General features: G+C 37.7%; 4 protein-coding genes across 5 annotated transcripts; 2 read left to right on the top strand and 2 right to left on the bottom strand.

Annotated features, from left to right (window-relative positions):
* Positions 1–3,010: 3,010 nt before the first annotated feature.
* On the top strand, positions 3,011–29,927 carry LOC123271604 (odorant receptor 13a-like). 2 transcript variants are annotated; one of them, XM_044737987.1, is made up of 3 exons: positions 3,011–3,241; positions 22,232–22,955; positions 29,547–29,927. In XM_044737987.1, exons 2-3 carry the CDS (start codon positions 22,238–22,240, stop codon positions 29,885–29,887), a joined length of 1,059 nt encoding a protein of 352 aa, XP_044593922.1. In that variant the 5' UTR covers positions 3,011–3,241; positions 22,232–22,237; the 3' UTR covers positions 29,888–29,927. The 2 variants fall into 2 exon arrangements, with proteins under 2 accessions (XP_044593922.1, XP_044593921.1); XM_044737986.1 differs by lacking the exon at positions 3,011–3,241 and adding an exon at positions 20,656–21,064.
* Positions 29,928–31,223: 1,296 nt separating this feature from the next.
* Positions 31,224–34,680, top strand: LOC123271737. The gene is made up of 4 exons (XM_044738133.1): positions 31,224–32,173; positions 32,237–32,534; positions 32,638–33,802; positions 33,941–34,680. The coding sequence occupies exons 1-4, from the start codon at positions 31,224–31,226 to the stop codon at positions 34,678–34,680; spliced, it is 3,153 nt and encodes a 1,050-aa protein (XP_044594068.1).
* A 6,428-nt stretch (positions 34,681–41,108) lies between these two features.
* On the bottom strand, positions 41,109–43,203 carry LOC123271736. The gene is made up of 5 exons (XM_044738132.1): positions 42,664–43,203; positions 42,420–42,606; positions 41,953–42,366; positions 41,430–41,833; positions 41,109–41,345 (listed from the first exon to the last, which is right to left on the bottom strand). Exons 1-5 carry the CDS (start codon positions 43,201–43,203, stop codon positions 41,109–41,111), a joined length of 1,782 nt encoding a protein of 593 aa, XP_044594067.1.
* Positions 43,204–43,327: 124 nt separating this feature from the next.
* LOC123271735 lies at positions 43,328–44,626 on the bottom strand. The gene has a single exon (XM_044738130.1). It carries the CDS (start codon positions 44,624–44,626, stop codon positions 43,328–43,330), a length of 1,299 nt encoding a protein of 432 aa, XP_044594065.1.
* Between the last annotated feature and the right edge of the window lie 14,522 nt (positions 44,627–59,148).

The following is a 59,148-nucleotide window of genomic DNA, read 5'->3' as shown; positions in this document are numbered from 1 at the left end:
TTGTTTTCATAAATATGTTTTTCAGTTTCGAAAATTTTATTAACTATCCAATAATTGATTTTTTCTATATACAACAATGTTGTATAAATCTAACAGATAACATGGGTAAGTAAAATATTATATTGTATCATACAGTGAACGAATATTTTTAGTATGGATCGATAACTTAAATTTTTAACTTCCCGCTAAGAAAATTGAAAATTTTCAAAAATCGGGAAGTTATTGGTTTTACCCCGTTTTTCGAAAATCGAGTTCTCATTATATCTCGACATTTTGAGGTCCCAAGAAGCTTCCCCGAATGTTTCCGCGATGATGTCCGTATGTCTGTATGTGTGTGTGTGTGTATGTGTGTATGTGTGTATGTATGTGACCCTTTTAAAACTTTTGAACGGCTTGACCGATTTCTTCGTGGTTGGCGCCATTCAAAAGGGCTTAACCAAACTTAGATTTTGAACCTATTTTGGACCGATTCGGACCGGTAGATTTTAAGAAATCTCAAAAAAACTACAAAAAAAATTTTTTTGAAATGTGGTTTTTTTTCAATAACTTTTAAACGGCTCCACCGATCGATTCCAAAAATTAATCAGCTCTTAACATCAGAAAACCACATCGATCGCCGCCAGCCTGGTCAAAATCGGTTGATTCGTTCGTGTGTTATCGTTGTCGAAAGAAAACCGAAAAAAGTGTTTTTTCGAAATTACTTCAAAATTTTTGATTCGATCGATAAAAACTTAGAAGTTCGTAACGAGGCTTCAAAAACTGCGTTGAATGCCGTCAACCGCGTGAAAATCGGTTCATTCATTCAAAAGTTATTGCGGTTTGAAAATTCAAAAAGTTGTGTTTTATTAAACTGCCATTAGAGTTTTGATCTCGAAGAGCTCAAAATGACACAAAAATCATATTTTGAGCTTGAAGAGCTCAAAAACGTAATGTGTAATTTTAAGCGCTTAAGTACAAAATGAGCGGGAAGTTGCACGGATGGCCTTTAGGGTCAACCGTCGTCCTAATTTTTTTAGTTTGTGAAATGACAATTCTATTTTTAAAATTTACCCATGCTTCAAAATTCCACAACTACAGTGAAGGTAATCAATAGTTCCGTTCTCAAGCTAGACTACCGAGTGTGTATAAACCGTAAGCAGAACGGTTTTTTGAGGTTACAAATTTTTTTTCAAATTTACTTTGATTTTTTTTTTTATATGATATTTTATAATAGTAGTTCATGCTTTTTATTACGCGTATTATTTGATTATTATCAATTATCTTTATAATTTCTATTTAAAATTATTAAAAATAATCAGCACAAACTATAGTGACCCAGATTTTGAGATTTTAATTTTTTTCTTATGTAAAAAGCGGACGGCCAGAGACTAAATAATATATGGGTGCATGCTAATCTTATAATAGATGGGAAACTACAGTAAAAAAAAGATATTTGACAGCTTGCAATTACACACGCCAGGCGGCGCAAGAATAACTTTTACATGAACTACAGCTTAAAGGGGATAGTTTGCCACCGGAAATGTATTAAATTAAAATTGTCAATTTTTATTATAATTACAAAAAATACTGAAATCCGAACAAAAACAGTTTCACTGTAAAAAAATCACGCCAAGTCCACGTTCATTCCAAGACTATTAAGAAAAAAAAATTTTATTTCTTTACAAAAAGATATAAAATAAAAAATTAAAAAATCCAAGTAACCGATATGGTTGTATATGATTTTCGGAAATTAAAAAAAATTTTGTTGTAAATTTAAAAATTAAAAGAAACAATTTTGGAACGTACTTGGTGTGCGTCATTGTGTACTTCAATTTTTTTTAAAAGTCCTAGTAGATAGATTTTAGGAATTTCATAAAAAGTGAAATATTTCGAAACCACGCACACTAAAGTACCTTACTCCCGAGATATCAACGTCAAGTAATTTTGTGATCTTCAAATGCCTCTATCACAACTATTGCACTTATGCGATAATAATAATAATAATGCTTGTTTATTTAGTTTTTAGCTACAAAAATAATATGAGTAGACGTAAAGTAGGGTGGGGCGAGTTGATCGTAGGGGTAAGTTGTGCAATTGAAATATCTCGAAAACTAAGCAACTTACAACAAAAGTGTAAATGGTGAAAAGAAAGGGTTACGAGAGGAGAACACGTCGCGCGAAAGTCAACTGCCGTCCGATGTTTAGACTAACTGACAAAACGTTTTCTTTTTTTTTGCGTCAAAAAAAAACAGGTCTTTAGAATTTTTCTCCTACACTCGCTTAAAAATGCTATTTCGTGATCACGAAAGTATTCAAAGATGACTTAATGTTTGCCCTTTCGATTATATATGATTGTTTATTTTTAATTCTTATCATTTTTTTATAACCTAACTTTTATTTTGTTGCCTAAATTGGGGCTAGTTGAGCAAAGGCGCTAACTGCGTGTTAAACTAGCCCTACTAGATTTTCAATATTGAAAAATGAAATTTTTCTTTACTAAATTAATAATTATCAATTGATTTATACATGTGATGGTTTAATATAATGTGTAAAAATTAAAATAACATATTGATATTATATTAATAAATATATAACATAATTATAATTAATATTGTTATGTTTATAATTATTATTATAATCATAATTAAACGTATGTAGAATTATAATAAATTAAATATTTGCTTGTTAATTACAATTTTAGATAAGATCAAGTATTTTAAAATTTTCAATAGACTCAAATTTTATTAGCATACCGCAGACAATTTATTCACATGGATTTAGTCATATAATTATTGCAACTGATGTGACTGCTCGTTAGAAAATTAATCAATATGTATTATTCAACAATCATAATCAATGATGGATTACAAAAGTGTCAATTGTCAGCAGAGAAAACTTTTCTTCAAAACATTCCTCGGCGATCCATTGCAAATACGATTTTCTACTGTCAATGTGCTGACAATTGATTTGATATCTGTCAAAAATTATTCAATTATCATCAAGTAATTTTTTTTATCCATAAATTATACTATTCATTTATTGCTTTATTATGACATATTTATCAAAATTTTAGGATCATAAAAAGATAACGTGATGATTGTCTCATAGCATCAAGCAAACAAGCAAACGAAAAACATGGAAAAGCCTGATGGAAAATTAGATTCAAGTTTACTGATATCTGTTTTTGATTGTTCTGGAGTTCATTTGATTGCGATTATTAAATATTTGGCCACTGAAAAAAGAAGACTGAAAAAAATCACAGGTGAATCTAATCCTACCTTATTAAACAAATTTTAAAGAATAAGCTATATTTAAAATATAGTAAAAAGAATACAAAATCTCAAATAATATAATTATAATAACTGTTGATCAACAGTCAATAGATAGATTATAATCTATCTATTTATATATATCAAAACTATATATATATATCACGCGTGAACGGCTGAACCAATTTCACTAATTCTTGTTTTGATGTGTTTGTTATTGTCAAGAGAAGGTTCTTATGAAAGAAAAAATTAAGAAAATTCCGCCGTATAAAATCTATATCTATATTTATAAAAATGAATTGCTACGTGTTAGTATCGCTAAATCTCAAATACGGCTTGACCGAATTTGATCATTTTTTTTGTTTTGTACGTTGTGGTTTAAAGATGGTTTATAAAAAAAAAAAAAAAAAAAAAAAACATTTGAAAAAAAATCATAAACATTAAAAAATCGAAAAATTAAAAATTAAAGTGCAGCCAACAGTTTTGGAACGTATTTAGTGTGCGTGGTTGCAAAATATTTTACTTTTAATGAAATTCGTAAAATCTATTTACTAGGACTTTAAAAAAATTTAAATACACAATGACGCACACCAAGTACGTTCCAAAATTTTTTTCTTAATTTTTAAATTTACAACACAATTTTTTTTAATTTCCGAAAATCATAAACAATCATATCGGTTACTTGAATTTTTTTATTTTTTTATTTTATATATTTTTGTAAAGAAAAAAAACAAATTTTTTTTTCTTAATAGTCTTATGAACGTGGACTTGGCGCGATTTTTTACAGTGAAACTTTTTTTGTTCGGATTTTAGTATTTTTTGTAATTATAATAAAAATTTACAATAGGTACCAACTTAAATCTCGCGTTGGTTGCATTTTTTATAGCAAACTATCCCCTTGAAACTACAGTTTATGTAAAAATAATTCCAGCGCACCCTGGCGGGTGTAGATGCAAGCTGTGAAATATCTTTTTTAACTGTAGTTTCCCATCTAATGAAGGATTACTATGCATTCTCGAATTATTTAGTCTGTGGCAGATCACTTTGCCCATCGAAAAAAAGTCAGGATCGAAATTTTTGCGTTGCTATAGTTTGTGCTGATTAAATTTAATAATTTCAATTAGATTAATTGTTATAAGTGAATATAATTAATTAATAACAGTCAAATAAAGTATGAATTACTGTTATAATATACAATTTAGGAAAAAAAAGTACCGTAGAATTAAATAAAATTTTGCAACCTCAAAATGCCGTTCTGCTTACAGTAAACATAGTCGGTAGTCTGGCGCTCCGTTTACAGCAGATTTAAACGGAACTTGGCGCCAGATTCTACCGAATCTGTGGATATTTCGTGAATTTACGCTGTATTATTTCGATGGTCTGCATATGTTTTTATAGGTCGGTGACCAGATAACCGACGCATATTCTAACTTAGGGCGGACAAGGGCTGAGTACAAGGCCTTAATTGCTGCAAGATTCTCAAAATTTTTTGTTATCCTAATTACAATTCCCAGCGTCTTGAGTGCTGACGCAGCTATAGTAGCGTAATGATTGGTAAACGATAAATGATTATCAAAGATAACTCCAAGGTCCCTACAAGATGATACATAATTAAAAGCGATTCCATTAATAGAGTAGGGATATTGGATGTCAGCCTGGGCTTTACTAAAAGATATAACCACGCATTTACGCTCATTCAGTTGCATTTTGTTTATTTTACACCAGGTCGCCAGTGCATTTAGGTTATTCTGTAATAATGTGCAGTCTGTCCACGATCTTATACGTAGATAAAACTTGGCATCATCTGCAAACAACTCAAAAGGACACGTTATAACGCTTTCGAGAGGATTAATGAATATGAGGAATAATAACGGCCCTAAATTCGAGCCTTGCGGGACTCCAAATGTTGATTTGAATGGCATAGATCGGTATCCCTTAAATATTACGTAATTACATCTGTTTGTAAGATACGAATTTAACAGAGTAAGTAGGTAGGAGGGTAGTCCAAGGTCTCTGAGCCTATGTATTAATATTATTATGTCAATTTTATCAAATGCCTTTGCGAAGTCCGTGGGTATTGCGTCAACCTGGTTTTCCATTATTAACGCTATTATTAATGTATTTAGTGTAATATATAAGGTTAGTTACCGTAGATCGACGACAATAGAAGCCATGTTGTGCATCGCTAATGGTCACATTAAAATACGGCAACAGCTGATCACAAATGTACATCTCAAAAACCTTTGCGAACACAGAGATTAATGAGATGGGTCTGTAATTGGTAATCGTCGCAGGATCATCGGCTTTGTGATATATGATACAGTATACAGTATATGATGATCACGATCCCCGCATGACTATACTTTAGATGCGCATATGCCCAATCTAGTGGATCGTGATTATCACGATCCACATGGATTCGGATATCGAGTGTCTATATTTCTATGGTTTATAGATGATTAATTGTCTTGAATTAAATATTAATTATATTTTATTGCAGTTTTTTTTTTGGTATATTATTGTTATTAACATAAATACAAATTCCTTTTGTAGCTTGATTAGTTAAAAATTTTTGTGTAGATTATGACAGTCAAGAATTGGGTTCGGTTTAAAAATGTTTAAATAATGACTTACAGCAGTACTGTTGGAATTTATCTTATATGACTTTTTTTTTTATTTTTACAAATATTATTATTATTAGTCTAGAAATTTGTATTATCGAAGTATTCATTTAAAAGAGGCAAATATTTTTATCATAAGAAAAAAATTTTTTAATAGAATTTTTACTTCTTTATTACTGTACATATTTTATACAATAACATATTTTTATAGAAAACAGTATGGGATCAAATCATTTATGCTAAAAAGACTTTTATGAAAGCAAAAATTTTATTTATTTAATACAATATATAATGTACATTGTTTTTCTTTATCAACGCAGTAGAATTACATACAATAACCACGGACACAGCATTAACACAGTTAACATAGGAAGATTTATTTCTCTACTAGCCTTCAAAAATCGACACAAATTTTTCAAGATTTCACTCAAGTAATTTATCAACAACCCAATCATCTATATCGCTATGATTATTAATTCACTAATTTATGTAATTATCACTATTTCATCACCAAAATTGTAAACAAATCCACTCGTAGGTTTCAGACTTGGTTATGCGTGGTGGCGCTGAAGGCGCCGTGGATCGTGATAATCACGATCTGTTTCGCCGTAGTAAGGAAACGTTTCTTTATGATCACAATACGTTTTGACATATTCACATACCATGGCAAGTTAATATAAGAATCCGAAGTATTGAGTATATCAGGTTATAATATTGTGAAAATGACAATACTGTTTTGAGCTAATTACAATACTACGTTCACGATCCACTGGATCGCTACAATAGCAATACTTTTTTCTCCGTATAGGATAACTATAAAGTGAGGTCCGATCTTTTTGGTCTATTTTATTTCGAGAAATGAACAAAAGTGTCAGTTATAGTTGTTGAAAAAAATAAATAAATTTCAAGCCAATTATTAAGATCTATTATGAATTCGTCAGTGCGCAAGAACTTTTTTATTGTTATTGTTTCAAAATGCCAAAGGGATGATGACCTGACTTAGGTCGTCGAAGTCAATCAAATTTGCGACAAGCTATCTCACGTTCAAATCGCACTGACGACCATAAATAAATCACAAGGCCAGTCGTTCAAAATTGGTGGAATCAAATCGGAGTTGCCCTGTTTCGCGCATCGGAAATTATACGTTACGTGTTCGTGAGTCGGAAAACCATCATCTTTATATATTTACGCACCGCAAAAAAAGACAAAAAATGTAGTACATCAGAAAGCTTCAAATAGATCAAGTGTATAACTGTGTTGCATTTAATGTAAATAAAAATTTTTTATCAAGTTTTGACCATATTTTTTACAAATATATGTAGGTGATACGAAGTTCATCGGGTCATCTAGTAGTTTATAATAGTCAACAAAAATAAATCAAATTTCATATTGACGGAAAATTAAAGTAATAACTTAATTTATTACACAACTTTAATGAATTCAAAATATTAACTTTGAGCTCTAACGATCTCTGTAAAGAAATTTTCTGAAATCTTTTGATGTCAATAAATAGGTATATCGAAAAAGTTTTCCATGGTTTACGCGTGATAAATTTATTTTTCTAGTAAATAATATTCCAAATATTGTAGACCTATAAATGGACATGTTTGATACGTGCCATGATGATCATCAAAGAGCGTAATAAATCTGTTTTCTTCTTGAATAATAACAGATTGAATTTTATTTATCACTTCATCCATTAGATTGTATAAATTTAAGTCCTTAAACTTAAACATATTTCAAACCCTCACGGTTTTGGAAATGCCGTAAAGATTCGGTATTTATACTATATGAATGCTGTATTTTTACCGTAATACTTCAGTTATTTTAGCCAGTTTTTTTCTTGAATTACTACGAAAAAATTACGAAATAAACTCAGAATATTTACGGCAATACAATAGAAAAATTACGGTATATTAACAGCATCTAAGCCGTAAATGTACCGCATATTTACTGTATATCTGCGGCACTATTGCAGCAAAAAAACGGAAAAGAAGATCCCTACCTTCTATTACCGGTAAAATACAAAAAATATGCTGCTTTACCACTATTTTTCAATAGCTTAAAATTTTTTTGAAATGAAACTTCTTTGCGCGCGTTGAGGGTAAAATTTCAAGGTCGCGTCACAATAATCATAATATGAGCGTCACAATAATCATAATGTGAGCGTCACATTAAAGGACGCAAATATGTACGTAGTCGGAGAGAAAAAGATAAAGATATAAAGGAATACTATACTTTTACACTATAGAAATGTTATTTTCATGTGCGCATGCGTTGTATTTTAGACTGTAGGTACACTGCTCTTAAATATTATTATTATTTAACACAATAGAATTAGCATTAAGAAAAGAAACAATTTTTAAATCACTACTGAATTAATAGAATTGATTCCTTGTAAGGAAAGAATAAATAATAGTTTTAAAAAACTAAAAAACACGCTTTATATAGAAAACCAAATAAAAAAATTAGAAAAAAGGTTTACCCTAAAGGCCATTCCTGCAACTTCCCGCTAATTTCATATTTAAGAGCTCGAAATTGCACTTACTACGTTTTTGAGCTCTTCGAGGAGTTTACTCCTTACGAACAATTATATCGAATATATAGATTAGTAAATGATGGTAAATGGAATTAACTATTATATTACTCGAAGCATACATGATACATTTATTTTCATTAATTATGCAATTAATTCATCAAAATAGCTAACAACTTGTTAATATTTTTAAATCATAAATTAATATCGATAGATATAAATGAAAAAATTATGTCTACACTCCAATAAACTCCAAAAATTTGTTTAAGGAACAATTTTTCTTTTAAAAATCATTATTTGTATCAAAGATTGAAATTTCATAAAAAAATTTTCAATCATCTTATGAACAACGCATTTGTTTATAACAATTTTATAAACAATAAAAGATAAAAATTTAAAAAAGTTATTTCCGTGCAGCTTCTGACAACATAAAAACGGATCATTAATAATATTTTGAAAAAATACATTTTTTTAACTTCCCACTAAGAAAATCTCAGATTTTCAAAAATCGGGAAGTTATTGTTTTCACCCCGTTTTGCAAAAATCGAGTTTTCTCAGATCTCGACGTTTGAAGGTCACAGGAAGCTTCCCTGACTATCCCCGCGAGGTTGTCACGGTGTCTGTGTATGTGTGTGTGTGTGTGTGTGTGTGTGTGTGTGTGTGTGTGTGTGTACGTGCGTGCGTGTGTGTATGTGTGTGTGCGTGTGCGTGTGCGTGTGTGTGTGTGTGTGTGTTTTTTTTTTTTTTTTTTTTAAGGGGGGGGAATCCTCTTTACGGATTCTAGGCATAGTTGTTTGGCCTGGATATGTGGCGACTCGACGCAGTGTCATACTAAAACTCGACGCTAGCGCCCCTACCCACTAAACCCTAAATTACTTTTCCTCTTTCCCCTAATCCCTCATGGAATCCGCTGTTAGGCATTACTTCGTGAGGGGAGGATCTAGCTACTGCTCTTTCTTCTGGTAGCTAAGGTGTTATTTTACCTTTCTTCTAGTTGTTGTCATTTGCTCTTCTTCTTTCGATGAAACGCAAGTCTATGAGGACTTCTGTTGCAAATGTGCTGATGGCGTTCCAGGAGGCTTTTGATGACAACATTGCTTCTACAATTGTCTCTGGTTGGATTTTCTTTTTTAGGATCATCTCCAGCTCATCTCGCTGTGGGTAAAATCGTGGGCACTCAAAGAAAACGTGCTCCGCGTCTTCATTGATTCCTGGGCAGGACGGGCACTCCGGTGAATCATCATGCTTGAAGCGGTGAAGATACGTCCGAAAACATCCATGTCCTGACAACAACTGCGTCAGATAGTAATTGACCTCGCCATGACTTCGGTTTAGCCAAACGTTGATCTTCGGTATGAGACGGTGTGTCCATCTCCCTGTTGTCGCGGCGTCCCACTTTAGCTCTGAGTTCCTCGGCACTTTGTGTGGTTGTCCTCTTTCGTTGGTAAAGGTTCCGTCTTTCCTCAGCTAGGACTCTGAGCGGCAAAGTTCCGGAAATGACACACACTGCTTCCTCTGATATTGTTCGAAAGGCGCTGGCTACTCTTAGCGCGCTCAGTCGGTAAACTGGACATGCTTTCCTCCATAATTCTTGGATCTCAAGTGCGTCAGCCCAAATGGATATACCATATGTGAGGACCGATGTAACTACTGATGATAGCAATGACCTCCTTGTCTGCTTCGGGCCACCGATGTTGGGCATCAATCGTACTAGGTTGGCTACTACTGCTGATGCTTTGGCGGTCACGTGTTCAACTTGTTGTTTGAAGTTAAGTCGGGTATCGAGCATCACTCCCAAATATCGAATGAATGGTTGGGATGTAATTTCTTGGTCTCCGACGTTTAGATTGATCGTTTCCACTACTTTTCTGCTAGTGATAAGTACAGCCTCGGTCTTCTGTTTAGCCAGTTGTAGATTTACTGTGTCCATCCACTGGTTAATTCGCTCAAAGGTGATAGCGAACATATGTTTTATCTCATCAAGATGCTTGGCGACGATTACTACGGCTACGTCGTCCGCGTACGCTACCAGTTTGACATTTCTTGGTAGTTTCAGTCTCAGCAATCCGTTGTACATGACATTCCAGAGAAGTGGACCGAGAACAGAACCCTGCGGTACACCTCCAGTAACATCATACTCCTTTGGACCATTCTTCGTGTCATATCTCAGGACTCTATCTGTGAAGTAGCTAGCGACTATCCTTCGTAGGTATCCTGGTACGTTCATCTCTTGAAGGGCTTGCATGATGCAATCCCAGTTGGCGGAGTTGAAGGCATTTTTTATGTCTAAAGTTGCCACCAGGCAATATTTCTTCGTTCCCCCCTTCCATCTGGTACCGGCGATTGCGTCTTTGGCTATACCGACAACCAGGTTGATCGCGTCCAGGGTTGATCGTCCTTTCCGAAATCCGTACTGATTGTCTGCTAAGAGTGGATCGACAACTGCTTCTATCTTTTGGTGGATTATACGTTCTAGTATCTTACCAGCTGTATCCAGCATGCAGAGTGGACGATAAGATGACGGTTCTTCCGGTGGCTTTTTTCCTTTAGGAAGTAGTACCAGCCGTTGTTGTTTCCACTTCCGAAGAAAAATCCCTTCTTTCAATCAGATGTTGTAGACGTCGAGAAATAACGCTGGCGCTGCTTTAATAGATGTTTTCAAGGCAATATTAGGGATTCCGTCCAATCCCGGTGCTTTATTATTCCCGACGCGGTTACAAGCTTCCATCAGTTCTTCTTTCGTGACAGGTGGAATATCATTCAGTTCGTCCCGTGTCAACAGATAGTTGAAAACGCGCTGTCGTGGAAACAGCGCAATCACGATCTTCTGTAAGAGTTGAGGACACGTAGGAGACGGCATTGGCTGATATTTCAGGTGTGCCATGACTACCTTGTAAGGTCTACCCCACAAGTCTTTGTCCACCTCGTTGATTAGCTCTTTCCAGCAGTTCTTCTTGCTATCCTTGATGGCTTTGTTTAAATGTCGACGAGCTTTCTTGTATTCTGCGACTAGTTCCGCTGAATCAGGCCGCCGATAACCACGCTAAGATATTCTTCTTTTCTTGAGACACTCTTTCCGTCGGAAGCTGATGTGTTTGTTCCACCAGTGCACCGAAGGTCTTTGGTTCATGCCCCGTTTACGGGGCATACAGGTGTCGTAAGCCTGGGTCACTCTCTTCATCAAATCCTTGGTCATTTCTTCTGCAGATCCAGTAGTAAGCGGTTCACTATTTAGGGCAGCTGCTAGAGCACCTGGGTCAAAGGATTTCACCTTCCACCCAACGATGTCAAGTTTCTTAGCCGGTCTTCTAGGATTCTGGTCCTTTGATACTTCCCAGAGAATCGCATTGTGATCGCTGGCCGTGTAGATCTCCATCACCTTCCAGTCGTAGTTTCCTCTGATGAGGCTGCTGCTGACAAAAGTAAGATTCATAATAGAACTTGCCTCTTGTAAAGCTGTTAGAATGTCATCTTTATTTGTAGTATTGTCAATATCGCGAATTTCCAGGTCTTCTTCAGGTCCTGTACTAATGACATTTGCGTCCTCCTTAAGTATTCCCGCGATAGTCTTCTGCAGGTCTTTACCTCTATCACTACTGCCTTTTGACAGCGTGATGAGAATGTTCCCTGTCGCGGTCCTGCGTATCTTCTTGACTGTGTTGTGGACCTGATCTGGGTGAACGTCCGCCTTGATCCGTGTAAGTATTTCAGAATACTTATCTTTGTTCGCTGGACGGATAATAAGTGCCTCCGGTCTCGTTGCTGTTCTTCTTGGCTTCTGGTTCGGCTTCGGTGGAGGCACCAGAGGTTTTTCTGGGGGCAGTTTCCTGCGCTCCTTCTTCTTGTCCTTTCTGGACTGCACCTTTTCCCAGCCTGGCTTCTTGTTCTGTTCACCAGAGTTTTGTGGAAGATCCTTAACCACTTCCTGCTTCTTGATGGGATGACCAGGTCCAAGGTCTTTCAGCTTCTTGGGAGTATGAAAAGCTCCGCCTTCAGGAGAACGAATTTTTCTTTTCAACTTCCTCAGGATGCGGCCGTCTTGGTCAAAGGATTCAGTCTCTGCCGTTGTGATAGTTTCACTTTCTTCTTCAGCGACTGATTCTCCGTCACCTTCGGCTCCAGTGTCCATCGCTTCTTCAACAACCACTTGACTGTTTCTCTCCGATGTAACACAAGGGGTGCGGTGTAATGATGAGCGCCATTCTTTGTCCAGTTTTTTGAAACGTTGAAGTGCGTTCGCTACACTAGTCGTCTTGTTTTTTATCTCCTTGTCGATATTCACCTTTGACTGAACGAAAACATTTAACTAGCTGGTCAGTTTCTCTAGGCGTTCCAACGCTTGTGACCGCTTTATTTCAGTGCTCGTTTCAATCGCTGCTTGTTGGGCATGTAGCCCGTTTCCACTCTTGTTTGTTTCCTGTAGGTTACTCATACTTTTTTGATTTACCAGCGCATCGTACGGAGTGGAGCGGGTTGTCATAACTAGGAACGGGTGTACCCTCAGAGATAGTACTCCTACCCCAGTTCCCTGAGGCCTAACCGACACTTAGCCAGTCCCGGAATACACAGACGGACTAGACTCGCTCGGAGCGGTGAAGATTGCGATCTCTAACACTCACTGCGTACTTCCTGATCAAGGCCCGAAGTGGCTGGCTCCTGATCCACTGCTGCAACTTTCACCTCGGCAGAGCAAGCTCACATCAGCCGTGGCCTGCATCGTCAGAAACTACGATACAGGTTCCGGATACTCCCAGTGAGTTACAGCAGGAACCAATCGTCTTGCTAGGTCAGTTAGTGTGACCAACCCATTAAAGGGGAGTTTTGTCCACGGGAGCTTATTTTGTTTGGTTATTTTGCTTGGCTCCTACCCGCTGTACCTCATCAACTAAGAGATTAAGTGTCATCCAAGGACAGCGAGCGTTCTCCCATCCACTCGGGGAGACGCGCCCGGTAGCAGTATCTCTTCTGCCCCGAGTGTGTGTGTGTGTGTGTGTGTGTGTGTGTGTGTGTGTGTGTGTGTGTGTGTGTGTGTGTGTGTGTGTGTGTGTGTGTGTGTGTGTGTGTGTGTGTGTGTGTGTGAGTATGTGTGAAAGTATGTGAACCGCTTATAACTTTTGAACGGCTTGACCGATTTCATCACGGTTGGTGCCATTCGAAAGGGCTTGACCAAACTTAAATTTTGAAAACTATTTAAACCGATTCAGATCAATAGATTTTGAGAAATCTAAAAAAAACTGAGAAAAAATTTTTTTTTTAAATGTGGTTTTTTGGAATAACTTTTAAACGGCTGATGGTTCAACTCCAAAAACTAATCAGCTCTTAACCTCAAAAAACCACGTCGATCGCCACCAGTCCGGTCAAAATCGGTTGATTCGTTCGTGAGTTGGCGGGGGTAACTATGACTCTCTTAAAGGAGTGAGGGCGAACTTAAGAGAACATAGTTAAGAAAGCAATTCCCTTTCCGTGGGTCCCGCCATAAGTAAGGTAACATTGAAAGGCATCCCTCGATGCGTTACCCCAAACCAAGAATTGCCACTGCGCTTTCGGTTGTAGGTGTTACCAGCTCCTACAACTTAAATAAATCGGTCAGGAAAATACGGCAAAGCCTCGGATAGGTGACGCTCCCACGTTCGGTGGTCACCAAACTCTTTCGACCGTTCGACAGAGCGCCAGAATAACCAACCGCGTTTCTCCGAACGAGCTGCTATCTGACGTTCCCGTTCATCGCCGGCCCGCGAATTCGGTATCGCGATCGCGTTCATGTAAGTTCGCGGAAGCATTACGTATATAACAGCTAATGCCTCTAGCTACGCGACCCTGTTTAGTTAAACTCACGCGATTGAACTTAGAAGAGGTAAACCCAAGTAGAAGGGGGGTTTCCAAATCTTGCTCGCGAAGCATCGACCGGCGAAGATGCCTAGGGACAACTAAAAACATCCTCAGAGGGTCCGCGAACTCGGCAAACTTAGATGGGCTCGCGCCGGGCGTTAGGTCAAATCGAAAGTCTCCGCACGCGACCCGGGGAATGGGGGTTGAAGGTTTTCGAGTTTTGCAGGCGAATTTGCGGAACGACAGAGCTGGGACCCTGGAGGCGAGTCAGTTGTGGGAGGAAAAACGTATTGATGTTCTCCTTCTACAAGAGCCATACGCAGCACATAGTGATAATAGTTTCAAAATACCTGGTTTCAGTTGCGGCATACAAGTTGCTGCCGAAACCAGGTCTAGGCCATATGCGGCCATTTGCTTAACGAATCCTAAATACCAGTTGCTGGTTTTATCACAACTTAGTACAACTCACTGCGTATACGCTCAGATCATGGGAACTGACACATCGTTCTTCGTAGTCTCGGCATACTTCCAGTACAAAGACGAAATAGACATGCATTTAAAGCACTTAGAGAAAGTGGTCCGAGCACTGAGAGGGAAACGGGTATTAATATCAATGGACGCGAACGCGAAATCCGAGAGATGGGGATCCGAGACTGACGACGCGCGTGGCGAAAAGTTAGAGCAATTTATTGACGCACACGAGTTAGAGATAATCAACAACGCGAGGGAGGGTCCGACGTTTGAATCAACTAACGGGAGTTCGTATGTCGATGTGACACTCGTCACGCCTAAACTCGCGAGTAGCATTCTTAGCTGGTCCATTAAGAGAAGTTGGGTGCAGAATACTGACCACTACCCGATCGAGATCACTCTAGGAGCTAAGTCGGGGGAGAAGGATGGCGCACAGGCAGACCCCAAGAGGTTCAACTTAACGTTGGCCAATTGGGAAAAGTTTGACGAAATCCTTTTCTCGTGTGCATGCACAAACCTTGATGGCCTTGGAGTGGAATCGGTTGAAGACGTGGAAAAGTATGCTTCTGCACTTGGCAAATCAATCTTAGAAGCTTGCGAAGCCGCGATCCCGCGTAGGAAAACCCATGTAAAATCATACCCATGGTGGACCAGGAAATTAACACGCGCGAAGAAGCTGGTGTACAAAGCCAGACGGGTATATCAAAGGGAAAGGGACGAATTAGCTACAAATACCCTAAGCGTCAAATACAGAACACTACGAAAACAATACTCGACAGACATAAAGCGGACGAGGGAAAGCAGCTGGCGGGACTTCGTTACAAAGAAAGGTAATCAAGAAAAGTGGGGTCCTATTTACAGAACCTGCGCAGAAAAAGTTAGAGTCAAAAGTGCAATGCGCACGCTAAATCGTAACGGAGCATCCACGGAAAACTTTAAGGAAACAGCCAGGTGTTTTCTCGAGACGCATATTGTAGACGATGACCAGGACAACGAAACCCCCGATCAGGAAAAGATTAGAGCTAACACAATTTTACTACCTGACACCGCGGACGCCGAAACGTTCACCTCGCGCGAACTGGATAAGGTCTTAAAAACACTGAAAAACAAGAAGGCCCCGGGGCCGGACTTAATAGAAAACGAGGTAGTTAAACGCGCAGGGGTTATCCTTCGCGAACAGTTTTTAGAGTTATATAATGCTTGCTTGACGCTAGGAGCATTCCCAAAAGAGTGAAAAAAGGGGGCAATCATAATGTTAGTTAAAAGCACCGACAAAAACGCAAATGACCCTAAATCTTATCGGCAATTTGCCTCCTTTCGGGTTTAGGTAAGGTGTTCGAGAAGCTCATCAAAGAGCGACTTACTACCACAGTCTTAGCGGAGGGGAACATTTCGAGCCGACAGTTTGGCTTCACAGCCAAAAAGTCGACGGAAGATGCAATTGTGGAGATGCGCCGATTTGTAGACTCTTCAGAGAAGAGACTGGTGGTCGGACTTCTCTTCGATATCTCTGGCGCTTTTGACAACGTGTGGTGGCCGTTAGTACTCGAGGACCTCAAGGCCAGAGGCTGCCCTAGCAACATTTACGCGGTAATTCGGAATTACTTTGAGGACAGATCGGTCGCGCTGTCATGGGGTTTTGGTAGCGAATCGAAAACGCCGACGCGGGGTTGCCCTCAAGGATCAGTGCTAGGACCATTATTTTGGAACATCATGTTCGACGATCTCCTTAAGAGACTCGAACTGACAGAACACGGAAAGAAATTTGTTCCGTTTGCTGACGATTTGCTCGTCTTAGTAGAAGGCTCTTCAAGAAAAGAAATAGAGTGTAATAGTCAAGTAGTAGTAGCTAAGATACTGGAATGGTGCTGTTCCGCAAAGCTCGAGCTGTCGAAGTCGAAGACTGAAGCCATCTTCCTCAAGAACGAATTTGTACATCGCGGTCCACGTAAGGACAAAAAGAGCCCGTACCCCTATGAAGCAAACGGACGACAAAGAAAGCCCAAATACGATAACAAACCGCCAAAAATAATGATAGGAGACTCCAAAATCAAATTTAAATCAAGCGTTAGATACTTAGGGGTACACTTCGACGAGGGCCTCAAAGTGAAAAATCACATTAAAACAAGGCGCGCGAAACTAAGTAGGGTATTCGGGCGCATGCGGCGTATTGCGCGGGCAGAATGGGGATTGCGATACCCAGCTATGTCCACCATATACAAGGGTTTCTTTATGCCTGTCGTCACATATGCGGCGGCAGCTTGGAGTGACCGTTGCGATAGGGAAGCCCTAACTTCTGACTGACCCAAATCCTAACCAGCCACGGTTGCTTTAGAGAATACCAATACAAGTACGAACATACGGATAGTAGATTCTGCGACGAGTGTAGGGAGAATGGGTTAGGAGAAAGGGTCGACAACGTGGAGCACAATGCTTGAATGCTTTGAGTACGAGCCTCAACGTGAGGTGCTCAAGGACATATGGGGTGCGAACGCGGAGTGGGCGAGCGTTGCACGTGCGATTGCCACATCCCAAAGTAACTTCAAGCTTTTAAAAGGTTTCAGTAAAGTAGTAATGTGCTGCAAACTCCAAACCCAACTAACTAACGAAAACGCGACTAGGGACGAGACTCAACAGACATCCACCGAGGTAGAGTCGGAGCGCCTAGGCACAAGCGATATGCTCTACACAATTGTGAGGACAGTATAAAGCTTTGGATGACTGCCGTAGAATAAGTTAGGGAAAATGACCACAAATAACACAAGTGCCCGGGCACCCTACACACGCAAACACTTACACGTAAAATCATACTTTACACACAACACATTACACAAACAACATGGTCTTCAATCGACTCCGCCTCCCCGTGGTCCCCACTGGATACTGCTCATATTCTGTGGGTACATCTCGATGTGCCTACAGGGAATGAGTTGCCAGAGGAGTCGATGAGAGTTGCACACACTTACAATTGTACGCAACTCTTGCAGCTGTTCAATGAATGTGTATAAACACAAGAGAGCGGCGGTTTTTCCTTGTCCGCGAACTGGGCTGTGTTCTCGCTATGGTGGGGGTAGGACAAATATACGTGCGTGTATAGCTCTTTTGAGCCCATGAAACGGCCTCTTCGGAGGTAGGCGAAAGCCTCGCCATATATTCTCTCGTTCGTGAGTTAACGTGCGTGTATAGCTCTTTTGAGCCCAGGAAACGGCCTCTTCGGAGGTAGGCGAAAGCCTCACCATATATTCTTCGTTTGTGAGTTATCGTTGACGAAAGAAAACCGAAAAAAGTGTTTTTTCGGAATTAATCCGAAATTTTTTGTTCTATCAATTTAAACTTGAAGATTCTTTATGGAACTTAAAAAACTGCGTTGAATTCTGCCAACCACGTGAAAATTGGTTTATTCATTCAAAAGTTATTGCGGTTTAAAAATTCAAAAAATAGTGTCTTATCAAACCCCTATCAGACTTTTGAGCTCGAAGAGCTCAAAAGCATAGGAAAGCAATCTCTTTGAGCTCGGAGAGCTCAAAATAACTCATAAATTGTATTTTGGTGCAATTTTAAGCGCCTAAGTATGGAATTAGCGGGAAGTTGCAGGGATGGCCTTCAGGGTCAACCGTTTTCCTAATTTTTGATGATTAATTTAGGTTTTTAATTTTGCCACAATGAAAATTATTAATAAAAAATTAAAAAACAAAAATTTTTTTATTTTTCGAACGGGGATCTATTCTGAAGCCTTCCAAGAATTGCTTCAAGAGAGGAAAAAAATCTCAAATAGTTATAGTTTAACAATTATCACACTTGCAATGTACATGTTCAAGCAGAAAAAAAATTATTAATTAACAGTTGCATAACTAATTGAAAAATTATGATAAAAATTTTTTCAGGCGGATTAATGTTTATTTATCTATTCAGTAAGCCCTTGATTTTTCATTTCTTAAATTTTATATTTAATATGTTAAAATAATTTTTATTAATCATATGTTTGAAGTAGGCATCGCTTACCTAAGCCAGAGCACTCATTTTCGGCCGTATTTTCATCCCTCTGGGAAAATTATTAATATTAGTCCTACAGTTCTAGGAGTCCAGACTTTTTTCTAGGAAATTTTCTCCTCTTTTTGAATTTTTTAAATAATTTTAAAAATTTTTATCAGTTTTTAAGATATTTGTAAAAAACTAAACCCCCTTTTTTCAGTTAATTCTTAATAACCTTTGCAATTTTTGCAAGCAGAACTTCATTTTTTTCAAAAATCATTTAGATCCTATTTCGAATCGAATGACACCTCAATTATAATTTTCGGAAACTGCTGAAAAAAGTTGACCAAAAAGGTACTTGTTGACTAGACTATATACCCTATGTACGTCTTAATACTCACGCCTGAAAAGTGAAAGGTACGCAGAACAGGTTACGCACAAAAACGTAACGAGGTCATTTCTTCAGTAGATTTTACTCCTCATATTTTTTTCATACCGGGGGCCTTATATGAAAATCGATTCTTAAGGAGTAAACTCCAAAAATTAAATGTATAATTTGTATTAATTTTCGACACTTTTATTATTTTAATTGCAATTAAATTAATTAAAATCCCAACATATCTTTCTTTTTTCCTCCCTCTGAGTCTCGGAAATCTAAAGCTTAAAAGAGAATAAACGAGTTTTAAAAATTAGTTTGCCAAAGAAGTTTCACTTCTGACATGTGTACTTTGTATGCACGCACTTTTTTATAATATATTATTATAAACTATCATGAATAATTTTTAAGAAGTTAACAAATAAATTTCTCTACTACTTACTATAATTAATATTATCTTTTTTTTTTCGTCCAGACCGGGATTCGAACCCGGATCATTTAGTTACGCGCCGAAGGGTCTACTAGTTGAGCTATCAGAGACACTATCCGTAACTATTTACTCAGTCACCTAATAACACCCACCGAGTAATAAACACCACCGTCCATCTTACGTTAGAAAGCATCATATCTTCAATTATATCAGTATAAACGCGGCAAAATTGCAGTATATCTTTGGTATTTTTACCGTAGAAATACGATTTTATTATTGTAAAATTATAGTAATATTATAGTTAATACATAGATTTTTTACGGTAAAAGTTCTCGAGTTTTACGGTAATTTTATCGTATTATTTCTGAACTTTGCAGCAAAAGTAAGGTAAAAATGCTGTATTACTATAGTAAAAAAACTGGTCAAAATAACTACATAAATACCGTATTATTTCAGAATTATAACGGTAAATTTATGGTAAACTCATTAATACCGAAAATTTACGGTATTTCAAAAACCGCAAGGGAACAAACGTAGATCTAGAAAAAGCTGCAAAACAATAGCATCAGTTAATTAATTAAATTTTTATGGACAAAAATGTACAAAAACAAAGTTTCATTGATATTTATTACAAAGTTTCCATGATATTTATTAGACTATTCCCAAAAAGCAAACAATCAACGTAAACATCGAATGTTAAATACTTATGTCGTGATTATTATATAATTTTTGTTTTAACTCTACAGTTCTATTCACTTCCATCAAAGAGTTTTAAAGTTTTCACTGTTTATGTAGATTCACTTTGGAACTGAATGCTAAATTCAGAAAAAAATGGCAGATCAGTGCAATCAAAATCTTTTTGCATTAATACTTTCTGCGACAAAATCTGCAAGATAAATTTTGTGTTGAAATCCTAAAATCCAAATGTCGTTTCTAAAACCAACTCATTAATTACAGAATATATTCATTTGAAAACAGTTACTTTCTGAAATAATGAATAAATTTTAACTGAATATGTCTCACGTATTTAAAAAGCTTAATATGATTCTATGTTACTGCATAAATCAAACCCATTGTAAGCAATCCTGAATACTAATATAAGTTTAAGCCAGCACTTTTTTCAATGTAACTCTTCCGTTGGTTGCTTGTAGACTGACCTGGAAATCAATAAAACCGATACCGAATCCTTTCTTTCTTTTATAAAAGCTTATCTTTGCATGCGTCTACAACATTAAATAATCATGAAAAAGTTGAATAAAAAAGTTTATGAATTCAATATGATCCTTTTTTCTAGAAATTTTCTTTATATATGTATACACGGAAAAACTTTATTCTAAATTTAGTCGCAGTAAAACTTCAGGATATAAACTTTATGAAAATTAAAAATAGTCTGCGTTCGAGAAAGGCTATTGAACTGTATTTGTAGTTACGATGACAACGACAAAAAATATAAACTGGAATAGTAATACTCAATATGCTTTTGGTCTTTATAAACTTATTACAAAAAGTCTTGGGATTTGGCCATTCGACTGTCAATCAATCTTATCAAAAATACAAACACTGATTGTTATTATTCTCGAGGTTATTATTTCGATGTAATATTTTAGAAAAAATTGTTTTACAAAATGACATAAGATAATATAAAAGAAAATCATTTTTTGGAAACATATTAAATAATTATTTTCAATTAATATGATAGCATATTTTTATGATTTATAAATTTTTTCGAGTTCGATGGAAACAAAAATCATTCAATTTTTAATTCAACAGGCTTTGTGAATAAAGTCGCTTCTTTACAGTGTTCGTTTCCCCTATTAAAACATTCACCGATATTTAATCAATAAGAACTTTGAAAGTGAACTTAATAGTTTAAAAATTCATAATAAATATTACCTAATAATTATAAAAATTTTATCAAAAACATGTGCACGTCTGTAACTGTATAATTAGTAACAATGTTGAGAATTATAGTTCTTGCTAGAAAAAAAAAGTCTTTATTGAAATGAATACGCACATTACTATAGCTTATAAGCTCTATGAAATACCACGAGCTAATAGATTAAAAAATAATTTTCATTCAAAAAAATCATTTCCAAGAGTTTCATCATCTTAAATCAAGCGGAAAATTTTTTGAACTAAAAAATTGATTTTGGTTTAAATAAATTTGACTTGACACAAAAATTTTTCTGCTTGATTTAAATTAGTATGATTGAACTCTGAAAATGATTTTTTTGGATCAAAATTTTTTCACTAGAATTAATTTCTTGTTAAATTTTCGCGATGAAAATCAATAATTTTTAGAAATGGAAGGTATTGTAGAAATAGTCAGTCTGCACTGAGACAAAAAAAATTTCTCTTGAAAGAAATGAGTATTATTATGACAGGAGATTAATTGGTTAAAAAACTTAAACAATTTTATTCCTCAGCTCAAAAAATCAAAATTTTTCTTACAGTAACTTTCTTGTTAAAAGAAACTTTTTTTGATTAGGAAAAAAACAATTTCACATAAACGACTAGAAAATTTTTATCCAAAATTGTTTTTCCTAAATCTAGAAAACTTTCTATCAACAAGGAAGTCACTGTGAAAAAAACTTTGATTTTTATAGCGGTAAGTAAAAAATATTAATTTTTTAGGAAAGCCTGAAAAATTTATTTTTGCATTCTTAAATTTCAAAGTTTTTAAGTACAAATTTCTTTCGATAATATGTTTAATCATTATTTCTAATAGCCTAATGATTTTCTTAACAGATAACAATGGCAGCCAGCATTCTATTTGAAACTAGCCTTAACTGTGGTGCAGTGCATGATACTACTCAAATGTACTCCCTATCAACTTGTTGTTTTATTGTAATAGTAAAATTAGCAACACTCAGAATTAATAATGAAAAATTTCTTACCATTATTTCATCAAGTATACATGACTGGACGACGATACTAGATCCAAAAGCTTCTAAAGTTATGAAAAAGAATGCAAAATTGGCTCGATTTGTTTGCCTTTTTCAAATGATTTCTGCATATATGACAGCAGTCATTTTTATTATGGGACCATTAGCATTCCTCGCTATATATGATATGCCGATTGATGTTAATATGACTAGCAATTCCTCTGTTCCAAAATTTCAACCTCTGCCTTTGCAAACTGGATGTTTATTTAATGAAATGTCATCACATACATATTCTGCAATTTATATTCTCCAAGCAATCCAAATTTTATCGACATGCACTGGTAACGTGGGAAGCGATTGTTACTTTTTTGGAATCACTTTACATGTCGCAGGACAACTCGAATGGCTAGGAGAACAATTTCAAACTTTGAATATTAAATCAACTGAACAAGAATACACGAAAACACTCGGACCTCTTGTAAGAAGGCACAATCAATTGATACAGTTTGCAAAAGACTTGGAAGATTCATTCAATATTTGTATTATTCTCGTACTTGCGGTGAATATGGTCCAAATCTGTTTAAGTGGTAAGAATAATCAAATTTGATTTTTATTAGTTCATGTTAATACTCCGAAATTAAAACAATGCATTTAAAATTTTATAAAATCCCGAACCAAAAAAAAATGGAATAAAATTAATGAAATTACACCAATTTCTTGTGAACGTGTTCTTGAGTTAGAGAAGAACAATTAGAAACGTAGATAGAGATAGAGAAAAATATACAAAAATTAAAAAAATAGTAGAATTAAGGGGGTAAGCTACTGTGAAGGATAAAAAAATTTTGTTTTCTCCAAATTTAAAGTTAATGCTTGGGAGAATATATGTTTAAAATCTTATGTAAATATTGTAAGTGTCAAACAACTAGGCCAGTGTCAATAAATGGGATTTTTACCTTACATTGAATATAAAAAAATTTGATGAAAATATTTTGTATTCGGGTAGGAAAAAAATTTTTTTTTCAGTCTATACATTTTTACCAATACTTTTTAACTTTCCACTAAGAAAATCGAAGATTTTCCAAAATCGGGAAGTTATTGTTTTCACCCCGTTTTACGAAAATCGAGTTTTCATCGAATCTCGACGTTTTGAGGTCTTAGGAAGCTTCCCTGACTATTCCCGCTATGGTGTCTGTATGTCTGTATGTATGTGTGTGTGTGTGTGTGTGTGTGTGTGTTTTATTTATTTTTTTTTTTTTTTTAAGGGCGGGGAATCCTTTTTACGGATTCTAGGCATAGCTGTTTGGCCTGGATATGTGGCGACTCGACGCAGTGTCATACTAAAACTCGACGCTAGTGCCCCTACCCACTAAACCCTAAACCCCTTTTCCTCTTTCTCCTAATCCCTCATGGAAACCGCCGTCAGGCATTACTTCGTGAGAGGAGGATCTAGCTACTGCTCTTTCTTCTGGTGGCTAAGGTGTTATTCTTTCCTCCTTCTAATTGGCGTCATTCGCTCTTCTTCTTTCTATGGACTGCAGGTCTGAGAGGACTCCCGTGACAAACGTGTTTGTGGCGTTTCACGCAGCCTCTGATGACAGCATTGCTTCTACTATTGTCTCTGGTTGGATTTTCCTTTTCAGGATATTCTCCAGCTCATCTCGCTGTGGATAAAAACGTGGGCACTCAAAGAAGACGTGCTCTGCATCTTCATTGACTCCTGAGCAGGACGGGCACTCTGGGGAATTATCATGCTTAAAGCGGTGGAGATACGCCCGGAAACAGCCGTGTCCTGATAACATCTGCGTAAGATAATAGTTGACCTCACCGTGACTTCGGTTTAGCCAGACGTTGATCCTTGATATGAGACGATGCGTTCACCTACCCTTCACTGTGGCATCCCACTGTAGTTGCCATCGACTTATGCTCTTCTGCCGTTCTTCTGTTCTAAGCTCCTCAGCGCTTAGTGTGGTTGACTTCTTTCGTTGGTAAAGGATCCGTCTTTCCTCAGCTAAGACTCTGAGAGGCAAAGTTCCGGAAATGACACACACTGCTTCCATAGATATTGTGCGGAAGGCGCTTGCTACTCTTAAGGCACTCAGACGGTAGACTGGTCCAGCCTTTCTCCATGATTCTTGCTTCTCTAGTGCGTCCGCCCAGATAGATATTCCGTAAGTGAGCATTGATGTGACTACAGATGATAACAGTAGTCTTCTGCTCTGCTTTGGGCCTCCGACGTTTGGTATCAGTCGTGCTAAGCTAGCTACCACTGCTGATGCTTTTGCGCTCACGTGTTCAACTTGCTGTTTAAAGTTGAGTCGGGCATCAAGCATCACACCCAGATATCGGATATATGGTTGTGATGTGATTTCTTGTTCTCCGACTTTCAGCTTTATGGTCTCGATCACTTTTCTGCTGGTAATAAGCACAGCCTCAGTCTTCTGTTTAGCCAGTTGTAGATTCATTGAGTCCATCCACCGGTTAACTTTCTCAAAGGTGATACCGAACGTGTGGTTTATCTCATCTAGGTGTTTAGCAATGATTACGACAGCTACATCATCTGCATATGCAACAAGCTTGACACTTCTTGGAAGAGTCAGTCTCAGCAGGCCATCATACATGACATTCCACAGAAGTGGACCCAGAACGGAACCCTGGGGTACACCTCCGGTAATATCATACTCTTTTGGACCATTCTTCGTGTCGTATCTCAGGATTCTGTCCGTGAAGTAGCTAGCCACTATCCTACGTAGGTATCCTGGTACGTTTTTCTCTTCCAGGGCTTGCATAATGCAGTTCCAGTTGGCGGAGTTGAAGGCATTTTTGATGTCCAAAGTGGCCACCAGGCAGTACTTCTTCGCTCCACCCTTCCATCTGATCCCTTCGATTGCTTCCTTGGCCGTTGCAACAACCAGATTGATTGCGTCCAGGGTCGGTCGTCCTTTCCGAAAACCATACTGGTTATCTGCCAGGAGTGGATCGACAACTGCTTCTATTCTTTGGTGGATTATACGCTCAAATATCTTACCTGCCGTGTCTAACATACAAAGTGGTCGATAAGATGACGGTTCTTCTGGTGGCTTTTTCCCTTTTGGAAGTAGTACTAGTCGTTGCTGCTTCCACTACCGAGGGAAAATCCCTTTCTTGAGGCATGTATCGTAGACGTCTAGGAACAATGATGGCACTGCTTTTATAGTTGTTTTTAAAGAAATATTGGGGACCCCGTCCAATCCCGGCGCTTTATTGTTCTCTACACGATTACGAGCCTCCATCAGTTCTTCCTCCGTGACAGATGGAATGTCATCCATTTCATTCTGCACTAATAGGTAGTTAAACTCGCTTTGTTCGGGGAACAACGTGTTTACGATCTTCTGTAGGAGTTGAGGACACGTGGGTGATGGCATTAGCTGGTTTTTAAGATGGGTCATGACCACCTTATACGGCCTACCCCACAGATCTCTGTCCACCTCGTTGATGAGCTCCTTCCAGCATTTTCTTTTGCTATCTTTGATGGCTTTGTTCAGGGATCGACGGGCTTTTTTGTACTCTGCGACCAGCTCCGCAGAGTTAGGTCGTCGGTAGCCACGCTGGGATATTCTTCTCTTCTGATGACACTCTTTACGAAGGGCGCTGATGTGGTCGTTCCACCAGTGATGGAAGGTCTTGTGTTCATGCCACGTCTACGAGAAATACTGGCGTCACAAGCCTGGGTCACTCTTTTCATCAGGTCCTTGGTCTTCTCTTCTGCGCAGCCCGCGATAATCTGGTCACTATTGAGAGCTACTAACAATGCACTTGGGTCAAGAGTTTTTACCTTCCAACCAATGGTGTTAAGTTGCTTTTTAGGTCTTCTCGGGCTCTGGACGTTTGATATTTCCCAGAGAATCGCGTTGTGGTCGCTGGCTGTATAGATATCCATCACCTTCCAGTTGATATTACCTCTGGTGAGGCTGCTACTGACGAAAGTGAGATCTACTATAGAACTTGCGTCTCCTTTGGTGTAGGTTGGTGTATCACCACTGTTGAGCAGTACTACATCTAATGTAGAAAAGGTTTCTAGAAGTTCCTTTCCTCGCGCGTTTGTATGCTTGCTGCCCCAGTCTACTGCCCAAGCGTTGAAGGCCCCGGCTATTGCCACTGGGTGGTAATGCTTCGCGTCCTCGGTAAGTCGATCCAGAAATGCGGTGACAGTAGAGAGGCTAGGTGGTGCGTAACAGCTATAGAAGCGGATGCCCTCTACTGATACTGCTACAAAGCCGGCATTACTGTTGTCGACTGCATTTTGGAAAGGGAGCTTGCCACATGACCAGATGACAGCTTTGGATGTGCTGTCAGATTCCCAGGGTTGGGTACTCAGGTGTTTATATGGCTCTGCTATCAGTACCAAGTCAAGCTCTAGTTCTCGCACGGATTGCATGAGCAGGTCATGCTCTGCCTCACAATGGTTGAGATTGAGCTGCAGTATCCTCATGTTTGTTTGTTCGTCAACTTCTGGAGTGCCTCCTGAAATAACGGGCACTTATAAGTACCGGCATGGTGGGCAACATTCTCTGCAGTTTCAATCTCAGCATATAATGTACATTTGGCTGGATTTTTACAATCAGCAATCAACAATCAGCAATCTTGTGCCCTTCTTGTCCGCACCTGATGTAAAGCTTCAACCGGTCCACCTTGCTTCTGCACTGGGATCCATGATGTCCGAAATGCCAGCATTTAAAGCATTGAATAGGTCTCTTCATTGCCCTTATTCGGCAATTTACCCAACCAATTCGAATTTTGCTACTCCCATTCAGTAGTTTCTGTGCTGTTGCTGCTGGTAGAATCACTGTGGCAATTTGAGTACCTCTATAGGCCTTCCGGATCTTGATTGACTCTAGTGGTATCTCACAGCCATCTTCAGCTTCCTTTTGTAGGGCACCCTGGATGTCGTCCTTCGTTGTGTCATCATCGACGTCTCGGATCTCAATTACCTCCTGTGGTCCTTTGCAGGTTACTCTTGCGTCTTCTTTCAGTATGTCTGCAATGGTCTTTCTCAATGTTTGGCCTTTGTCGGTGTTCTTCCTCGAAAGAGTTATCAGCATATCTCCAGCATTGGTCTTATGGATCTTCTCTACCGTACTGCGGATCTGATCATCAGGGACGTCCTGTTTTATTCGGCGCAGGATCTCGGCGTACTTTGCTTTCTCTGTGAGCCGGATGATGAGGGCATCCGGTCTGATCCATTTCCGCGGTTTCTTTCGCTTGGGTTCAGATCGGGACTCCTTTGTCATCTGTTTTGAGAGCACCTCTTTCTTCTGTCGCTTTAGCTCTTTCTTGGACTGAACTTTTTGCCAAACCGACGCGTTTTCCTGTTCGTTGCTTCGTACTGCCGCTCCTTGCGGAAGGCTTTTCTTCAAATCCTTTTTCTTCACGACTTGGCTGATTGCTGGGTCAGGAGAAGGTCGATCTTTTCTCTTACCTGACTTGCTGCTGGCTTTACTTTTGTCTTCCGCGATTGATTCACCGTCATCTTCGGCTCCGGTGTCCATTGCTTCGTCAGTCACGACGACAGCCTGACAGGCTTTCTCCGGTGTAGCATGGGAAATGCGCTGCAATGATTAGCGCCACTCCTTGTCCAGCTTCTCAAACCTTTGAAGGGCGTTAGCTACACCCAGTCGTCTTGGCCTTTATCTCTTTGTAAATGTCGACCTTTGGTTGGACGAAATCATTCAACTCACTGATCAGCTTTTCAAGGCATTTAAGCGCTTGCGAACGCTTCATTTCAGCGCTTGCGTCAATCGCTGCTTGTTGGGCATGTAGCCCGTTTCCACTCTTGTTTGTTTCCTGTAAATTACTCATACTTTTTTGATTTACCAGCACATCGTACGGAGTGGAGCGGGTTGTCATAACTAGAAACGGGTGTACCCTCGGAGATAGTACTCCTACCCCAGTTCCCTTAGACCTAGTCGACACTTAGCCAGTCCCGGAATACACGGACAGACTAGACTCGCTCGGAGCGGTGAAGATTCCGATCTCTAGCACTCACTGCGTACTCCCTGATCAATGCCCGAGGTGGCTGGCTCCTGATCTACTGCTCTAACTTACACCTCGGCAGAGCAAGCTCACATCAGCCGTGGCCTGCGTCGTCGGAAACTACGATACAGGTTCCGGACACTCCCAGCGGGTTACAACAGAGAACGATCTTCTTCTTGCTAGGTCAGTTAGTGTGACCAACCCATTAAGGGGAGTTTTGTCCACGGGAGCATATTTTATTTAGCTCCTACCCTCTGTACCTTGTCAACTAAGAGACTCAGTGTCATCCAAGGACAGCGAGCGTTCTCCCATCCGCTCGGGGAGACGCGCCCGGTAGCAGTATCTCTTCTGCCCCGAGTGTGTGTGTGTGTGTGTGCGTGCGCGCGCGCGCGTGTGTGTGTGTGGATGTATGTAAACCTCTCATAATTTTTGAACGGCTTGACCGATTTGATTGCGGTTGGTGCCATTCGAAAGGGCTTGATCAAACTTAAATTTTGAATATACTTAAGAACGATTCGGACCAGTAGATTTTGAGAAATTGCAAAAAAAGTACGAAAAAAAATTTCTGCAAATGGGATTTTTTTGGAATAACTTTTAAACGGCTTTACCGATCAATTCCAAAAACTAATCAGCTCTTAACATTAAAAAATCACGTCGATCGCTGCCAGTCCGGTCAAGATCGGTTGATTCATTCGTGAGTTATCGTTGACGAAAGAAAACCAAAAAAAGTGTTTTTTCGGAATTAATCCGAAATTTTTTGTTCTATCAATTTAAACTTGAAGATTCCTAATGGAGCTTAAAAAACTACATCGAATGCCACCAACCGCGTGAAAATCGGTTCATTCATTTAAAAGTTATTGCGATTTAAAAATTAAAAAAATTTTATTTTATCAAACTTCTATCAAACTTTTGAGCTCGAAGAGCTCAAAAGCATACAAAAGCTATATTTTTTATTTTGGAGAGCTCAAAATAACACACAAATTATAATTATAAGCTCTAAGAGCTCAAAAACGTCATAAGTGCAATTTCAAGCGTTTAGGTATAGAATTGGCGGGAAGTTGCAAGGATGGGCCTTCAGGGTCAACCGTTTTCCAAATTTTTTTGTCAAATATTCACTAGTTTACGATTTAACTGTAAATTTTATTCTTCTGATAATTGTTTTTTTCTAGGATTGCAGATGATCATAAGCTTGCGAAATGGAGATACTGCCACAGTCGTTAATGGAGTCATCATTCTTTACATACTAAATCTTCAAATCTTTCTTTATAGCTATGCTGGTGACCGATTGAGTTCTGGAATAGCAAATTTGCACACTGCGATATACTGTGGTAAATGGTACAACTTACCGCAAAGAGCAATCAAAGACCTGGTGTTCATTATGCTTAGAACTCATAAAACGTTTAATTTAACAGCCGGAAGAATTTATGCTATGAATATTGATAGTTTTAAAAATATTTTAAAGGCTACTTTATCTTATTTTTCGGTGATGCAAGCTATGTTTGAAGACTAAATGTACATTAATATTTATATGAATAAACAGTTTAACTTTATCTAACAGCTCTTAAAGAAGATACGTCAACTCATAAAGAAATACTTAAGAGAAAAAACTATCGTCATTTTTTCGTCGTTTCGTTTTTTAAAGCGAAGTTCATATAAAAATTCATTTATAACAATCAAAAACAAAATATTCAACCATAAATTCTACTAGACCAGACTGAAGAATGGTAAGAAGATAATAGCTTGAGTGAATCAACCGATTTTGACCGGATTAGCGGCGATCGACGTGGTTTTTCAAAGTTAAAAGCTGATTAGTTTCTGGAGTTGATCGATATAGCAGTTTAAAATTTATTCCAAAAAAACCACTACAAAAAAAAATTTTTTTCACAGTTTTTTTTGAGACTTCTCGAAATCTATTGGTCCGAATCGGTCCAAATTGTATTCAAAATTTGACAAATTTGGCATGTTTCAAAATTTATTTCCAAAATATTTTTTTTTCAATAGCCCTAAGTGTTCCCTGTGACGTTACGGAAGGTTTTAAAGCCTCGTCGTAATGAACACGACTTCCCCGTGCTCTAGCTCGCCGTGTCCAGGGTCGGGATGGGGATCACGCAACACAGATAAACTTACAACTAACTAATATTAACCAAATAATAACACAAATTCCAAATATAAGATTAATTTATTCACCAAATCTCATAAAAACATAAAAGATAATAATTAAATCCAAATCGTTATTGCAAACCAAGATACAATCATACAACATTCAATATACTACAAACATATATATCATCTTAACTTTTACCTCAAAATCTAATATACATATATACAAATACTTCTGACAAGCCGTAACCTACTTGCAGCCTACTGGGGACTTTGCGTCGCGTCCGCGGATCCAGCGGCTTGCCACTCAATGTTAATAGATAGGACCCTTATTCGAAACACTTATACCACAACATTACCAACTGAATTGAGTAGAAAATAAAAAAATGTTCAATCTAGGGACATGAACCTCTAAAAGCGCGACCTATTGGCGAAAATAACTAACAAATAATCTCTCCAGAGTTTATAAATAAAATAAACACATGATTTTTTGTGTATGCTTTATTGTTAAGTAGGATAAGTTTTGAACTCCTAGTCTCACTCTGAGCGCTGTACTGAGAGCATCGTGCTGTCGTGCTAATAGTGAAAGTAAAGTAACATCTAATGTGAAAATATAAAAATCAGTGTCTAAAGTGCATACAAACGATTATTATCGATAAAATTAAAAGGCTAGCCATTAATTTATTTGTGTTTTCATAACAAATACTTTTCTGACTACGCCAAGAATATTAGGAGGTTAGCCCGAGATGGTACCTCTTGACCCAAAAAAGAGAGCAGCATCGGACTCTATAGATACTCTAAGATTAAATGAAGCAGCGAGAAATGTCACTCGTAGAAAAGGACGACTTCAAACGTACGAAATCGACAAAATTTTTCAAGATACAATAGAAGCAAAAGGTAAACAACAAGCTAAGCCTAACCTAACTCGATCAAGATCATCGTCTATAGCCTCAAATCCAGATACCGATAAAGCAGGAACCCATAACAACGATGAATGGAAAGTCCCTAGAAAAACAAATAAAGTACCTACCCAAGGTAATGGAGCAGACATGGAGACAGAAAATCCCTACTCAAACCTTCAAGAAACAGATGGCGCGTCACAACAATCACAAACCGGTGACAATCAAAATAATGCTAGGAATAACACCCAAAACAACAACAAACCAAAATCTCGACCTCCTCCAATTTTTATAAATAATACCAATATTGATGAGTCCATTAATAAGCTCACTAATGAGAATATAGATAAAAAATTGTTTACAATTTATGTAAACAAATCAAATCAAACCATTTTCGCCAAAGACCATGATACGTACGACAAAATTAAAACTATTCTCATTAACACCGTCGAATTTTACACCTTTAAAAAAAAAGAAGATAAGACAATAAATATCCTTCTTAAAAATGTTGCTGGAATCTTTCATAAACAAAGCATTGCAAAAGAGATCAAGGAACTAAACCTAAACCAAGTGGAAATAACCAAAGTTAAAAAACTGCCAACAAGGAAAGAACAAGAAAAAAAAAAACACTTTATAATTCAAATATCATCTGATAGCATCCTAAAAAATTTGACAGACATCAAAAAACTGTGCTGCCAAAAAATCAAGTGGGAAAAATTACGCAAGCCCAAAATAATCCAATGCACCAGGTGTCAGAGAGTCGGACACTCAGCAACAACATGCGGAATGAAATACAGGTGCGTGAAATGTGGGTAAAGTCATCCCAAAGATCAATGCAAAGTGAAAAAAGATGATGACAGGAAAAATCTTACCTGCGCAAACTGTGGTGAAAAGGGCCACCCAGCCAATTACCAAGGCTGTCCCTACTTAAAATTGGCTAACAAGGAAAAACAACAAGAAACTCACAAACCCCACCAACCAAGATTTATAAACAGACCCAGAAGCAGACCAGTCCAACTTGGACTCCAATTCAATCAAATAACAGCTAATCAAACACCACAAAATAATACACAATATCCTGCTGACTTTCCTCAATTACCTCATACGAATACTCCTCTCAATATGCCTCCACCACCTCCCTGGGCTAATGAGCTCAGAGTCTGCATAGCCGGCCTAGCGCAAGAAATCAGACTTATAAATGATCGAATGTCCAACATCGACTTCAACTCTCAGCGACTGGAATTTATTTACGATTATTTAGGCATCCCAAATGGCGCCTAATAATCAATTTCAACAAAAACAACAGAGACAGGAAGCTAGTTCTACCACACTTACTCAAAACAAACTAAAAATTATGGCTGTCAATGTCAACTCCATTCAAGCCAATAAACGCAGACTCGAATTGATCAGCAGGATCCATCAGCACAACCCCGATGTGATCCTCCTATCTGAAACAAAATTAAAAAAATCACATAAACTTACTCTTAAAAACTACACAATCATACGAACTGACAGAACACCAGAAAAACAAGGCGGTGGTACAGCAATATCCATCAGAGACACCATTAAATATGAAGAAATAAATTACCCAGCGTCAATTAACAACATCACCACTGAATATACTATAATAAAACTACAAAACCCAGAAAACCCTGTCGAAAATATCACCATAGTCAGTCTATATGCCACACCAGACAATAAAAAAGCATTCCGAGACGAGTTGGACAGTCTTTTCATATCACTTAAGTTAGATAACACCAATAATTCGTTCATAATTGCAGGCGACCTGAACACCAGGAGAACAGACTGGGGAGATACTCTCACCAACGAACGAGGAAAGTATCTCATCAAATGGGAAAAGGAGTCGGCTCCCAGATACCAGGCGAGGATCTCAACCGATGGACCCTCGTACAACCCCAACAACTCTTACCTGGACTGCTGCATCTCCAACCTCAATATCTGTGACCTTGTGAACGGAAAAATTACGACTGAGGAATACGATAGTGACTACAAAGCTCTTCTTTTTACGATCCAATTAAACCATAAGATCCAATCTAACCAAGTTGCAAAAAAATTTAACTACAAAGCAACTAACTGGTCTAGATTCACCAAATTCTTAGATAAAAATCATCCCCCACCCCCTCCGGACGACAAAAACTTAACAAACAATGACTTAGACGAATACATTTCAACATTAACAAAAACAATACAGACAGAAATAGACTCAACAGTACCCCACTTTGAAAAACAAGACAGTGTACTAAAATACTTAAATACTAGAATTAAAAAACTACAAAAAAACAAATCTAAACTCATCACAGACCTACATAGACTCCAAAGACAACAGCCGCCTAATTACCAACAAAAAATCCAAAACATAAAATCTACAATTAATTTAGTCAGAGATGAACTCAAAAAAGAGTTTGGTAAATCTATCACCAGTTACTGAGGCTCACAGCTGAGACAAATTAATCATCGTGATTCAAATGCATTTTTCCCCAAAATCAACAGGATACTCAGACAAAAAGGCAACATAGAAATAGATAACCAAATAATTAATCTAGACTCAGACCTCATTTCACCTGATATAGTACAACTAGACAAAGCCACCATAGACCTAAACCGTAAAACAGCAACCTTCTCCAACGCAATAGATAAATTAAATATAATTGGTAACCACTACGAAAAAATAAATTCACCTAGATATTTGAACGATGATACTCCACTAAGAAGAATCATCGACCATACAGTGAACCAAACAAAAGTCAAACTTGATAAAAATGAACGCAACGGTACTACCTTCACTACATTTACACATTTAAACAAATCATCTCACCCTAACAACAACCTAGAACACCAACTCAGCTTCTGCAGCTCACTGTCAATTAAGAAGATACTTCAAAAGCTTCCAAATAAAACCTCAAGTGGTCCGGACTCAATACCACCAATAGTCCTCAAACATCTACCTGATCCACTCATCGTAACTCTGACTATTATCTTCAACAACGCGCTGAACAACGCTTATTTTCCATCAGCTTGGAAGGAAGCCAAAGTCCTTACAATTCTGAAAAAAAATAAAGACCCAACAAAGCCAGTTAGCTACAGGCCGATTAGTCTAACAAGCAATTTAGGTAAAGTCTACGAGATCCATATCAACAACATCATTGTTAAAGTTTGCGAAGATAACAAAATTATTCCTGACCACAATCCTGAATACACCACAATGAGCTTGTCGCAGCAGTTCTCATCGACCTGGAGAAAGCTTTTGATTCCGTATGGCTGGCAGGACTTATTTATACATTGATTAAAACTGGATTCGATGAATGGCTGATCTTTTCATTCTACAATATGATTCATGGCAAATCATTTAGAACATGGGATGGGATCAACACATCAGATAAGCTATTTATTATTAAAGAAGGTCTACAGTAACGGACAGTTAATTCACCAATACTCTTTAATATATAGAGTGTCCCAGAAGTAACGGACGCCATTGTAGCATCTGATAAACAAAATAATTCTGAGACGAAAAGTCCTTAGCCATTTTTTAATCAGACGCATAGATAATTAATTATTAATTAAAATAACGTCCTTTTATGCGTTAGAGAGAGAGAGCACTAGTGTCAAGTCAAGTGCGTTCCAACGAAGACGCTTACACGTATGAATGTGTAAGTAAATATGTGTGACTACGTTAGCTATAGAAACTAGTTAGTCATACAGATAGTTGTGTCTTTGTTTGGCACATACTTGACTGGACACTGGCGCTCTCTCTCTAACAAATAAAGAGACGTTATTTTTAATTAATAATGAATTATCTATGCGGTTAATTGAAAAATGGCTAAGGACTTTTTGTCTCATAATTATTTTTTTCATCAGATGCTACAATGGCGTCCGTGACTTTAGGGACACCCTATATACACCAGCAAGTTATTAAAAATGTTCGGACTCAACTCTGAAATTGATAAATTTGGAAAAGCATTTTCTGACGATTTCATTGCGTATGTAATTGGTACAAACCCAGCTTTACTCAGAGATGAGCTAAATGAACTACTCGACAATTTAAATAAAACGTACCAACAATGGAACCTCAGAATTAACCCTGAAAAATGCGAATCTATCATCTTTAGATGACCAATCACAGGAATGAACCAGAGAAGGCGAAAGATCATCACCGATTTTCAACTTGAAACTGAACACCCGGACTCAAAAGAACTGATTAAAATTCCACACCGGAAAGAAGTTAAATCCCTCGAAAATCCCAAATACCTCGAATTCGGAAAAGGCCAAAAAAGCGTTCCAAGCAAATAGAAGAATCTTCTACTGCAAGAATCTCTATCCTAAAGCGAAAATAATCTGCTATCAACTTCTCATAAGACCGATCATCACATATGGATCACCTATATGGTGGAACATCAACGCTGCTGTGATGGAGAAGTTGAGAGCATTCGAGAGCAAATGTCTTAGAGCTTGCATCGGCCAATACAGGACACCTGAATCAAATTTTAAAAAATATGTCAGCAATAAAAAGATCTACGAGCAAGCAGACATCCCAAGGATAGATAACTTTATCATCAAATTAAACAGAGACTACTTCAGCAACCTCAGCAACATTGACAACTCGGACCTCAATAAAATCAATAATATGGATCAGATTAAAGGGGAAAAGTATAACTCTTCAGGTTATATTTTTCCACATATGTTCATACACTACGACAGATTGGACCTTATACAAAATCATAACAATATACCAGTAATCTACCACTACAAAAGAACACAAAATAATAAAAAAATTGACTACACGGCCGACAGTTTCAATAACAACAGACTTGATTTTACCTATTCAACATCGATACCTCAAAGAGACCAACTTAACGCAACGAGACTTAATGACAAATACTGGTGGTTGACTGAAGAAACGCCGCACAGGAAACAACTTAAAAGACGTTTAAAATTGGGTCTGGTAGCCCTATATTAAATCGGCCATCTGTAAATATTGTAAATTTTGTATAAATTAGTTTAATTAGTTTGTAAGGATCCATTTCAAGAGACACAAGAAGAGATGAAGTTTTTTTTATTTTTTACATCACTTAAAACATAATAAATCAATCACCAATGTTAGTGAATAATTTAACTTTATATTCAAGTTATACAATACAACAATTAATTATAATTTTTTTTTTAACAAATAGTTACTAAAATAGTTGCGAGCAGCCCACCTAAAGGGACTACCAACCAAATATTAAAAATAATCCTATGGCTAGTTTTTAAGTTACATTTGCGGCCAAACATATTTTATAAGAAAAATGTATATTGAAAATGCAAATAAACTTTATTTAAAAAAAAAAAAATAAGTTTTGAACTCATACGTAAAATATTTGGGTTCTAATCATGCCGAAAGCTAAATTTTTTTTTTTTTTTTAACAATGAAAGTAATTATTAATTATATTAATAAATATAAAAAAAGAAAAAATAACTATCACCAACAAGTCGGTTAACTAAAATGAATGACTATGTTATTATCTTTGCAATAAAAAAATTTTATTCAATAAAAATATAATATGACATTATTTTGTATTTAATCATTATTCTTTATTTTACATCAAATTATTAACAACATAAGATTAAACAATGGGTACAACAATTTGAAAAATAAATTTTCGAAAACATTTACATGAAAAATAAAAACAATTATCACGCTTCAAGATATTAATTGATATCACAGATTAAATAAATAATAATAAAAAAATTAAGTTTTTAAAATCGAAAAAACCTTTAGGAAATGCTTAAACAACAAAATTAAGAGTATTTTACAATGTTTTCCGAACCATTGTTATCACTAGTAGTACAAAAACCAACAATATTTTGTACAAAAATCACAGTGTTACACTTAATTCTACAAAAAAAATTAATTTATAAGACTATTACAGTTTTGTAAATAAGTCTTTGGTACATTTGAAGCTCTTAAATTAATGACTTAGAGTTTGCAAATAATGATTAACCATTAGAGTGTTCAATCTCACGTTTAAATGCCTGAAAAAAAAGTTAACATTTTAAAATTATTTTGCTTCATTTTTCAGCTGCGCAATTGTCGATGCACTGGCTGACTGAATCTCCGCAGGTTTAAGTGCCTCGTTTCTTCTTTGATATTTTGCTTGAATTATTACTGTAATTAAAACTGTTATTACGTGGTTTCTCAAGAAATTTGCATGTCCTTTCTCCTGACATTTTATCTTTGCAAGGTCGAAAAAAGCTTCAAACAATTGGGTTGCTTGCTCAAAAATATTTTCGTCGTGTAAGCTCGGATTTATGTAGGTGTTAAATAGGTCTATAGCGCTGTAAATGAAGCTTATCATTTCAGAAGAGAAACCACTTTTGTCTGGAAGTTCATCTTCGATTTGTTTATACAAAAACGTATCACAATAAAGACAAAATTTTTTTCTCCGTAATCTTTTCAGTAAAGTTTCTTTAATAATTTTTGGATGCGGGCCTTCTAAAGTTGAAGTAATACCATCGTCAGGGCAATAATTAATATCTTTAATATGAAGAGTAGGTGGTAATGGCGAATCATCGACCAAATTAAACTCTTGATAATTTTTGATGGATTGCATATGCGTTGGTGCAACTTTTCGTTCAAGATTAGAACTATTTTGAAGTTGAATAACTGTGTCTTCATTTTCTTTGATAAGATTATCTTTTTTCGGATTTGTAATTAATGGACTCAAATTTATTAAATTTTCAGTCATGTGATCTACACTATTTTGATTGCTTAAATTTATATTACAATACCTGCTGAGCAATAAAGTTTTGAAGACATTTTCAAAGTGACTGCAACATAAGTTGTCGTTATCACCTTGTTCATGTCTTATTAAGCCAAAAAAATTTTCCAGTTGATCCTGTGTCGTATTACGAAGATTAAAATCCTTTAAACCTCCTTCATTCAATAAAAAGTTTGAGAGGCCAATCAAAGCAGTTAAATTGTCGACAATTGCTTGTGGCGTTGGAGTTTGAATTGTACAATCACTCCCCTTTTTCGAAATTTTATTTTTTCCGTACTTAAATTTTAGACTTTTGAAAATATTGTGTAATTCAATCCATTTTTTTAAATGCCCAGATGTCAAAGAGACATTACGCCTACTACTGTCAATCTTATTGTCTCTTTTTTTCAAATTATTGCCATTCATATGGTCAAACAAATCATCGAAAGTTTCCAATACGTCCGCAGTTTCCAAAGCTGTTGGATATTTAATCGGAAACTTTTCTGCCATTGATCTTAATTCATTAGATATTCTTTTACTAAAAACTTGACTAGCATAAGATACTTTCATCTTGTTAGATGATGATGGGAAAATGTGTTCTTCTGTTAAGCGCGTTACATCATTTGCGTTTAATGTATAACAAAATAAATTAATAACGTCACGCCAATACGCTGTTTTTCCATTTAGTTCTATCAAATTTCCTTCGTACAAACATTTGTCTTTTTCAGCATCACATTGTTTACGCCACCAATCAGCCCGATCACCCATAAAAGTTCCTTGATGTTTTTATTAAGTGAGCAATATCGAAAAGGATGTAATTTTTAAATCATATCCTTTAATTTTGAAAAATAAGCCTACATTTCCACCATCTGTGTCATTTTTTAGTGATTCAAGTGCTGACTTATTCGGCTTCCCTTGATCTGAAACGATCCCAACAACATAAAAGCCTGCATTAACTATATCTGTAATCGTCTCTATCACAATTCGTTTTAAGCCATCAGAGTTGAATCCTGATTTTGAAAAATGGTAGCAAACTGGTTGCTTGAATGACGAATTGATGCTTATCACCATGCCCACTAAAACAGAACCCGCAATTTCAGACGTTCGGTTTCCCGTACTATCAGTAGCAAAACCTGATACAGATGTGGAACCAGGAGTAAACAAAAGCTTCTTCTTCAACTTAGTTTCATCCATCACAAACATTTCGTATTTATCTTGAGGGACGAGATTTTCAGCACTAATTTTCATTCCTTTCATGACGAACTCATTGGTCCTTGGCTTCATGGAAAATTTTTCAAGAAGTCTATTATGAGTTCGTTTAGAAGGTAAGTTAGGCATTAAATGACGTAGATGCTTATAGCTGTAATTGCTATGTTTAGCCAATGACAATCCCAATAGCTTTTGTTCTGGAGAATAACGATGACCTTGAGGTTTCTTATCACTGTTGATTTTTTCCATTTCAACTATCTGCTGCAGTGCTGGAGATTCAGTGCTGCTGTTATTATTAGGAGAGTTCTGAGATGCGAGACAAATTATCATCTCTTGCTGTTTATAAACCGTATTTTGGAGTTGATTCATCACTCTTCGATCTTTTTGGATGATAGATAACAATTTTTTCTTATTGGGACTGATCGTTACTCCTTTCAATCCGACTTGATCCATAATTAGCTTCTTAGTAGTGCGCTCAGCAGCACCTACATAAAATAAGTATTACTAAGTTACGGAAAATGTATATTTAAACTGTGGTCCAATTTATTATAATAATTTATGAAAAAAAAATAGTTTAACATTATTTTATTAGATGTGAAAAGAATATTCATCTTGTGAAAATAATATTCAGTAGATTGTTTTATTTCCTGCACTGGCAATTTTAATGCTAAAACATAAACAATATATTAGCTGCCATTATAAAAATATTTAATTTTGAATCAATCAACATTTCTAAGTTTCCTTAATCGTTTCTATAATTGTTAATAAGTATTACAATAAAATTAAACTTTGCTTACTATTTATTGGAACTATGGACACTGATCTTTGTTGAAATTTCAATTACTTCTGAGTCTGTCAGAGGTACAGTATTCTCACTAAATATTGATGGAACAGCATCTCTATTAAGTCTTTTTCCACATTTTGTCAACTTGTAATCTTCAGGATTAAAGTGCCAGCTACAAATAAACCGTACTGTCGAAAGCTTGCTTATCGGTAAACCAACGAAATCCTTCTCTCCAACAGCTTTTAGCCATTTTTTTAATTTGTGAATTATATTAATTAACAACCAGGTTTTATAATTTTTTACTTTTACCACATTATAATATTAATAACTTAAAAATTTTTACTTACCTATTGAATAATTACTGAAAGAGCAGAAAAGCGGGGATCAGGTTTAGGTCTGGATATCTCAATTGAAACACGCAAATTATTATCAAAATTAACACTAGTAATTTATTTACATTAAATACACTCAATATTTAATATGTTTAATAGCGGATTGTTAAGATAAAAGCGGATTTATAATTTACAGCGTGGGTAGCACAAGCGATGCCGGTTGACACGTGGGTGAACACTCTGCCGGCACTGTAAAAGCGGTGAAATAAATGCACAAATAACACAATTTATCTGTAACAAACTGAAGCGAATTATTAGCGGTTAATTTAAGCAATTTAAATTATAAAAATAGCGAAATGCGGTTAATTAACAATAAGCGAAAGTAAAGCGGAATTAATGGCGACTTGATGCAGCGAAAGCATGGAAGCGAAAGATAATAATAATAGTTCGTCTTCTTCCTCGTTGACTTGGAGAAGAAGGCTATTGCGCATGTCTAGCGGGAGCGATCAGCCAATAAAGCGGTCGATTCATGGCGTGATCGAGAGGCTGATTTTCCATTGGCGGTTCGATTTTGCGGGAACTAGCGGTGGACAGGTGCGTCTCTTGAATTTGGGAGTCCCCCAGGAGCGAGTTAATCGCTACTGGGCCTTGTTCACCGAACATTCTCCCCCGGGTTGGCGGCTGCGTCGACAAGATCATCTTCTTCATGCGTTAGCGGCAGGACACAGAGCTTTGTAATTGGACGTACCAGCTCTGTGTTAACTGTCTTAACAGTTACCACGCGGATTTGTCCATCTTCACCTGGATGGACAGCAATTACTTTGGCTAATGGCCACTTGGTTGGCGGGAGATCCTCAGTGGTGATCAGTACAACTGAACCCACCTTGATCTGGTTGCGTCGATGATGCCACTTTGAAATGGCCTGGTAGCGGTGGATGCAGTCCTGGTAGTAGCGTCTTCAGAAATATTGAACCATTTGCTGGACTTGTTCCCAGTGCGAGAGCCGAGCAGGTTGTAAATCTGTCAGCGATGGCTCTGGGATAGCGGTCAGTGACTGTCCGATTAAGAAGTGACCTGGAGTCAGTACAGCCAGATCAGCAGGATCTTCATTCAGCGGTGTGAGCGGTCTAGAATTCAATATGGCTTCAATTTGAGCCAGTAGCGTTGAATATTGCTCAAGCGTCAACAGCGAGTCTCCGATTGTTCTTCGAAGGTGAAATTTGATAGATTTCACAGCGACTTCCCATTTTCCTCCAAAATGTGGAGCTCCAGGCGGATTGAATTTCCAGTTTGTGCCATCTTGAGCGATCAAGGTTGATAATTCTCGTAGAGTGCGGGATCCTGCAGCGAATAGTCGTTTCAGCTCTTTATCTGCTCCTACAAAATTGGTTCCACAGTCTGAATATAGCGTGTGGCAGATACCTCGGCGACTAGTGAAGCGGCGATGAAAGCGGCAGCGGTGTAGTCAGTTACTAGCTCTAGATGTACAGCTGAACTGAACATGCATACAAAGACTGCAATCCAGCCTTTGTATGTTTTTGCTCCCCGTCCTTGAAACGTTTTCAGCGTGATAGGTCCAGCGTAGTCGAGTCCTGTATGCAAGAAGGCTCGAGTTGGCTGTACTCGTGCGGCGGGTAGTTGACGCATCAACTGTTGAGCGTGTTCTCCACGTTGTCTCGTGCAGATAACGCAGCGTAAAATAAATGATCTGACTGGAACACGGCCTCCAATGATCCAGACACTCTTGCGTAAATCAGCGAGCGTAAGCTGAGTACCTCCGTGAAGCGTTTTGCGGTGTGAATCATCAATCAAAATTAATGTAACCGTGATTGTCGCGGTAGTATCGCTGGATGCCTCTCTTCTGGGTCCAGCAATGCGTTTTTCAAGCGGCCACCGACTCTCAGGACCCCCTGATGGTCGATGAACGGAGTCAGCTTAGTGATGCTGTTATTTTTAGGCAGACCATCACTATCTTCTAGCGTGTGAATCTCTCTAGCGAAGTATTGTCCTTGAGTGAACTTAATCAAGGTCAATTTAGCGCGCTCCAGGTCTGATGGAGTAAGCGGGTAGGCCAGTGAAGATTGTGGAACTCTCTTAAAGCGGTCGATGGCACGATGCCAGATGCTGAGTTTCCGTAGCAGTGGAAACAGCTGCGTGTAATGCGACAGTAATTATTGGAGCAGGCAATTTTCTGCTTTCCAAGTTACTAGTGTCAGACCTTGGCGTTCTTCTCGATGCGTTGCGTTGTCGGTTGGAGACTCCAGAGTGGGCCAAGAGGATTTTGGTTCATGAAGCCAAGTTGGTCCATGCCACCAGAGAGCGTGTTGTTTCAGTTTTAGCGTAGGTATACCTCTTGAAGCGCAGTCAGCGGGGTTTTGTTTTCCTGGAATAAATTTCCAGGAGACATCTCGCAGCGTTTCTTGGATTTTTCCCACTCTATTGCGGACGAATGTCTTCCAGCGGATTGCTGGACTTTTAATCCATGCGAGAGTCACAGCGGAGTCAGTCCAGAGATTTATCCTGACATTTTCAAGCGACTGAACTTCTTTAACATGAAGTATCAGTTGTGTTAGCAACCATGCGGCAGATAATTCCAAGCGTGGGATTGTCATGGTCTTCAGCGGTGCTACTTGCGTTTTTGAACACAAAAGTGAGACCTTTGTGTTCCCATCAGCGTCAGTGACTCTCAAATAAACAGCGGCAGCCATAGCGTTTTGCGAAGCGTCTGAGAACCCGTGCAATTCCATAGTTGCTCCAGGTGCTATATTATTCCAGCGTGGAATGCGGATGGATTCGATGTTTCGAAGATCCTCGCGGTATCATGTCCATTTGTGAATGAGTGATGGTGACAATTGTTCGTCCCATGACACTCTATCTAGCCACAGATCGTGCGGTGTCTGCAAGTGTCTGTGATGCAGATTTAGGCGGTGCATCTCGATGGATGGAAGTATGATGACGTTGACTGCACTTCCTGCATCCTTGAGCGGTCTTACAGTCAGCGACGCGATGTGGGCCCAAGCAATTGTAACACAAGCGGTATTTTTCGACAATGTCGATTCGTTCCTCCAAAGTAGCGGCCTTAAAGATTGGACAGAACAACATGTAATGTTCCTCAGGGCACAGCGGGCAATTTCTCCTGGGCTTTCCTTTGTATTGAATAGCGGTGTAAGAGGATTTTGTCTTCTGAGGTTTATTACTGCGTGAGCCTCCGGTTTTATAACCTTCAGGTTGCTTCTTGGGTTCCGAAGCGGGTTCCAAGTTCTCCCAAGCCCTGACTTTGGACTTGAGAAACTCGTGGAGCTGAACGTAAGTCGGCATTTTGTCAGTAAGACCCAGGTTGGTCTCCCAATCTTCTCTAACGGCGGGTGGCAAGCGGCGTAGCGTCAGGTGTATGATTATCAGGTCCCAGTGATCTACTGGAACTCCTTGGGCCTTGATGGAATCCAAAGCCTTTTGGTTGGATAGTAACAAGGAATCCAATTTAGCGGCGGATCTAGCGGGAACAGACTCACCAACTAGCAGGTCTTCAAGATGTGATGATACAACGCGGCGAGGATTGGAATAGCGGCTTTTCAAAAGATTCCAAGCGGGCTCAAATGACTCATCAGTGGATGACATGTTACCAATAAGCTGGTGTGCTTCATCTTTGGTGAATGTCTTCAAATAATGCATCCTCTGGCTGTTTTTCAGAAGTGCATTGTCAATAGCAATATCAGAGAAGAGCTGACTAAATGATCCCCAGCGCTTAAAGTCTCCAGAGAAGCTCTGGAGCTTAATTTTTGGGAGTCCAGTACCCGATGAGCCTCCCATGAAAGCGGTGCTGTGCATAGCCAGGTTTTGTTGTGTTTGTGCGGCATCTCTGGCATCAATCTCCTGCTGAATGACGTCTTTGCGGGTGGCTATGCGGGTCTCCAAGATTGCATAGGTGGCGTGAGCATTAGTATAATGATTCCCGATGTGGTACTCGTGTTCAAGTACTTCCGGGTACGTCTCAAAGATCAGCGAGTTCAAATTAGTGATGTCAAGCCAAATCCTGGAGCTTTGTGTTTCCACTGACTCAATAGCGGTGATTGTCAGCGAGTTAAGCTCCTCATTCGTTAAGCGATCCACCATGGCGTACAAAGTATCCAGGTACTGCTTTTGCATAGCAATAGCTGTTTCAAACTGCATTGCGGCGTTTAATATAGGACCAAGATCGAGTTTTCAGTCAATTAAAGCGGAAAGTTCAGCGTACCGGTGTACGAATGACTACCAGGAGCAGCACCCGATGTGCTCCGCGATGCCCCTGACACTCGACCTTTCCTAGCGGTATTACACTTCACTTAACACAGCACAATTTTTAGCGGTATGATTAATTAAATTAATTGAGATAGAGCCAGCCTGATCCGGCTCGAGGGACCAATGAATAATAACTGAAAGAGCGGAAAAGCGGGGATCAGGTTTAGGTCTGGATATCTCAATTAAAACACGTAAATTATTATCAAAATTAACACAAGTAATTTATTCACATTAAATACACTCAATATTTAATATGTTTAATAGCGGATTGTTAAGATAAAAGCGGATTTATAATTTACAGCGTGGGTAGCACAAGCGATGCCGGTTGACACGTGGGTGAACACTCTGCCGGCACTGTAAAAGCGGTGAAATAAATGCACAAATAACACAATTTATCTGTAACAAACTGAAGCGAGTTATTAGCGGTTAATTTAAGCAATTTAAATTATAAAAATAGCGAAGTGCGGTTAATTAACAATAAGCGAAAGTAAAGCGGAATTAATGGCGACTTCATGCAGCGAAAGCGTGGAAGCGAAAGATAATAATAATAGTTCGTCTTCTTCCTCGTTGACTTGGGGAAGAAGGCTATTGCGCATGTCTAGCGGGAGCGATCACCCAATAAAGCGGTCGATTCATGGCGTGATCGAGAGGCTGATTTTCCATTGGCGGTTCAATTTTGCGGGAACTAGCGGTGGACAGGTGCGTCTCTTGAATTTGGGAGTCCCCCAGGAGCGAGTTAATCGCTACTGGGCCTTGTTCACCGAACACCTATCTAGATTGGTAGGAAACACTAAAAAAATACAATTATGCGTATTTTTTCTATGACTGCAATCCTTTGCAAAGCATTTTGCATGGGCTTGTCTTTTAGCAACTACTTTATCGCCACTCATCCTTCAAAATTTATAATTTTTTCTTGCTTAAGAATTTTTCGCACCTATTCAAACACACATGGGGGAAGTACTTTTGAGGTTAGTAAAAATTCACTAGTGTTATTTTTTCGAGTAGTGGTGCCACCATTGCCACTTAATATTTCTTTTTATTTTTATGCTTTTTGTTGTGGTATGCGTTTGGTATAAGTTGTCAATTAAGAAAGTGGAGGGGGTAAAGAGTGGCAAACCGCTGCGCGGATCTATCTAACTCTCCCCAGTTCCCTCTATCAACCAAGAGAGGCTCGGTTGTCCAAATATAGAGATACCGGGATTTGTCAAGTACCTCGACGCCCAGCCGTATATCCCCCTAGGTGTTCTGACGAGGAATACCTCCAAGCCCAGGTGTCACCAACCTCCTAGCTATTTCCCACAATATTCGTTCGAAAACGACAGACTATGTACCACAGCCTCACCTCTCGCCGTGCAATAGAGGTTGTTCGGTGACCTAAGTACCTCAGGTCAACCTGGCGACAAAGCGATCCACTGTGCGGGCAGATTAATTATAGAAAGTCTATACTTAAAGTATATAACAATTCCAACTGCTCACAACACAGCACTTGTAACTTTTCCGCAGAGTGTACCACTCGCTCGGAAGCCCAAGCTGATCTGGCAAAAACTGATCAAAAAATTGCTTTTAACAACTCAGAAGCAATACTCTTCGGGCGAACAGTCTGAGCGACACCTCGCTGCCTCACGGCGTGCGCGGAAACTATGCTACGGGACTTCCCAGGCTGCTTCCCCTACTACTCTCGCTTGTTTCTCGGCGTTCTTCGCCGTCTCCTTCTTTTCTCCGGATAGGCTGCGCGCGGCTGTCTTTTCTCTCGCACTCTCATAAAATATTTTCTAAATCTGTTCTTATTTTATTTTTAATAACTAATAATTATTTTATATAAATTTATATAAAATATAGAGGCGCGTCACACCCCTTACAAACAAACAAAAGGCCATTCCTGTATCTATAATCCGAACAAAAACAGTTTTACTGTAAAAAAAAATTAGGAAAACGGTTGACCCTGAAGGCCATCCCTGCAACTTCCCGCTAATTCCATACTTAGGCGCTTAAAATTGCACCAATGACGTTTTTGAGCTCTTCGAGCTCAAAAATACAATTTCTGGGTTATTTTGAGCTTTACGAGCTCGAAGAGATTGCTTTCCTATGCTTTAAAGCTCTTCGAGCTCAAAAGTCTGATAGAGATTTGATAAGACACTATTTTTTGAATTTTTAAACCGCAATAACTTTTGAATGAATAAACCGATTTTCACGCGGTTAGAAGCATTCGACGCAGTTTTTTAAGCCTCACAAAGAATTTTAAATTTTGAATTAATCGCGCTAGGAATTTTGGAGTTATTCCGAAAAAACACTTTTTTCGGTTTTCTTTCGTTTACGATATCTCTCGAACGAATCAACCGATTTTGACCGGACTGGTAGCGATCGACGTGGTTTTTTAAGGTTAAGAGCTGATTAGTTTTTGGAATTGAACCTTTAAGCCGTTTAAAAGTTATTCCAAAAAAACCACATTTAAAAAAAATTTTTTTTTCAGTTTTTTTAAAATTTCTCAAAATCTATTGATCTGAATCGGTCCAAATAGTTTTCAAAATCTAAGTTTGGTCAAGCCCTTTCGAATGGCACCAATCGCGATTAAATCGGTCAAGCCGTTCAAAAGTTATAAGCGGTTCACATACTTTCACACATACACACACACACACACACACACACACACACACACACACACACACACACACACACACACACACACACACACACCTACCACACACACACATACATACAGACACCGTGACAACCTCGCGGGGATAGTCAGGGAAGCTTCCTGTGACCTTCAAACGTCGAGATCCGATGAAAACTCGATTTTTGCAAAACGGTGAAAACAATAACTTCCCGATTTTTGAAAATCTCCGATTTTCTTAGCGGGAAGTTAAAAATCACGCCAAGTCTACATTCATAAGACTATTAGGAAAAAAAAAATTTTTTTTTCTTTACAAAAAGATACAAAATTAAAAAATTAAAAAATCCAAGTAACCGATATGATTGTTTATGATTTTGATTTTTCCACAAACTTGCAATAATACTTGAAAAAATTATTCGGTCCATTCCAATTTCCCCGTTTTAAAATGTCCTCTACATTCTCATTTTTTTCAAAACTATACGATGCAACAGCCGAACGCATAGAATCTGGAGTTGCCTTAATATTTAGAGTTGAAAAAATCATTTTAATCCAACCAGCAATGATTGTTCTCGAAGCCGCCCTGACCTTTCCTCTGGTTGATATAAAAAGATTCACTAGATCTGAAACCGCTTGCCTTCGGCTTGTTGACAGCGTAATCAGACGATTAATCCAATAGACCAAGTCAAATATCTTTTGCTTTGCCTTCTTTAACTCCCAACCTGACTGTCGACGATCCACCGAATCCGTTTTTGATCCAAAAATTGACCAGAAAATAATGGAATTTTTTTCTAATATCATAGAATTCGGAGCAGTAGATAACAAAGTGAGATCATGAATCCTTCTACCAGAAGCCAACAACAATAAAACTGCCGTATGCCTTGAAACTTCAAATAAACTATCTTCCTTCGGCGGATTTTCTTTTAACCAGTCAATTAACGTTCCAATGTTCTAAATATTTTTTCACAGAATCACTTTCTTTGCTTATTTAATGCTCATAGCTTTCAAGATGGATTTCACCACTGGATGTGAGCACAGCTTTGACTAAGAGGCAAGTTGCTGCGGATCAGGATTACTATGTATCACCTCATTATCTTTACACCATAGTCTCCATTGTTTCCAAGAAGAAGCATACGTCTTCCACGTTGAATCCCTCCATGCCGAAGAAACCAGCTCCACATCTTGTGTACACAAGCCTGATGTCAATTCATTCCACCCCGTATCTTCCAAACCTCTAAATACAGATTTTTGACCTCCTGGGGTGGCCACCCTGTCGACACATCGACTAAGTGAAGCTCCAGATTCCACAGTAGGAACGGAGCCGCAACGCTCCTGTTCTTCAGATCCGCCCTCCAAAATGTCTTCTCCCACCGAGGAGCTACTACCAAGAAGAAACCTCTCGCATTGTTCAGGTGTTGGAAAACCTTGGGGATCAATGGTGGTGGTGGAAATACCCACGCTAAGTCCACTTTCCACGGCTGACTGAAGGCATTTATGAAACAAGCTTCTCTGTCGTTGGCATCCATTGATACATAGTTCGGAACTACTTTTGACTCGTTTGATGAAAAAAGATCTATCTGAGGTATTCCGAACTTGCTGAAAATCATCCTGGTTGCACTGCTTCTCAAGTGCCAATCCGGAAGTCGAATTCCCCTGGACAGCCTGTCTGCTATGCAATTGTAGCGTCCGGGTAGATAAAATGGAGTCAGTTGAATGTGATGCTGATGTAATTCTACTAACAACTGTTTCACTAACTCTTGTAAGATCTGCGACCGAGTTCCTCCCTGCTTCCGAATATAGGCAACAACTGTCTTGTTGTCCGACTGCAACAAGACCACTTTGTTTTTCAAAATCTCTTTGTATTTCCGAATCGCAATCAATACCGTAAAGAGCTCTTTGCGATTTATATGCCAGCTGGTCTGTTCCTGGGTCCAAGTTCCCGACTCCAAGACTCCCTCCAAGTGAAAACCCCAGCCCAGATCCGAGGCATCTGTCGTCAGAAAGCACTCTGTGTTCCTCTTGAATATCTGTCTGGTCTGATGCAAGTTCTCCTGCCACCATACGCAGTCTTCTAACGCCTTTGAATCCATTATCTGGGACTTCTTTGGTTTCGCTTCTGGAAGTTTCCTGAATGTTCTCTGAAGATTGCGAGAAAATAGACGACCTAGTGGAGTCACTAACGCAGCAAAGTTTAACTGACTCAACAGTGACGCTCCGATTGTCCAATTCTACTTCTCTGATGTTCTGATCTGCTGAATTATCTTGAGAATTCGGTCCTTCTTGTCCTCTGGCAGCCACATACAGTTTGATTGCGTGTTCCACTTGATTCCTAGGAAGACAATCTCTTTGGTTGGTTTCAACTCTGACTTCTTGAAATTCACCACCCAACCGAACATTTGGAGTATTTCTATTACTTTCTCTATCTGCTCTTTCAACACCGCTTCATCCTGATTTGCAAATAAAAAATCGTCCAGGTACACAAGCACTCTCATTCCTAACTGACGAAATAGACTCGCCAGCCAGTTGCTGATTCTGGAGAAAGCAAGAGGAGCTGTCGCTAGACCAAACGGAAGGCAAGTGAATTCGTAAATTCGACCCTTGTATGCCACGCAGAGAAAACGTTGATGACTTTTCTTTACTGGAATATGAAAATAAGCTTTTGAAATATCCACCTTTACTAGAAAATCGTTCTGCTGTAGAAACTTCGGGACTTTTTGCTGGTTTACTAAGCGAAATTTTTTTGGTTTTAAGAATTGGTTCAACTGGAACAGGTTGAAAATTTGCCGAGCTAAGCCATCTGGCTTTGGAATAAGGAACATTGGAGAAATGAAACCTGATGAGCTCTTCGTTTCTTTGATTACTCCTAACTTGATTAAATCTCTTATTTCTTCTGTCATCCGAAAAGACACTTTTGTCCCGAATTTCATCATATTCTCCGCAGAATAAGAATTCACTTTCAAGGTGTCAAACACTGGAGAAGCCTGAAGTTTCTTTTGCACCTCTTTGTACATAATTCTATTCCAACTAGCCGAGCCCAGTTTCTGACAAGCAATACCCTGCTCTTTAATACTCGCTGAAGGTGGAGGAATCTTTGGTTCCTTTTCTTTCACTAGTGGAGCTAGTGACAAAGCTTTCAAGTCATTGGAAGGCTCTACAAGAGGATCCTCCAATTTCGGAGGAGTCCACTCCAAAACCACTGAATGATCTTCCTCCGCAGCTGACTCACTATCACTCTCCGAAGAATCATCCTCCTCACTTGATCTCTCGCTTTCATTTTTAGTACCGCGATTCTCTTTCAAGTCTTCAATTTTTTCTAACAATATACTGAACATATTATGCATTTGATCCTCCATTTCATCTAACCTGGACCTCTTTTCACCTGGACCTCCACTGCTTGAATCATTTGAAGGTCTTTTCGTTCCATTCGACTGACCTTCCTCATTGTTTTTAGTCTCCAGTCGCAATTCATTCGCCGCAACCTTACGTGACACACACCGTTCTTTTACTGGCGCTACCGCGTGCAGAAATATCTCTGCCTGAGCAGCTGAACCTGAGCAGCTGAAATTTGAAGGACTAATGATCAACCCACGACAAAATGACCAACGAATCATATTTACTTTATCATCCCTGTAAGTCTTTTCTGGTAGATCCGTTGCTGAAGGATTGAAAGCTTTTGCTATCCCTACCGTTGGAAGGGCAAAACGCAACTTGTTCAACACCTGAGGATTTACTTCTAGCTCCGGATCAAATAAATCCTGTATTGATAAGTCCATCATTTTCCAGATATTCCAACCTTCTGGTAAAGACTCCTGGGCTAACAGCTTCAACCGATCCAAAACTCGATCTTCTGCTTCCGTAGGAGCAGACTCCTCTAATAAATCTTCCAACGTGGACCAGTTCATCTGAAAAATTTCAGAATGATTTAATGGCAAATTTACCAATAACTTGAATAAGCTCGAGAAAAGTCAGCGAGCTAAAACAAAGAGTATGAAATACACTCATTTGTTTATATGCATTTGTCATGTGGTTGAAATAATCGAGCCGCCATGACTGCAATAAGGCTATAAACATTAAGCCATTTTATAGAGAACATGAGTCTCAACTATATGCGACCCGCAGCGGCTACGGGTGCGGCTTAGTTATCTAAGAGACTAGCTGAGCGAGGCGTAACTTCCTCTCGTCTCTCCACAGACCCGTTGACTGTCACCTTTGAGCCGTCACCGCTGCCGCTGCGGCTGGTGAGCCGAACTGCTAGGTTCCTGAAACTTAAAATCAATCGTAATAACTTACCTTGTCACAATACAGAAGATTTGACGAACGTTACACAACGTTTAACTTTTGGACATGTACACACATCGAAAAACAATAGCGTACTGAGTCTCCGATCACGAGCTGATCCGCGAGACGCATCGCGCTAGCCGGTAAATGACTGTCGGGGGTTAAAAGTGGGAAAATTTGCCCTTTAACCCCTCAAAGAGGCCAAATTTTAATGAAAATTGGACATATATGCATATTGAAAATAGTAGGTTATCTCCGAGAGGTCAAGCCAAAGGCATAGACCTGAAATATCTGCTTCTTCTCGAGCGCCGGAACCATAATGATACCTTAGTACGAAATTTTACTATTAAAAAAGTTAGGAAAACGGTTAACCGTAAAGGCCATCTCGGCAACTTCCCGCTAATTCCATACCTGAATGCTTAAAATTGCACTTATGACGTTTTTGAGCTCTTTGAGCTTAAAAGTCTGATAAAGGTTTAATAAAATGCTATTCTTTAAATTTTCAAACTGCAATTACTTTTAAATGAATAAATCGATTTTCACGTGGTTGGCAACATTCGACGCAATTTTTCGAATCCTCTGTATTACTTTTAAATACAAATTGATTAGATAAACAATTTCGAAGTAATTCGAAAATATCACTTTTTTTCGATTTTTGAAGTGAAACTTCTTTAGGCGCATGAGGGTAAAATTTTTACAAATGTAACGTCACGCAAGTATGCAACGGAAGTGTCAAAAAAGAGAGAGAGAGCGATCGAGACCGATTGAGAGAGAGTAAGACAGGGCGAACGTAGCATGAAGCAACTAGCGATGGAGTGAGAGTAGGGAGCAAGCAAGTGAGAAAGATCGAGAAAAAAAGTGAGATAGAGCGATTGTCGTATCACGCACAGTGCCATGGAGCGAGAGGTGGGAGAGAGCTATAGTGAGAAAGATTGAACGAGAGAGAGAATAAGGGATATTGAGAAATAATACATGCTATATTGGTTTGTGTATTCGTTTACTAGTTAATTATTAGAACTTTAGATGGCAAATCTGTCGCATAACGTCATTTGCAGTAAACGCAGATCTTTCATCTATTTACAATATTATTAGCACTTATGCAGTGTATAAACAGTGAGTTAAATTTATAAATAAACTTTATGAATAATATTTTGTGATAAATTTTAAAGTCGTCCTATACTAAGCAGTTACTCGAAGTAAGTAATATATCTGTTATCTTTTTGTTTATTTACAATTTTTAGGCTAATTGGTTTGAAGGTTAGGTAGTTTTAATATTTACAAATAACATGTTGCATTTCAACTTGCCACTCGTCATTTAATAATTCAATAAATCATTTTCCATAAAATAAAAATATTTGATAAATTCGCTTTTCTAAATTTTAAGTTCAAAAAAAAAAATTTAATTAATAATTTCTAATATTGACAAAAAACACGTGGCATTTTTATTTACAATTCGTCATTTAAAATTTCAATAAATCATTTTGCATAAAATATAAATAACAATATTTCATAAATTCTCTTGACAAAATTTTAGTTTAAAACCTGGAATTTCTATAGTTATCATTAATTTACAATGATTTTGTATAAATTTAAATTGAGGTCAGGTATTTTTACTATTTACAAAAAATCACGAGGAATTTTAATTTAATATTTAACATCTGAGATTTTACTATATTATTTTTCAAACAATATAAAATAAATGTATTTTAATAATTCTCTTTAATTATTTTTATTAAATATTAAATTCAAATAACTTTTCATTTTCAGATCGCAATGCCAAAAATTGTGGTGCGAGAATGTGAAACAATTAAAAATAAAATATCTGTTAGACGGCCAGGTAAAACATCAACAGAACGTTCACGTGAATTTAGAGAGCGGAAAAAGGCTTTAAAAAATGCAGCTAGCCAAGAGTTGAATATCTCATCGTCCATCATTACAAAAACTAAACCAAAAACTCCAGCAGAGCGTAGTCGTGACTACAGAGCTCGAAAAAGACAAAAATGAAGAAAATCAAGAGTCAAATTATTTGACGCGAATCACTGTTGAAGTTGAAGTACATCAAGAACAAGAAAATTCTCAACCTTCGACTTCGACTTTACCAATTGAAAAAAATAAAACTTCAAGAGAACGTGTTCGTGAGTTTAGAGCAAGAAAAAAATCATTGATAAACCTTTCAGAAAACATTATTGAAGATTTTCAAACATCATCAAATATTATTAATGCTAATAATAATAATAATAATAACAATAATAACAATAATGGTGATAATAATAATATTAATAATAATAATATCGATGATGAAAATCATAATGTCAATATTAGAAATAATACGAGACGTATTCAAGATAATGATTTACGTGTACCTTATTCTACTTTTCACAGGCATCAAAATGCTCACAAGGAATTTAAGGAAAAATTTATCAATAACTCGTTTGGGCATGTTTGCTCAGTATGTGATAGATTGTGGTTTGAAGAAGATTTAAAATCTGCATCTATTCAACACAAAGAGATATTAAATATAATTCTTCCTCATGTGTCAAACGACAAAATTGCTTTATGCAACACATGTCTTAACGCATTAAACAAAAATAACATTCCAGTAATGGCTGTATATAATGGGTTCAAATATCCACAAACTAAATTTATAATTTATATTAATTTTCAACACTTTTAATATTTTAATGACAATTAAATTCCTAACATATCTTCCTTTTTCCCTTCCTTTAAGTCTCGGAAATCTAAAGTTTTAGATTTGTATAAATATAGACAGGACTGATAAATTAGTTCGCCAAAGAAGTTTCACTTCTGACATGTGTACTTTGTACGCACGCACTTTTTTTTTTTTTGTCAAAGATAACTCACGAACCAACCAACCGATTTCGAACTTGCCTTATTTTCTTAGAATTCTAACTATTAATAACTATTATTTTAATATTTATTTTTTCTAAAGACTGGTTTAATACAGGCTAACAATATTACGAAAAATAAGAGAAATAAAAAAATTGTTGTATTAGGCTGGATAGCCAATAACTATTATTATTAGAAAATAACTATTATTACCTAAAGATCACTATTTAATTAACCCATCAGAACTTGTATGTTTTTTAGTGTAGCACTTGAACTGCAGTGACATCTTACAAATTGAGTATTGTTGTGAGAGAAAAAAATTTTAGTGTGAGTACTGATGGGTTGATGCATATACAGTTTACTTTCAGTCAAGCTGTTGCAAGAAAATATTGTTAAAATGATTATCTTACTAGATGAAAATTTTAATTTTTTAACGGGATTAAGAATTGAAATCACAGTTCATTTATTTTTTTTCTTTGATGCATAAATAAAATTAATTTTTGATAATCTCACTGCTATTAGCGGAATATACCCAATAATATCACTGAAAAATAGCACATTTTTAATATTATTTATCATATAAATGATCATATTGAGGAATATAAACATGACAATCGCCCTATATGAATCACTTGTGAAAAGGTGTTTATGAATTTGAAATACCATTTGACTATTCCTAATCTTGCAAACCACATAATTTAGAATGAATAAATTCACAATTTTCTGTAAATAAACATTATCATTCAATATCAGAAAAAAATAATTATGCCAAAATTAAAGCTAACTCGAAATAAAATCTGTTCAATCAAAAAATTTCCTTTAAGTTACTTTTAGCAATTTTTCTTGCTTTACTGTTACGTTATATTACTTTTTATTTAATATCTCTTATATTGTATCAGTAAACTCTTGAATATTTTTTTCTGAATAATACTTTACCATAGTATTTTATCGGCGCACGTACATCGAGTGAAATACAAGAATAAATTATTTATTGGTTATTTTGGTTTTCTCAGAAGTCTGAAATCTGAAACCTATCATTAATCAAATTGCAGAAAAAAAATTATCCAGGTTTCTCACCAATTTCTTTTTTACTGTGTTGCACGAAGGATATAACTTTAATTGTTAATCGATAGAAGTAAACTCTCGTATAGCTTCTACGCTACCGTTTCGTTGTAGAAAGACTTCACTATTTTTATTCAACTTCAAGTGGAAAAGAATTAAAAAAGAAACCGGAGGCGATAAATCTTGAAAAAATATCAAACGTTGGTATATTTTTTCTCTATAACGACGATGAAGAAAATTCCGATTGTGACTCACAACCAGACTTTGTCTATCAGTCTCTGGTTCGGGAGGTAATGGAAAAAATAAACTAATCACTGAATCACTATTATATACTCTGTATAACTGTACTTATTTTAATGCAAATCTTGGGTAAAGGTTTCTCGGGTTGATAGAGATTCCACGTCAGCCGCTGTTAGCATACTTAAAAGGAGTCATGATGAGGATAATAAACTGAAGCATCACTGCATTGATAATAATACTGAGTACCGCAGACTTTTTTTACAACATTGACAAGCTTCACGAAGTTTCCTACAATTTCGAGTACATACTTCCGATTACAGCTACCAGTTTAAAGAGTCTAGTAGTCTACAGGAATCAGAAGGTATTTTTTGAGCTTATCAATAAGATCCATGGTCCCATCAAAAAGCTTAAGTACTCATCTGACAAGTACAATGATATGGTTATTAACTTTAAATGAATATTAACAAATTCATCTATGAGTTTAAATAATTACTGATAACTAATAACACCCTCAGATTTAGGAGTAATAACCGAGATCCAGATAGCGACAACATACCAAAACTTGGACTTCTCGATATTTGGTTCTGTAACAGTTCAACCGCGGACATTTCAACCACGACAGTTCAACCGCGACATTTTAACCGACGACTTTTCAACCGAAGGACAATTCAACCGATGACAGTTTAACTGCAGTTTTCCTGATAAATTGATCACAAAATCCATGATAAAAGGGCACAATAATCCTTTTTTTCTTTAAATAATGCGAAAAAAAACTTTATAATTGTGATTATTAGTATTATTATTATTACATATCTTGAAATGCAACAAAAACTACATTTCTGATAGTTTTTTATAGATTGAAAAACGAAATAACGAATATACAGTAATGTTATCATGGTTTTTGTGTGTGTGTTTATTCGACATTAGACCAATACAAATGCAGGTAATCGTGTTGCGCCCTTTTAACATGGTTTTTGTGTGTGTTTACTCAGTAATAGGCCATTACAAACGCGGTTAATCGTGTTCCGCCCTTTTAACATGGTTTTTGTGTGTGTTTACTCAGTAATAGGCCATTACAAACGCAGATAATCGTGTTGCACCCTTTTAACATGGTTTTTGTGTGTGTTTATTCGACATTAGACTAACACAGAAGCTTGTTACCGTGTTAGGCTCTTTTATCATGGATTTTGTGATGAATCTATCAGGAAAACTGCAGTTAAACTGTCATCGGTTGAATTGTCCTGTGGTTGTCTACTCGAGAGGACTCTGACTGGAACTTTCATTAACTCTGAAAAAAGCTCTTACGTAATTGAACTGTTTGGCGGCCTTGAGAAAGGCCTTTGGTTGAGATGAAACTGCGAGTCGGATTGAGCTTTGTCGAGATGACAATTATAGCTAAGTGGTAGCTAAGCGGTGACTCAAGGTCACTCGCTCTCGAAAGAGAGCTGGTTGTTTAGTTCTAATAAGAACTATTTGTTTATTTTCAAGAGCTCTTAGAAGAGCTGAATTAGTTAAAATACTGATCGCGGACAATAAGCTTTGCACGCCTTTTGTATAACGAGATGTGTTCGGTAAGCCTTGCACGCTTACAGCTGGTCTAACAACGCTCTTGACTATTGAGATGGTCCGTAACTATTTGAGAAGTCGTTGGGAATAGTCAAGTCTTGCGCGCTTGCTATTCCGTTGTTCACTGTAGAGGCAAGCCTTGCGCGCTTGCTGCTGGTCTCCGAAATGGTTGATTAAGCCCTTGAGACTGACTCGGGCTGATGAGATGGTCCATATCGATGAGGTGGTCCGTATTAAGTAACTGTACTTGGTTGTTAGGAATAAGCAAGCCTTGCTCGCTTGCTTTTCCGTATTTCACTATACTTGCAAGCCTTGCACGCTTGCTGAAGTCTCGTTGCTAGTCGCTGGAACTGTTGTCGAAGGCACAAGAAGAACTACCCCGAGGCCCGCTGAGCTGCTACTGATATACTAGCGTTGCGGGTAGTGGGGGAATAATGTGAGCGCCAATGAGATGGCTCGTTCGAGGTGACGGTGGAGGGGATGGTTTAACCAATGAGAGCGCCTCAGTAAAGTTGTAGACTTAGGTACCGGAAAAGGCGCGGACCGTGGAGAGAGCGCCTGCCAGCTAGTTTTGAGTTACAGCTCGTTGTTAAGGTTTTAAAAGTCTTTGGCTTGTTGCGTACGATTCAGATGGTTCACAAATTTCCAACATGTCCTTTAGTTAAATTGTCCTTCGGTTGAATTGTCTTGCGGTTGAATCGTCCTTCAGTTGAAAAGTCGTCGGTTGAAATGTCGCGGTTGAACTGTCGCGGTTGAAATGTCGTCGGTTGACTAGTCGCAGTACCTCGATATTTATATTCGCACTTACGGCTGTTTGTTTGTCCTGTTTGTGGGTCCTGGTCCATGACCCAGCAGTCATGGGACTGATCCGGTGGATAAACACCCAGCTAGTGGTACTCCAGTCAAACTTCCGTCACTGTAACAATTTTAACACACCTCGCGCCACTTTTTCGATGTCTAATGAAAATTACAATGTTGCCTTGAACTACAAGTACTTTAAGACACACAAAGAGCTACGAGAAATCCAAACCTTTATTCCTTTCGCTGAAGACGAGGTACGCGTCGACCAAGACTCCTTCATCAAGAGGTTCAAGCTATGCATGTTCCACCATCGTAGGATAACAAACATAATTGATGAGTACAACAAACTTTTCAGTCTGGTCTTCTTCGCCCAAATAGCCTCTGACTGCGGGCTAACTTGCATTGGTCTTTTTCAAATGGCGCTGGTTATTCAGGTATATAACGTACTAACCCAGTTTATTCAATTTTTAATGTGTCATAGGGTCTCAAAAATGGTAGAAACGTCTTTAGAGATACGATAATACTTCTGAGTGGGCTGACTCACCTGTTTTACTGGTCTATTTACGGGAATTTTTTTATTAAAGAGGTTTATACTCTCATTACTAACTAGAGGATTCATTTCGGTGGTCTTCATAGAAGTGAAATTTTACTGTTGCAGCATGACGACTTGCTGATAAGCATTTACGATTGTGGATGGGAAAATAATTTCAAAACGATGGACAAACAAGTAATCCTTAATGGATTATTACAAGGATTTAAGCCGATGGTTATGACCGCGGGTTACTTTTTCATTTTTTTCATGGAAACTTACTTGTCAATAGCTATAATTTAAAATTGATCATTTAATAACCCGTAAAAAATTTTTATTCATGGTTTGATACCGTCTAATCTAAATCATTTTCAAATTAGGACATATCACGCCATATTCACAGGCCATATATATATATATATATATATATATATATATATATATATATATATATATATATATATATATATATATATATAT

Source organism: Cotesia glomerata, linkage group LG9, assembly GCF_020080835.1.
Source record: "Cotesia glomerata isolate CgM1 linkage group LG9, MPM_Cglom_v2.3, whole genome shotgun sequence".
Taxonomy (NCBI): Eukaryota; Metazoa; Arthropoda; class Insecta; order Hymenoptera; family Braconidae; genus Cotesia; species Cotesia glomerata.
This window is presented reverse-complemented; position numbering and strand designations above follow the sequence as displayed.

Coding starts and splice junctions, on each gene's coding strand:
- LOC123271604 (XM_044737986.1), top strand. CDS start 20,915: ATGACAACGACAAAAAATATAAACTGGAATAGTAATACTCAATATGCT. Junction 21,065..22,231: donor TGATTGTTATTATTCTCGAG/GTTATTATTTCG, acceptor TTTTCTTAACAG/ATAACAATGGCAGCCAGCAT. Junction 22,956..29,546: donor GGTCCAAATCTGTTTAAGTG/GTAAGAATAATC, acceptor GTTTTTTTCTAG/GATTGCAGATGATCATAAGC.
- LOC123271737 (XM_044738133.1), top strand. CDS start 31,224: ATGGTACCTCTTGACCCAAAAAAGAGAGCAGCATCGGACTCTATAGAT. Junction 32,174..32,236: donor ACATGCGGAATGAAATACAG/GTGCGTGAAATG, acceptor AGATGATGACAG/GAAAAATCTTACCTGCGCAA. Junction 32,535..32,637: donor CCTGGGCTAATGAGCTCAGA/GTCTGCATAGCC, acceptor ACGATTATTTAG/GCATCCCAAATGGCGCCTAA.
- LOC123271735 (XM_044738130.1), bottom strand. CDS start 44,626: ATGCAGTTTGAAACAGCTATTGCTATGCAAAAGCAGTACCTGGATACT.
- LOC123271736 (XM_044738132.1), bottom strand. CDS start 43,203: ATGGAATTGCACGGGTTCTCAGACGCTTCGCAAAACGCTATGGCTGCC. Junction 42,367..42,419: donor CACGCTAGAAGATAGTGATG/GTCTGCCTAAAA, acceptor ATCGACCATCAG/GGGGTCCTGAGAGTCGGTGG. Junction 41,346..41,429: donor GGGAACAAGTCCAGCAAATG/GTTCAATATTTC, acceptor CGACGCAACCAG/ATCAAGGTGGGTTCAGTTGT.